The sequence below is a fragment of the Callospermophilus lateralis genome, chromosome 8 (genome assembly GCF_048772815.1).
Source record: "Callospermophilus lateralis isolate mCalLat2 chromosome 8, mCalLat2.hap1, whole genome shotgun sequence".
NCBI lineage: Eukaryota > Metazoa > Chordata > Mammalia > Rodentia > Sciuridae > Callospermophilus > Callospermophilus lateralis.
The window spans coordinates 40,865,055-40,937,143 of NC_135312.1; the positions used below are offsets into that span (position 1 = coordinate 40,865,055).

At 40.2% G+C, this 72,089-nt stretch overlaps 1 protein-coding gene across 4 annotated transcripts; it reads right to left on the reverse strand.

Annotated features, from left to right (window-relative positions):
• Positions 1-7,372: 7,372 nt before the first annotated feature.
• Positions 7,373-51,278, reverse strand: Kdr (kinase insert domain receptor). 4 transcript variants are annotated; one of them, XM_076865134.2, is made up of 30 exons: positions 50,908-51,278; positions 47,172-47,265; positions 44,859-45,055; positions 41,914-42,044; positions 41,486-41,654; positions 40,756-40,895; positions 40,011-40,188; positions 38,523-38,637; positions 38,269-38,432; positions 36,141-36,297; positions 35,088-35,211; positions 34,464-34,572; positions 33,271-33,606; positions 30,794-30,940; positions 30,331-30,462; positions 27,782-27,888; positions 27,224-27,359; positions 26,754-26,858; positions 25,398-25,511; positions 24,787-24,875; positions 24,123-24,276; positions 21,901-21,998; positions 18,756-18,878; positions 18,490-18,601; positions 18,144-18,243; positions 17,664-17,769; positions 16,308-16,459; positions 11,540-11,639; positions 11,007-11,092; positions 7,373-9,246 (listed from the first exon to the last, which is right to left on the reverse strand). In XM_076865134.2, the coding sequence occupies exons 1-30, from the start codon at positions 50,993-50,995 to the stop codon at positions 9,024-9,026; spliced, it is 4,086 nt and encodes a 1,361-aa protein (XP_076721249.2). In that variant the 5' UTR covers positions 50,996-51,278; the 3' UTR covers positions 7,373-9,023. The 4 variants fall into 4 exon arrangements, with proteins under 4 accessions (XP_076721249.2, XP_076721251.2, XP_076721250.2 ...); XM_076865135.2 differs by lacking the exon at positions 7,373-9,246 and adding an exon at positions 9,267-9,658; XM_076865136.2 differs by lacking the exon at positions 11,007-11,092 and having other exon boundaries at positions 9,124-9,246.
• Between the last annotated feature and the right edge of the window lie 20,811 nt (positions 51,279-72,089).

The following is a 72,089-nucleotide window of genomic DNA, read 5'->3' on the forward strand; positions in this document are numbered from 1 at the left end:
GTTGACCCAGGGTCTGTCATTCTCATGGTTTCTATTCATTGGTCTAACTTTGCCCTTTGAGAAGACAAAAGAAAGCCACAGAACTTTCCATGGAAACCTCTTCATATATTGAAAGAGAGCCCTTGCATCTCCCTTCAGTCCTGTCCAGTCTATTTTGTTTCCTAGCTATTCCTGAGCTGAGGCCACTCTGCAGCCTCCTCTCAGCTGCAGTTTGTCCTCGCCTCTTAAATGTGGTTACAAGCATTGAGTCCAGGTGGATCTGACTGGCCTGGGGACAGTAAGACAACGCCTGCCTTGTGCTACGCGTCTATCTAGTTACCCAGCATAACATTTCCCTCCCTTTATGGGAAACTCCAGCACCCTGAAAACAGTCAGCAGAACCTCTGAAGATTTGGGTTTGTTTTTTTTTTTTTTTTTTTTTTGCACTTGCTGGGATAACAGCAGATTAAAATGACAAAAAGCAACTTACCGAAGGCCATTGGCTAAGATTCTAGTCACCAAATTTTTATCTGATTTTTATCCCTGTATTTTATTTATTGACTTTTTTATTTATTGAGTGTCTGCATCATCAAGCACCATTCTAGATAAAGCAGGGAACAAAATTGGTGTGTGCATGGGGGAGGGGGAATCTAGCATAATGGAGGTGCTCCAGCCATTTCTGAGTTCTTCTCATTCCTCTTGGAAGTCATTTAAAATTTTTAAATATTGGGACATTTTTAGCATCCTTTCAAGGATGCCTTGACTTTCATGTTTGCCTTAATTCTAGCAGTTGGTGAGAATTTTCATATTAATGTGATTACTGTGAGCCTTTCCACAGGATTTTTATATTAATGGAAAATATAATCTTAGGCTGAAATCAATAAATTTGAATCATTAAAAGTTATTAACTGTATTCATGGGAGGTTTAAGCCTCTGTCCCTCAACTTTTGAAAAAAATTGAAACTTTCATAAAATTGTGTTAGGAAGACAGAGTGAAAATCAGTCCATTAAAACTTTGCAGGCATCTTTAGTGTAAATTACTACCAATTTTTAAGTAGTTCTTAAGGATTTGGGCTTGCTCATAAGTTTAATTTGATGAGTTACTCATCAGGCAGATTCGCCATCTGACAAACTGGTTTTTAGTAAATTGATCACTGTTGAATTGATTCCTGACAAACTGATATACAGACTGATATTTGGTAACCAATTCAAAGTGCTACTACTCAGCTACGGTATTTTATCCCACAATTTAGGCAGAAAATCAAATTAACTTGTTTGATGCAGCTTTCCAATCCTGAGCAGTGACTCTCTCCAAACCTGGACTGTATCACACTGTAGCCTCCCCAGGCACCTGTCACCAGAAGTTTCTTCGCACAGCAAGAGTTCTTGTGCAAGTCTGTCAAATAAATGGCAGAGAGAGCAGTACGTTCCTTGGAGACCTCCATGGTAAAGAGGTAAGGGCAAGGGGCTGGGGCTGTAGCTCAGTGGCAGAATGCTTGCCTAGCGTGCATGAGGCACTGGGTTTCCATCCTTAGCACCTCATAGAAATGAACAAATAATGGGCTGGGGTTGTGGCTCAGTGGTAGAGTGCTCTCCTAGCATGCTTGAGGCACTGAGTTCAATCCTCAGCGTCATATAAATGTAAAATAAAGAGATTGTGTCCACTTAAAATTAGAAAAGAATAAATATTTAAAAAAATAAAAAAGTAAAATAAAGGCATGTTATCCATCTACAACTAAAAAAAAAATTTAAAGAAGTTATGGCAAGTTATTGAGCACTGTAATTCAACAAGGTGTAAATATACCTAACTTCACTATCATCAACACCATCATGAGATTATAATAATAGCTAACCTTTATTGAATAGCTTCTACCCACCGGGTAGAATGTGACATCTCATTTAATTCCTGTCCGGAGGAAGAATGAAAAGCTCAAAGAGGTTAAGTAACTTACCCTCAGTCACGCAGCTAGTAAGTAACACACTCCCTTTTCTTTGGAAGTTAGATGTTTATTATGACACAAGCTTTTATGCTTAGTCACAGCCTACTGGGTTTATCTTATAGATAAGCTGTCTTAAAGATGGGAATGCTAAAGCTCACGCCCACTAAGACACTTAATGGTACCAGATCTCCTAACATGTACCTTTCATGTGGTTGGTTGATTTATTATAGGATGAATCAGCTTGCTGCCTTCCATCAAGAGGGAAGAATCTATCCTGATTCTTATCTCAAATAAGAACATGTGCCCAAGATCTTCAGTGGACTGCACTCAATCTTGATATGATCTTGTATAGTATTGGAGGTTTTGAACCTTAACTGCCAATCTTCACTTGTAACACAAGAGCTGTTGCAAGGACTTAATGAGATATTATATGAAATTCAATGTCTAACATATGGTAGATGATCAACCTTAGTTCACTCTTCAAGCTGTTGAGGCCTAAGTGACCACGGAGCTACTTAAATGTTCATCACCATGAAATAAAAAAAATAAAACTTAAAGTTAAATCCACAATACATACTTATCTAGAAGTTCTGTTACTCCATCATATTTTCTCCAACATAGATGTCACTCAAAATTAATATTCAGTGGAACATTTTTAAAGTGAGCCTTATTAATAAATTCTCTGAGATCCGACTCAGGAAGGGATTCTGGCATGACAGCCTCCTGTCTTGTTCCTTGGCTAAGCAGAAAGGCGCTCTCTCCTCCAGTATAAAAAGCTACAGGAACAAAAGCTGAGCAGAGCTCTGAAAGTCACCAATGAATTGGCACAAGAAAGGAAGGAAGATCTTTTTTCTCTCTTTGTGACAAATCTTCAAGGTAATTTGCCAACCATATTAGACAGGCAGGGGGTTAACACAGCAATATATCATCATCTATCCACAGTGATTGAATCGACAGGAAATTCATTTCTATTGACTCTGACCACAGAGTACTTAAAGGATTCTAAGAGTGATTTGTGTAGAAGTATACTTTTTTTCCCCCTTTTTTTGCAAAATCGATGTGTTTAGGAAATATTTTTATGTTATGCGCTGATATTTTGAAATGCTTCAAGGGGAAATCATTCTATGAAACAAATCCTATTGAATAATTCCTAGTAGCACTAATGACAATAATAGAATTCTTTCTGTACTCTGGATTTTCATCCATTGGAAAAGTTTAAAATGCAGAACAGAAGCTTAACAAGCAACCCAGCATTCCTCACAACAACACCAATGATTCTTTCTGTGTTGTCCTTCAATCCTTGCCCAAACAAGATTCTTCTGGAGGAGTATCCCTTCTAACTTTACAAGTGAAATACGAATTTTGTTACATGAAGAGAACAAAGATAAGCCTAATTTCCTCAGCCTTTAATAAGAAGGTTCTTACCTGGTTGTTCCCATGTGACTCCCAATCTAAAATCAGGCTGGCTTCCTGAAGGGTGCATCTATATATTGTGATACTTAACACGGTTCCTGAACCTAATCAAGCATGGCTGATAAAGAATAGCTGAACCAATAAGAAAATGTACTCAATTCATTAAGATGAGAACATTAAGATACACAGAGAGTTTTGGATGAAGAACAGAGTTCCTCCTATTTTTTTTTTTAATAACTTTTGGCCCATGCAACTAAGGAAATAATTTTGACCGTTGGCTGTAGGATGTCTGGCACATTCTAAATCCTTAACAAACACTTGTGGAAGCTGTTAGTGAGGGTCCTTTTGTGTGTTTTGCCCTGGCTTACCCACCTGAGCTACACTGTGACACATTTAACTTTGGGGTTTCTACCACTTAAATGAGTTAATATGAATAAACTTTTGCAAAGAATATATGGCATATTATAAGCATTTTATAGATAGAGTCAAATGAAAGATTCCTTATGTCAAGTTCAGTATTAAACTTTGACAACTGCTTTCTAAGAAACACCTTGCTTTTCCCCAGTATATACTGCAGAATACCTTCTGCCATTTTTCCTGTTAACTTGGGGGATGCCCATGGCATGTTGCTGTTTGTATTTTATCTGTCCTGAATTCTTTGCTTTGTATCTGGATTTTCATTGTCTTGGTGGCAAAAAATAGAATGTGGAATGTTTTCAATTCCGTTTGTTGGGATAAGCCACTTGATCTTGAAAGGAACCCCCGTGGATAGCCCCAGGATATCTTTACTCCTCTCCTGGTAATGCTAGTTCAGAGGACTCTGACGTGTCAGCCCAGGCCCTGTGTCCTGTGAGCTGCACATGGACCCAGAGTCAAATGTTGGGAAAGTGCCTTTAACTACGGAATTCAGCCCACTTTCCTAAATTTATTCACCTTGCTATGGTTTTAATATCTGTCCCAAAAGTTCATAAGCTAGAAACTTAATCTCCCAAGTCATCTGTTAATGATATTTGGAGGTGGGACTTTGAAGAGGTAATTAGGATTAGATGAGGTCAGAAGGTTGGGGCCCTCCTGATGGCATTAGTGGCTTTGTAGAAAGAGGAAGAGAGACCCCAGGCTAGCATGCTTGCTCTGATTGGCCACATGATAGCCCCCAACGTGTTATATGCAGCAAGAAGGCCCTCACGAGGAGCCAAAGTCTTGCTATTAAACTTCCCAGCCTCTGGAATCATAAGCTAAGTAAACCTCTCTTTTTTATAAACCCCTCAGTCTCTGAGGTATTCAGTTATAGTAACAGAAAACAGACTAAGATATCCCCCAAAATATTACTTTCTAATGAAATGAAAAGACAAGCAGAATAAAAAAATGGAACAAAACTAGAGCAAAAGCCAGTCCTCTTATTCCTTGCCCTTTTTCTATTGCAATGATCTAAAAGCAATTAAGGTATGAGGATAGGCTGACACCAATTTCTGGTAAGTATACCATTATATGTTCTGGGTATGAACAAACGGTGAGGTTAAAATTAAAAAAAAATGAAACTACATGTTTTCCTCTTTATTTTTAAACTAAAACAAAAAAAATTAGTGAAACCACTAAATTTGATCTTATTTTAGAGGCATTAAAAAGTTACATAAAAATCATGTGTCATAAAGAAGAATCTAAGGTATAATTTGATGTCTTCTCACTAACATTCACTTGATTTCAACCACAGTTTAGTGTAATCCTTGTCTTATCAGTGGTTTTCGTTGGAGTATGTTGTCCTGACTCAGAGCCCTTATCTCTGGGTTAGACTCTGGGTTGGTCTACTCTATCTACTCCTTTAGCTCTAGAACTTCAGGCCAACCTATTAAAGTTCTTCCTGGGATGCTCCTCCCAGATTCCACCACTTCTCTCTAAAAAGAATAATTTTATCACCTAGAAGCATTCTGCATCTTTTCCAAGAATTCAATTTAAAATTACTTTAAAAAAAAACTATAGATTTTTACTGATGTCTAAACCCTTAACATGCAAGATTCACTTAAAATGTAATTTTATCAAAATGAGTTAGAAACCTCTTTGGGCTGTGCTCACTGCCTACCCAAGAATGCATGGACATGCCCACTGTCCTTAAGGGAAAAAGGACATGCACATGTGGAAAGATATATGGGGAAAGCATTGCCCCCCAACCTCACCCACAGATTTCAGCTTTCTGGGTTTTCCTACATCTTATCATCTGGTGATACATATCTGAGTCAGAGTAGAAAGACATGCAAAGGAGACAGCATGATTGGATTAAGTTAGCAACTACAAAGTTGTGAGCTTGAGATTTTTACTTTTCTTCTTTCCTTTCCTTGAAAAGCATAAAGAAATATGCATGGATGGGAGAATCTGGTCCTGGAGCAACGAACTTGAAACTCCCCCCTCTCCTGTGATGCTGAGGAGGGGGGCTGCTGGGGTGGGGTGCAGTGGAGAAGAATGTCAGTGGGAAGAGAAAAGGAGGAGGAGGAGGCCGAAGGCATTGAGAAGAGCAAGATGGAAAGAGGCTGAAACCAAGGAAAGAGTGTGGCCTCGCCTCAGGCACACACCAAAAGACTCCAATTAAAGCTTTGAAAACAGGACCCTGCCGGAAGCTCTTTAAAAAGCCACAACGTTTTCTTCATTACAAGGGCAAGTGAGGAGAGAAAATAGGGCTAAGAGCAAGACACGTGGAAGACAGAGCAAGGAGGGAGGAGGCCAAACCGCTCCCCTAATCATTCTGCCCAAGGTGCAGAAAGCATTTCTTAATAAAGTGTGAAGTTTCCGCTGAATCCAAATTCCTAACTTTGGAAACAAAGCCAGGAGCCGCTTAGGAAAAACAAAATCTTTTCTTTTTCCTAAAGTGAAGAAAATCTTGTGTTTTTATAATGAGGTCTTTTCCACGGTGAAGAGCCTTGACTCTTCTTCCACTCATTTACTAGAAGAGGCTGGAACAGAGGAGGAAGTCTTTCCAGGCCCTCATTCAACGAAGGTTGGCAGAAGACTCTGATGGACTAATCCCAGTCAATCGCACAGTCTGCTAAATGCTGTCCCCCGGAACCACACACAGGCACAGATGTCTTCTTCTCCACCATCAAGTCATGCAGAATGTCTCAGTGAGAGAATATGGATGGAAAAATCATACAACATGCACATTTCTCCAACCACAGGGAAAAGACAGCTATTTCCCCAGCAGTGGTACCATGATTGATAATGTGCTTGGGAAAAAAAAAATAATAAACTTAGACCCTACCTTACTCTATGTAGAAAATAAATACTAAGTGGATTTAAATGCAGTAAAAAAGAAAATTTAGAATTTGGGATTATTTTAGAGTTAAGAAAAACATTCTTAAGATAAAAACCCTGAAGCCATTTTTTTTTTTTAAAATAATAAGAGGCCTATTTGACTAGATAAGTATTTCAAAATCTTTTGGGAGGGGGAGGCGGGTATCGGGGTTGAGGTCATCGCTATTCCACCACTGAGCCACATCCCCATCCCTATTTTGAATTTGAGTTGCGTAGCGCCTCCATGTTGCTGAGGCTGGCTTTGAACTTGTGATTCTCCTGCCTCAGCCGACTGATCCACTGGGATACAGCTGTGTGCCACCATGCCCAGCAAATATTTCAAAATCTTATATTTAAAAAATCCACAAAAGATATGGTCACTTAACGGTGCCAATAATTAGTTAAATAATCATGTTAAGTAAATTCAGACAAAGGTAATCATTCAAAATGGCAATAAGGAACCTGGTGTTCCGACTCTGACTATGAAGTAAATGTTACTGTAGTCTATACACCTGGTCCCTGGTTCTCTGAGCTCTGGCCACCTGTCTCAGGATTTCTCACCCATGAGTTTTGAGGGCAGCTATTCTAACAGAGTCACATACCTCTCAGTCTACCTGTTAACATTCTCAAAGATTGTCAGAATATCACGAGAATGTGACTGTGAATTCTTTGTACAGTGAAGAAGAGGGAGGAAGGAGCAATCAGCCTCCAAACAGAAGTTCTCATCCTCAAAATGGTTGTGATAATAGTATACCACTATATATTTTTTTACTATGAATACGTTTATTGGTTTATAAAGTATATAAACATTTTGCAGAGATATTCTTTATAAAAAAAATAAAGGAACAAGTAAAAATGGAAAACAATCACATTAGGTCTAATTCCTCCTCCTTCATTTTAGCAATAAGATAAATGATAGGGTGGTATATGTGACCTTGCAAAAGAATTCCTTCAAGTGTTTCAATGTTTTTTTAATAAAATGATGTCAGTTGCCAAAAGCATCACATCCTTTGTTATGCTACATAATACTGATACAAAATGTGAAAAGTACAAAGATTGTTATATATAATATAAGGTTTTAATATATTACATTTGTTCTACATAACAGACTATAAATATATGTGCCATAGCATGTTTTATAGTCATTGTTCCCAGCGTCTCACACTATGGTACCAAATGAAAAAATACATTTTCTTTCTGTCTTTTCTTTTTTAAAGGAAAAAAAAAAAAACCAACAAGGGCAAAACCCAGTAGAAATAGCTTTATGTGTTAAAAGTCTAAATAATACAATAGATTTTGTTAAAACTTTGGCTATACAGTCATTTTGAAATCTGGCTAATAATCATTCAATGAGTGAACAAACCCAATCAGGCTATCTGGAGTGTAGAGAAGCCAAGTAACTAAAATACTGAAGGGCTAGGGATGAGGATAGGGGAACAAAGGGAAAAACCCTTCCTGCAGCTTTGCCACCGCAGCTGGACACTGAACCCACGGCATTCAGTCTTGGACACATCCCATCAGGACACATATGTGGGCATTCATCCAGATGGAACCAGAAACTGGTTGGTGCAGTTGGAGTCCGTCAGCATGACAGGGAGCCTCGGGCTGAATGTCCCTTCTTTGTGGCGCTCTGAATAAAGGATTGGCCTGGGAGACAAGGAGCCAGAGCCTCATCATTTCCTTCCTGGGGCTCAGCCAGGAGACACGTCAGGGTCCGGAAGGAACTCTCATCAGGAGTCGGAAACAGCACCAGGAACTCGCCTTTAGCCCAACTGGGAAGCGCACGCAACCTTCTAAAACCAGAACAGAAACCTTGCTGAACCCTTTACATTTCCCAAGGGATCACGCACCACTTCCCCAGAGCCACACAGCACATCCGCAGGCTCCGATGCTCTCTCCATAGCAAGCTCAGTCTTCCATTCCTTCAGTCCATATCCCACACGTGAGGCGGACTCGCAGCCCCTGTGCTCAACCAAGCCTCCTAGGTGGACTCGGCCCTGCAAACCGGTCCCATCTCCAACACCTAAGGCAACCTACACTGCTTGGTTTATCTTCTAGTTTTTAAGTTGTGCCCGCTCCCCAGGTATTGCCACTTCTTTAGGAGGGCTATTCCTGGAACTAGTCTCTTGTTCTAATCCACGGTGAGACCCACAGCAGGGTGCATTATACACACTTTTTAAATGAATGAAAAAGAGAATATGGTCAACACTGGGAGAAGACACAAACACATTCTTAGGTCACAAGCAACCTCTCAGGAAATGCCTAGAGGACTAGCCCTGCAGTCCGAGGTCCTTTTCTGAAATGAAAATCAAATGCGGCTACTTCCGGGTGGTGGAAAGAACAACACTTGACAATCTGAGCAGCACCTCTCATGTGATTTACAGGAGTGCGGGGGAGCACGGGCACCTCCTTTTAAACAGGAGGACAGCTCAACGTGGTCCCGGTATCAGGCTGGAGAATCTGGGCTGTGCTGCCACCTTGCACTCCAACCTCCACCAGCTTTAAGAGTTCTGCCTCCTCGCTGGAGTACACAGTGGTGTCCGTGTCATCGGAGTGATACCCAGACTGGTAGCCGCTGGTCTGGTTTGAGCCTTCAGATGCCACCGACTCCCTGCTCTTGCTGGGCATCATTCCACTGTGGAAGAAATGGCAAGCAAGTGAGTTGGAAGACACAGGACAGTTCTTTGGCTTTTCACCCTAACCCCACTCCCAGCTCCACGTGGGCCATAATCTCCCTGGAGACACCAGCTCCCTATCTCTCTCACTTGCTAATCGGCATATCATGTTTGCTCAGACAAGGTCTATTTTCAGGTACTAGCATGAACTAGTAGATGCAGATAAGTCCTCTTGATCGGGTCCAAGTCTTTCAAGCCCAGGATGAGATGAAAGGCAGTTCTGCTGAGTTGTGCACAGGCTCCAACCAATGGAAGATTTTTATGGTCTTGCAGACTGACGAGTTTGTATACAATGATAACAGCCAAAGGGCCTCTTTCATGATGTTAAAGGAAACTGGGACGTTCTACCAGTTCACTTGTGCTTTCCCCATTCTGTCAATTAGAGGACCACAAGGCATGGGTAGGGTGTTAATAAAGTTCTTGAGCAACTTTAAACTTTACTAACTTCAAGCGTGTGTGCAATCAAGCCAGACATGTCAAAAACTGCTCTTTGCTCATCAAAACCACATTCCTTGGATGGACTGAGGCCCCGGTCACTCAGCAGCAACTGGATAATGTGCTCAATGGCACAGTTAACAAGGTCAAAGCTTAGAAATACAGGCTGTGTGGATCCAAAACTTCAGGATTTACACTTTCTCAAGCCATTCTAAGATGTCTTTTCTCCTTAATAGACATTCTGCTTAAATTATTCATTTTCACAACTTCAAAAAAAAATGGGTTTTGGTTTTTTAACTCCGTGTTCACTTATGATTTAAAAGTTATTTCAAAGAACTACAAATACAATTTTTCTTTCAATCCAATCACAGTAAAACTAGTTTAAGTATCTCAAGCAATAGTATGGTGCCTGGCACATAGGAGCTGCTCAATAAATATTTTAAATCAATATGAGAAGTATGTAATTGGCTCTCACAATTTCTTATTAGGCACTAAATAAAACAATAAAATCACACAAGGCATTTGTTATTATTACTATTATTGCAATAATCATCACTCAAAAACCCATGGGTGTTCCCATTTTATACAGCAGTTATGGAGATTAAAATCACTTTCTGTTCTTACATAGAGTGAACCCTCTAGCAAATGAATAACTACTCTTATTCTATTACTTTTACAAATATAGGTTTTCATAAATATTTTATGCTAAAAGCAGGTACACCTATTAAACAACAATAAATTCCTACTGAACCATATGGGGAGATTATACTCAAAGTCAAATTTAAAACTCTTCTCACAGTTAAATACTTAATAATTCAGACAACAGCATTTAAGCATCTTAATTAAATAGATATGTATCTATTGACATACCATACTTCTTAAGAACAGATGCATTCATTTATATGCCAGTTTGAAAATTCTTCAGAGTCCACAAAGAATTTAATCATATCTCAGGGTCACATCCAATGACCCTTTTGTTATTTAGCCAATACCGTACAAACTACTGGCCATAGTAAGCATACTCAGAAATTCCCAAGTGTTCGCACATTTGGTCATAGAAATTAACCAAATATTTTTTTGCAGGGGAGAGGGGGGTATATGCTTTAGGCTGGTCACTTAATTTCATTGGTTTGCATCTATTCTTTGTTAGGTTGCTAATTTAGGATGCTAATTTCGCCAACCGTCAAAGACACTTCAAGGAAAAGGTACACTTAGATTGGAAGTCCTAAATTTCTTCCAAAACTTCCTATTGAAAATGGTCTGTTTTTATTTGACTGTGTCTTACCTAAAAGATGGAGCTAATTTGGTTCTGTCTTCCAGAGTTTTCAGCTCTTCTGATGCAAGAACCATACCACTGTCCGTCTGGTTGTCCTTTTTAAGAGACATTGAGATGGTACAGTTGATATTCTGATTTCTTAACCCAAATCTATCAGACAGTATCCTCCAACTTCTTGCCAAGGAAGGTAAAGGTACCCTAGGCAGAAACTGTGCAGGATATTGAGGAAGCTGCTGCTAGGTCAAGGAGAAAATAAAATGTAGGAAGAAGCTGAGGATGCCTGCTTCCATCCTTCTTTTTCACCAGAATCCCTTTACTCGTAAGTGAAATTGAGCATAAAGCTAGAAGACCTTGAACCTCAGACCAGGCACTGTTCTTATGAAAACACCCAAGTTCCATCTCCATAATGACCCCATGACACATACTCTCAAGGACAGCCTTATAATGAGGCTCCAAGACTCTAATGCTTAGGCTAATATTTATCTAGCTAGTGTTTCATCGTTGGTATTATTTCTAAGACTATTTTTAAAAGATGTACTTACATCTGGGATTACTTTTACTTCTGGTTCTTCCAATGGGATATCTTCAAATGTTTTTACACTTACTGGCCGGCTCTTTCGCTTACTGTTCTGCAGATACTGACTGCAAAAGAACAAATATTTATATTTGAGCCGTGGTATATTTGGCTGCAGATACCACAAGCAATACCTAAGTTCATTATCTTTCAACCACAAGTTTAATAGCAACCTTCCAAACATCCTTTAGAAAAAGAAACACAAAACAAAACAAAAATCTTTCTTTGCAAGCACACACCGAAGGCTTAATTTCCTGTGAAAGTCCATTTAAAAGTATAATATAACTGCAGAGCCTAGAGGAGGCCCTGTTCCTTTGAATCTTCCTTCTGAGGGCCAGTACTTGGACTCTAGACAACAACAGCAGACTGAGTGATCAGCTACCTTCTCCTTGGCCCTGTCTGTAGGCAGTTCCCCCATGGAGCTCTAGGTATTTTACAAAGTCTTTCACATCTTTCCAGCCATCTCCTGGAAAGCTGTTCTGGATAATATTCACAGAGCAACCTGGGCAGAAGAAACACCTGTAGTTCTCCCTAAAGGAGACTGACTCAGGAGTGATCTGAAGACAACGCCTTCCTTCTGCACGTGACAGGGGCCTACTGTACGCCCAGGAAGGTGGGCGGAGTCTCACCACCCACTGTTTCTATTCCCTACAGTAGCATTTCTCAAGAAGGGCAGTGGCTTGAGGGTTTTAAGATATTTGTATTTCAGAGTCTATCATTGATAAGTAACAGGGCAAAGGCTGAGCCTAGTATTGGCAGGAAGAGTAACGCTTTATCAACCAAAGCTTATTTTCCTTTTGAATTCCAAGGGGTGACAATTTCCCTCAGAGGCCTAAAGAACGAGACTCGGCAGGCAGCAGATCACCTCTGCCCTGGAAGACCTTCCTCCCCTGACACAAGGCTTTGGGTGAGTCTAGGTGATGCTAGCAAAACCACTTATAGTCCCCAAATAGAGAGAAGGGAAGGTCTTTTCACGGGGACAGAAAACAAGTCTTCCCTCATCTCCACCTACTTCTCATCACAGGTGGCTTCTGGAACATGTGGCACAGATTCTGGGCCAAAGGAGAATGGAAGCTGAGTCTCTCTCCTCTTCCCTAGCACCCTGCTTCCTGCCCTTCGTGAGGGGAGCATGAAGTTGACCAGTGACATCCTCACTCTGAGAACTCCACAAGGGAGAGGGCATGACATACAGAGAACAAGCACGGCCCATTTTCTCCATGTCCAGTCCCCAAAAGTAGTGGCTGCCCAAAAACTACTAGTACCATAGTCAACCATTCGGGAAGCCTTTACTGAGAATCTGCCACACGCCCGACTCTGCTCTGGATGCTCTGCAACCATCATCTCATGGTATCTTCACAACGGTGGGGGGTAAATACTCCAGGGGTGGTATTATCAACTCAACTCTCCAGATGAGGAAATTGAGGCCTACAAAGGTTAAAGAACTTGTCCAAAGCCACACGACTAGAATGCCTGGAATTATTTTGAAGACAAGGATTTTAAGCACGAGAATGACAGTCAGATGTACCCTTTAGGAAGGGGAGACCAGAGGCAATGAGACCAATTAGGGAACACTGTATTTATCTGGGAGAAAGAAGGTCAGCCTGATTGAAGAAAGGGATACCCACTGGCTTTGGATAAGTGAACGGATTCCAGAGACACCTGGGTGTAGAACCAGCCAGCACCAGCAGGCTCGGGCAATGACGCAGCCACCTTCAGTTCCTTGAATTCTGAGCCCCCTAATTTAAAAAGTAGCATGGTCCCTCACAGTGGACAAAGCATTTCACAGACATCTGCTCTTCACAATACTATGAATCAGAACTTCTTATTCCCATTTGGAAATGAGGAAGCCTAGGTTCAGAGAGAAAATGGTGAATAAAGAGTAGAACTGAGATTCAAATTCAAGTTGGCAAGAAAGTGGTTTCTTTCTTTCCCTACTCCACATTGACTCTCCTGGAAGAAGGAGAAAGAAAAAGATAGAAGAGACTGGAAGACAAGACCATTCTGGTCTTTATTAAGCACCTACTATGTGCACGGCCCTGTTCTCACACCTACGTGTGCCGATCATGTAGTGGGCAGCGGGAAGGCCAAGGGTGGGGTGTGGAACAAACGAAAGCTGGAGAAAGGACAGTCCCACTTCAAGCAGCCTAACCTCAGAGCCAAATGCAGCCCTGCCGGCTGTCCCAGACATCAATCTACCAGAGGCATTTAATCACCACCAGCAATTAAGTACAATGAAGAAAATGGCATGCACCAAAGCCTTTCTTTGGGAGAGAACTGTAAAGAAATGTTTGATAAACTGCTGGGAGTGGGAGATGAGATTCCCAGAGGAAATGACAAGAGTAACCACAGATGGTTCCCAAACTGACCACAAGGAGATGAATTCAATGAATATGTGTTTTTTTGCAGGAAGCATGCAAATTTGGGGCCAGAGCTGACCTACAGGGGAAATTAGAGACAAAACTAAGTCTAGACAGAAGTGGTCCTTTCCCCACACACTTCTCAGCCTCTTCTCTAAATAAAGGCTGAACAAATATTTTTCAGATAGTTTAAAGGGGGCAACGAACCAGGAGCTGGCTCCCGCAGCGATGTCTCTGTCCAGCTCTATTTATAATGTGATAAAGTTGAAAATTATAAGGAGAAAGCAAGTGAGAAATCAGCTTTTCGACTTGGCTGGAAAGAGGACAGAACAAGTCCCCAGAAAGGTACCCCAACCTCGTTGCACTCTCCCCAAAAAAGCAGTGCCCCAAGATGAAATGCGTGTGTGTAGATGCGTCCAAGATGATTAGAAGGTCAGTGTCAGTTTTATTTGCATGAAAGAAAAAGTGGTAGAGAGAGTTGGGAGGGGACTCAGACAAAAGATTCCAATTTCCATTTTATTTTTTTAAAATTATAGCTGGCTTCAAGAGAAATGAGCCTGAGAAGACCACTTCAAGACAACTCACAGGCAGAAAATAGGAGCCAGGCCTGTGCTGGGAGGATGGTGTCACATTTGTCCACGCTTCTGGGGATAAATGTTAACAGCCCTTTTTTAGATGCAGCATTGCACTTGGCACTTTCATCACACACACATGACTTCATCTTCTGTTCAGTGCCGTATGCAAACCGCCCAGGAGAGCCAAGAGGCTGCCAGCTTGGATCTCCACTCAACTTGGTCACAGAAACACGCGGAATACAGCTCACCCATCAAATGGCTCTCTGATGGAGGGGAAAGCAATAACAGTGTTGCAGGAAAAGGGGATCAGGCTAGAAGGGCAGATGAACTTGAACCAGGAATTCGTATAGTCTCTCCCAAGCCACTGAATTCACAGTAGGAAAAGCCTACATGGGGATGAATTAAATGTAGAAAAATCTTTTCTCTCTGAAGGCCCCTCCTTGGCATGGGAGAAAACAGCAAAGTAAGGTATCAAAGGAATTGAGTTTGTCTCAAGGACGTGACTGTAAGTAACTCACTTAATCCCTGTCCTTTATTAAGCGCTCTCGCGTGCCAGGCACATTATAGCATGTGATTCTTCAAACAATCATTTTCAAACAGCACCAGGTGCCTCACCGCATTTCACAGATAAAGAAACTGAGGGAGAGGTTATATTATTTGCAACATGTCATGGAGTGCTAAAAGCCAGCCTTGGGAGTCCCACCCAGTTCCACCTGACTCTAAGGCCTGGATCTTTAATCTCAACACTGAACGGCCCACAGGCCATGGGGCTGAGCCTCATGGTCAACATCTACATCCAGAAGAGATCACAGTTTCTACCTTGCCTGACTCTGAATTGTCACAGGGGCAAAGTCTGATAATACATGGAAGAGTTATTCAAACAATGCAGGATGCTCTTGACCCAAATGGAATGGCGGGCGGCTCGCTTGCTGGCTTCTAACGGTATCACAGGACTCCCGCTGCCCTGCAGGATTCCATGAGGCCTCCCCAGCTTTCGTGGGATGTGGCAACCTGGCCAAGGGCTGGACACAGGAAGGAGCTCCTTGCCTCAGCATGCAGGAGGGAGGGCTGGGCCCACGCTGTCAGGGGTTCCAGTTAAAAGAGGAAAACACCAAAAGCAAAGTGAAGTGGCCCCAGCCTTAGCAAAGGCAATTTTAATATTATGTTGGAGAAAATGGCCCCAACTCTTTCCTGATGCACAGGTGCTGGGAGACAGAGAAAAAAGCAGCCGCCTGCAGACCCTTCACAGCTCAGGGCAGGACTGCAGAGCATGTGTTTTAAATAAGCCCAGCAGCCCCATTATGCAAATAAAATACTGAAAATCGGATGCAGAGAGGCTTCTGAGATGTGGTGTCCAGTCTACCTCAGGACAGAGCCCCGTGGCATGCTGTGTCTTCGCCAGAGAGCCATACGTGTGTCTTCATATATGCAGAGAACTCTTCCTCCCTAAATCTCCCCTAAGCCATTTAATTCACATTAATAAAAGCATACATGGGGACGATTTCAATACAGATGTCTTGGTAAAATTGTGTCTCTCTCTGGAGATTAACAAACTGTGGCATTCCAGCTATTTGTAGCTGCAGGGCTTAGAATTCTTGAAGAGCTGGGCAGCAACGTGGGCTACAGATGGACAAGCGATCAGCTCCCCAGACCCTCCTCAAGGAGCACGGCCCGTGATATGAGTGTCAGGGCTTGAGGTCCCTGGAGCGTGATGCATGTGGCAGCTTTATAAAATGTCTTCCTTGCATGCCCCCTCCCAGAGATGGCCTTGAGCCCCCCAGAGGAAGCCGGCCATATACCGAACCTGATTCCTGCTGTGTTGTCATAATGGAATTTGGGGTCACACACTTCCTCTTCCTCCATACAGGAAACAGGTGAGGTAGGCAGAGAGAGTCCAGAATCCTCTTCCATGCTCAGAGTCTCTGATATTGGAAGAACAATGTAGTCTTTGCCGTCCTGAAACAATAAACACGGAGCATTATTGTTATGGCTTTGGTCCTTCAAGGGCCTTTTCAAGAAAAACACAGGCCACGGGGGGCTTCTTGGGTATGGGTGTGCTGCTCCCAGAACAACTGAACTGACTTTCGAGACAATGTTAAAAACGATCTGTCAAAACAGAAGGGTGCTTGGAAGGGATGTGTGCATGACGGTATATTCAAGGAGTCAAGTAAACACAATAGGGGTTTAGGGGCCACGGAGAACCGTGGTTACATGGGACAAAGAGGTCGTAGTTGGGGAGAAGGAGAGAAACCATTTCTCGACCGTCAGTCCCTTCAAAGGGCACAGCATCCAATTTTAGCCTCTGCCCTTCAAGGCAATGGAAAAGGGGATGGCAGCCTACAGAAAATCAAGAAATGGGGGCTGGGGTTGTGGCTCAGCAGTAGATTGCTCGCCTAGCACACGCAAGGCCCCGGGTTCGATCCTCAGCACCACCTAAAAATAAAATAAAGATGTTGTGTCCATCTACAACTAAAAAATTAAATATTAAAAAAAAATAGAAAAAAAAAGAAAAGCAAGAAATGGGTAGGAACATGGGTCTTCTGAAAAAAAGATGGCATAATTTAACAGTATTTCTCAAGAAAAAGAAAGAAAAGGTAATTCAATATGTTTCAATGCTTGCAAGGTTTATTGATAAAAACAGATTTGACTCATCTTCAAAAGAAAAGAAGGAGGAAACTGGCTTCCTTTGTAGTGAGAGATGTTGACTGGAGATCAACTTTCTAATGATAAAGGCCACGACTATGTGTTATCCGGGAGTTGTAATAGCTGAGATTTTTACCAAGAGGGGAAAATCTATTTTCCATAGTTGAAATATAGTTTTGCCTGCAGCATTTATTACAAATTACTTAAATTTCCTTCCACTGTTGATATTCTGTGGATTGACCAGATTTTTTTTTTTAAACTTTGGAGGACTATTTGAAGAGGTAACAAAAAGATAAGTAAGTAGGAATAGGAGTGGTCTGCTCTCAGATTATGAATTAGGATCTCATCTGTCTAAAGGGTAATTATAGCTTTTAGAAAAGTGCCGTCGCTTACGTCTAGAGACCAAGGCTCCTTGTTCAGTGGCTGAGAGAGAAGAATGGTGGCCTTGAGAAAGGACAAGCAGTAGAGGAGTCTTTGCATCTGGGTACGCTAGTGTGGAAGTTGGAGGCTTACAAACCTGCTGAGCGTTCGCTTGTAGAAGATTTCCCAAATGTTCCACCAACTCTGAAAACGTGGGTCTCTGATTGGGCTCCTCATGCCAGCAGTCAAGCATGGTCTGGTACCTAGAGGAGCAAAACACCGTTTGCATTATCTGCCTTTTTCCTCCTGGATCTGATGCTCAAAACAAGCAGCTGATTGGTGAGCGTTTATAAAAAGCCTACCATGAGCTGAGATGCTGTATCTCTGTAGCCTGGGGCCCTATCCTTGGAGGTCCAAGTGTGCAGAGAAAAGAAAGCACATTCCATCTAATAAGAGCTGTTCAGTATGGATAATAAAATGCTGTTGTTTCAAGAAGCAATGGTTCTGTGCTTGAGATTACGGAGAGCTTCAAGGGGAAAGGACACAAACTAGGCCCAAAAGGAAGATGAACGCAAAGTCCCCTAGGCAGGGAGATGTGCAAGGAAAAGGATCAGAAGGGGACTCTGTAAACCCTTACATTTCTGGTGTGGTATAATCAGGGGCCCTCATTCTTGTTCCCTCTTTCAATCGCCTACAAAATTCTTCATCAATCTTCACCCCCGGATATGGAGAAGCACCTAGAACAAAACAGGAGAGGGGCGTAACATGACTTCATTCTCCCTCACAGGAGGCCCTGAGCCTGATTCTAGAACATCCTGGTCACCTATGTGTCTTTTTTTCCTTCTGGATTTTACAACCCGCAGCTTCCCAGAAACTCCACATGATGGACTCAGAATACAGGAGAGAAAAATGACATCCTGACATCATCAACTTGGACCATCCTTCTGGGAGTCGGGGGCTAGGGACAAAGAGAAGCAACTTACCTAAGGAAAATATTTCCCAGAGCAAAACACCAAAGGACCACACGTCACTCTGAATTGTATACACTCTGTCAAAAATTGTTTCCGGGGCCATCCACTTCAAAGGGAGGCGGGCCTAAGAGGATGGGAGACATAGAAATCAGAACCCAAATTAGCAAATAACTGAAGAAAACACTTCCTTTGTTCTTGAACACAGGTCCTGTAGCATACTGTTGAGGCATTTGAATTCCGCAATTTAATAGATCACAGGGCTCATCTTTGAAACTTACATCTCCTTTTCGGACATAATCTGGGTCCTTGTAAATATCCCGGGCCAAGCCAAAGTCACAGATTTTAACCACGTTCTTCTCTGACAAGAGGATATTTCGTGCTGCCAGGTCCCTGTGGATACACTGAAAAGAAAATTTTATATATATATTAGGTCTCTGCACAGCTGACCTTCTCTTCTACATCTGTTGTGACCTCATGCTTCAAAACAATCCCACATCAGAGAGGCAACTGATTAACAAGGACTGGGCTAGGATCTTTTATCAACACTTCAGGAAAGCAGTCTGTGAGCTTCGCTGAGATGCACATCTGTTTATTCCATAAAGAGCCCAGCCTTCGGAGCTGAATAATTTAGTTGTAGTGTAATGATGGAGTCATAAATAGACTTCTCTAGGCCATTAAAGAATGTGTTTCTGGTCACATCCACACATCCCTTTTGCCGGTGCCGTGTATGGTTAAAAATGTACTATTCTAAGGAGGTCCCTGAATGGATTTATTTTGAATGAATGCACGGAAGTCCAAAACAAGGGCCTCTGTTGGGTTTAGTGCTCTCTGTTGATTTCCCTATTTGACATGGACTGAAGTTGGACTGGCTGAGACAGGCAGTTCTCAGAGGGGCTCATCCTGTTTCCAAAGTGTTAGGTTTTACCATAAGAGTTGATTACATAGTGGCTAGGGAGGCTGAGGCAGGAAGATTGCAAGTTCAAAGCCAGCCTCAGCAACTTAGCAAGACTCTAAGCAACTCAGTGAGACCCTGTCTCTCAATAAAATACAAAAAAAGGGCTGGGAATGTGTTCAGTGGTTAAGTACCCCTGAGTTCAATCCCCCAGAACCCTTCCAAAAAAAACTATTATAGCAAATTCAGCCTATTGTAAGTCAAGGTGATTCTCTAGTGCACCTAGAGAAAAGCAGGATGAACTCCATCTTGGCTTCTAATAAAATCTATTTTTTTCTGCTTATTGATTTTCCTTTTCTATCTGCTAACTTCATCTAACTTCCTTCAACTAAGCAGTTCTCATAATTATTATCATAATTCTCATCTAAGATCACAGGATAAAGTTGTGAGGGATTAAGAGTCTTAGAGGTCATGAGAAATGAATGAAAAGCCTGGATGAGAGGCTGAAGTCAATGCAGCACGGTCACGGGGCCAGGCATTGCTCATCCTGCCACCCTGCACCTGGACTGCTCCCAGAACCAGGTGCATTCAGCAGCACCTTGTCTAGCATGATGGAGCAACACCAGGAATTCCTGCAAACACAGTACTTCCTACTCTCCTTCCAACCAAAGAACTTCCTTTTTTTGTTTTTGTTTGTTTTTTTAGATATACATGACAGTCGAGTGTATTTGGACATATTACACCACTTATTAAATGGAGTATAACTCATTCTAATTAGGATCCCATTCTTGTGATCGTACATGATGTGGAGTTTCACTGGTCGTGTATTCATGGATAAACATGTCTTTCTTATTCCCATCCCTGCTCCCTTACCTTCATTCCACTTTGTCTAACCCAGTGAACTTCTATTTTTTCCCTCCCTGCCCTTCCTTGTTGTCAATGTATTAGAGAGAACATTCAGCCTTTGGTTTGGGGGGGACTGCCTTATTTCACTTAGCATGATATTCTCCTGCAAATTGGTGCAACTACTCTGGAAAGCAGTATGGAGAGTCCTCAGAAAACTTGAAATGGAGCCACCAATTGACCCAGCTATCCCACTCCTCAGCATATACCCAAAGGACTTAAAATCAGCATACTACAGTGATGCAGACACATCAATGTTTATAGCAGCTCAATTCAAAATAGCCAAGCCATGGAACCAAGCTAGGTGCCCTTCAATAAATGAATGGACAAAGAAAATATGCCATGTATACATGATGGACTATTACTCAGCCACAAAGAAATTCCCTTTTAAAACCCAGCAGCCAGGTAATACTCAAGAAACCATCTGGTAAATCCAAGAAAAGTCAAAGGACTCCCATTCCCATGCCTTCCAACCCCATTTCCTTCCTAGTTGTCAAAAGGAAGCCTGTCTACATGGTGAGCTTCAGCCTCAAATAATAATAATAATAAATCATAATATGCAAGAAGGGCAGAAGGGCTTTCTCTCAGGGAAAACCCTGAAAGGCTCTGGTTTTCTCCCTTGCCGTTGGGAGAGAAGACTCCAGAAACATCTGAGATCCGGAGGCTTTGGAAACTGTGATGGGCTTTAAATGTCAGGGGAGAAAATGGGTTAGGGGTTTCACTGGAAAACAAAACACTTAAGCCTTTCCTTCCCTGGTAAGGGCAGAGCCCATACGTTTTGTCAACAGACAGCTTTTACTGAACATTAATTTGAATTTTTTAAAAAAATTTTCCTGTTTAATGCAAAGCTAGACATCTTACCCTCTGCAGTGTTGGTGGTGACTTCCACCTCCCTCTCCTCTCCCTGGTGTTTACAACCTTTGGAATATTTGTAACTTGTCACGTCCCCACCTCAGCCTTTGTTTGCCCTACTTTTCTAATTTTAGCTCTTTTAATCGCTTTCATCTGAAGCCCGTCCTTCCTGGTTTCTAATTATATTACTAACAAATACTTCTTGGTGGATGGTGATGAATGTAAAATAAACTAAATGCAGACTGTCTTACACCAAGCTATCTGCAAGGCCCAGCTCCTCACCTCTCCTAGGTCGTTGCTCAAATATCACGTACTTAGGAAAGCCCTCCTCTTCCACCTTGTTTAAAATCAAAGTACAAACACATAGAAACACACACAAACATACCTCTCCTGTATACACTGTGGGCTTTCCTGCTTACTTCCCCCTACAACAAACACTCCTATCTAACCTGCTCTAGACGTGACTTACGTGTATCGCTATGTTTGGTTGCATCCACTAGAAAGGAAACTCTATGAAGCACTTTGCTGGTTGGTGCTTAGAAGACAGTCTGGCACTTAGTAGATGCTCAGTAAGTATTTATTATGAATTAATTTCATAAAATTCCCAACCAACCCCTATTAGAAGAAACAGAGCCTCCCCAGCAGAGCTTTTTCATGAATCCTACAAGTAATGCAGGAATTTCTGCCCCAAACAGACATAATGACTGGCTCTAGACACCTTAGGTCCATGCCTGTGATCTGAAGAGAGAGGTCTCCTCCCCCGGGATCTATCTTACCTTCCGTGATGCCAAGAACTCCATGCCCTTAGCCACTTGGAAGCTATAGCAGATGAGATGCTCCAAGGTCAGGAAGTCCTTGTACAGATCTTCTGAAGCTGCCAGAGAAGGCAGAAGGACAGAGGTGAGGAGTCTCATCGGTTGGTACATTTTGTCTCTAAATCTGCTAGGGTAATGATCTTTTTTTAAGACTTGGGAGGTAGATTTCAGAAAAGAGAAGCACAGAGAAAATGCTTCTATCTTCTGTCAATTTGCTGAATCCCAGGATTATTAACCTTCCTCATACCCTTAGGAGAAATACTGTGTCTTTCCATTTTAGTCAAATTGAACTAGTAAATACAGGAAGCAGAATGGAGGTAAAATTGGCCTAGAGAACAGGGAGCAAAAATAAGACCTTTCCAAATTTGCTGTTTTAAGCAATGGCTTTTTTCATCTACCCAGAGGGATAAACAATAGTTTCATATCAAAAACTCTAAAAATAAAACAACGATATTCAGGGTCATCAAATCATTTTTTTTTTTCTTTCCAGGCTTTGTCCTGGGACAAAGACCAAAGGTCAAACTATAATCTACAACGGACAATTAAAAATACCAGAAACAAACTTACTTCTCTCACTTTCACACTTAAAAAAGTGCTTTCAATACATTAAATCTCCCCTGCGAGGATGTTTTTTCCTCCAAGGATATGAATGAGAGATAACAGGAACATGACAGAAAGATGAATTTACCTAAATTGGTAGGATTTACTTCAGTGCAAGGGATACAAATAAACCCTGCGACATTCATGGGGGGTTTCAAAAATGATCTGCTAACTTTGGTCAGATAAGATAAGACTTATGACCTCTTTCCTGGACATAAAAACCAGAGTAAACACAAACTGAGTTGCAATAATAACCTCGTAAGTATTAAAAAGGCTGTAACCTTTTCCTCAATGGATTTTTTCTTTTCTTTTTTTTTTTTTTTGGTACCGGGGATTGAACTCAAGGGCACCGAGCCACATCCCCAGCCCTATTTTGTATTTTATTTAGAGACAGGGTCTCACTGAGTTGCTTAGTGCCTCGATGTTGGTGAGGCTGGCTTTAAATTCGCAATTCTCCTGCCTCAGCCTCCTGAGCAACTGGGATTATAGGCGTGAGCCACTGTGCCAGGCCCTCAGTGGCTTTTATACTTAAGGGGCTCTTCAAGGATGATTAGTGAGACCACTTCATTTTGCCTCATTTTCCAAATGGAGGCAAAATTTCAGGCCAACACCCTTTCTACCCCAACACCCCACCTTAATCCCCTTGGGTTTCCAGCTCATTGGCCCCCATTTTGCGAGAGAGAGGGAGCAGGGAAGAGATGGTTCCACTTGGTTAGATGAGGTCTAGACAACCTCCCAACTCTCTTCTAACCCAAGGCCTGACCTCACATTGCCTCCTCAGCGTCTTAAGAGGAACAAGTTAGATTCAAGTTCTATCTGAAGACTTATGTCAAGGAAAATGGAAACGAATCTCTTCCACTGTTTCATGATTGGGTTCTTCTAAACTCACACCTAAAAAGGACCCGATGTCTCCATCCATGGAGCTGTCTCTGCTCCTCCTGAGGAAAAGCTAGAGGAATGATCTTTTTAAGACTTGGGAAGTAAAGCGAGTCTTGGAGCTGACTAAAGTCTGGGTGGTTAGGCTGAGGCCAGAGCTCCACCCACAAAAAAACACCAAAATATCACTGGGAACATAACTAAATAAAGACAAGACTCCATTGAGGAAGCAGGGCTGGGACAAGATGTGAAAAGCCACTTGGAGCAGAGCAGAAACAAGAGTTGGCTCCTAAACTGTCTTAGAGAAGGCTGCATAGGATGGACTCAAAGGCTTCCATGTTGCTGATGAAGTGTGCAACGTGGACTGATGGTTTAGAGAAATGGGGAGGCCACTCAGGCCCCAGGGAGCCCCTAACTCTCCCCACTGAGCCTTCCTGCCAAAAAAAGGCTGATCCAGTATTTTAACCATATTGGTCTGATTGTTAGCAGGTGCTTACTTGGGCCACCCAGATTTCTCAGCATGGCCCTGTTCAGCCACTTTACCTAGCCTGGTATTTATTTAGGGCTTTCACACTTCAAATTTGGGAAGACTGAATAGAAGCTGCCTAGGAATTCAGATCTCTTTCCAATATGAACCCTTTGTCATGACCACCTCGTGTGTTCCTGTGAAAGCAGGAATCCGGCATGCAGCTAGCAAAGGCAGGTACCTTCTTCTCCCTCCACGTCACTGAGGGATCTCTCCTCAACAAACCCAGAGCTGGCTGAGCTCTGGCTACTGGTGATGCTGTCCAAGCGACGCTTCAAATCCACAGAGATTTCCCCAACATAGTCTTTTCCTTGACGGAATCGTGCCCCTTTGGTCTAAAAAGGAATAAATGAACAAAACAAATTCTTGGGATATGAAATGGGCCCTTAAGATGTCTTAAACGGTAGGAACAACTGAAACTCTATAAAAGCAGACAAGAACAACATCCATTTCAGGATTATGCCATTGCTGGGCTGAAATGTGGGGCACAACTTGTATATAATAGGGCTTCTTCCATAAAACCAAGCTCCCTCTTTAGCTCAGAGATAAATTCCTCTTTCAGGTTGAATCTAGAGCTGTCTTCCTTCCGCCCTTCCCTTTCCTTAATCAAAACTGTCTTCTCTCCAACTCTGGCGCCCTCTGTAATGGGTCAGGAGATTCAAGTCACAAAAATAAAGCACATGTACCCCCAGAAGGTGAGAGCAGAAGTTACAACAAGCAAGAGGGCACGTGAGAAGTTTGCTCACAAGCTCTTCACAGAATTTCAGCTAAAAACCTGATCTGTACCACTTTGAGTTTCCCTTCATTTGACTACATGGCAAAATTGAGTTAGGAAACAACGTTACCTTGTAGGGAACAAATTCATTTCTCTTGCCTCGTAAGTAGGTTGACAGGTTCCCAAACTTGCAGAATTCCACAATCACCATGAGGGGGCCTGCAAATGGCACAGTGTGTCAGGAAAGACCCGTTCCCATTTGTTTCTCCCTAAGTGCTTACTACATAGAGAAGCCCAAAAGAAGAAGGCTTCATACAACCTTTCCTTGAGACAGAATTACAGAAATCAGCTGGTCTCAACCCTTTTATGCGATAGCTTTTCTTTTCCTGAAAAGCTACTGCATGGAGATTAACCAAAATTTCTGAAGAAAACCTTTTCCTTTTCAATGTAAGCACCAAGGTGTCTCCTTTTGGGAGAAATTTATTTTTCTTATCTGAACACCTTTTACACAAGTAGCAAACTGTATCATAGTGTTGTGACATTCCTTAATTGACAGGAAGTTTTAGAATATTTTAATTACTAGGCTCATTAAATTTCTGTGAAATGTTAAGTATATCCAGGAATCTGCAAAGTACTCTAAATTAAGGAAATCAGGGCCGTGGGTAGTGATCATTTCCCTCAAATACTAGCAGAGAAGCATGAGTCAAAATCGGCCATCCAGAACCATCCACAGGTACTTACCTCCTGGCTTGGTGCAGGCACCTAGAAGGTTGACCACATTGAGATGGTGGCCAATATGAATGAGGATCTTGAGTTCAGACATAAGGGCTCTGTGTTCACTGTGTGTTGCTCCTTCTACAAATTCAGGATAAAGAGGAAAATCATCCATGTGGGTAATACATTGGGATAACTGATGCTCCCTCCCCAGTACATGCAATTATGCAACTTACCCTCTCTGGGTAATATAACTGTAACCTAATTTAGAGATCAGGCACATTTTCTGAAAAATCAAGTGTACATTCTATTTCCTAATTCCAAATCAATTTCTTACTTTAAGTGAGTCCAGAATGTTTGGTATTGTGAAGCAGAGAACCTGTCTGCCACAGAATCGTGCCCAGATTCTCTAACTGTACAAAACTGGATTTTGATGTTCCAGGATTACTGTGGTTCTTAAGGCCTGGTCATTTTGCTGCCATGCATTCATTATTCCCATGTGCCAATAAGCCACTTAAGAAGGGCCAGCTAGTAAGGCCAGTTGGCACATGAAGCTGATGGAGCTAATACTATGCATTTGATCCTGGATGGACAGCTGCATGTCCCTCCAATTCACAGGCATGGTCTGCATTTCAGGGCCTGGTGAGCCATCTCAAAAATTACATACCTCTCTCACCAGTAGAGGAAAGGCATAGGGAAAGAGAGGGCACCTTCTGGAAGAGGGTCAGTAGCACGATCATCGTCAATGAAAGCACATCACAGTTGAAGCATAAAAACTTCATAAGCATCCCCTCCCCAAGTCAAAATGGCAGACGAGATTCATTACTATTAGGATGAACAATTCCTTACGAAGCTTTTAATTTTAAAAGAATAATTTTAAAAGAATAACCATAATCCTTTATTCCTTTGCATAACCATTTTTACTTTGCAAATTATGTTTTATGTGTGAAGTTCTTTTACATATTTTCCAATTCTAGAGAACATGTTGTTTTTGCATTCCACTATTTTTACTGATATCAAATTTCCTTCCCTTGTTTCTAGAGGGTCTATAATTATCTTACACCATGATGTATCAAACATTTTTAATATAAACAGACTTTTTTTCCTCATAACCCAGAATCATCCGAATAATTGTACCAGCTGAGCCCTGTATGAAAGCTCCAGGCACGATGGGTGACTCCATCCCCAAATTCGCTTGCTAGTCATGCACTCTGGCATGAGGTTACAAAGGAGGGAAACTTATTCCAACTTGCACAAAGGTGTTAAAGAGGCTGGCTTCATGCTTGCCAGTTGGCCCACATAAGCACAGAGCCACTGATACAAGCCTTACATCATGTAACAACAGGCTGCCACAGATACATCACCATATGATTTTGCTTTTACCTTTCAACATTTTGACGGCCACAGTCTTACACGTTGCTGTCTTGTCAATTCCAAAGGCATCAGCCTCGATCACTTGGCCAAAGGCACCACGGCCAAGAGGTTTACCTAAAAACAACAGCAATGACAATGACAAAATGGGCTGGGATTATCATAGCACCAAAGCCACAAGCAAAGATTCCAACTCGATAGTGTGATCAGACAGCCCAGGTTAACATGGACAATCCAGTTCACTCCCTTGTCCTGGCTTAGTCAGTCATTTAACGACTCCCTCTCCAAGGGTCCTGCTTTGGTTGGTTATACAGGGACTCTCCCTCTATGAGGCTAAAGGGACGGTTATCCAAAATCCAGAGGTGGAATTAATATTTCTGAACGAGATGACATCTAAATAGCCTAGGTTTGTCTTCATCCCAAGGGAGGACAAGATGGCTTGGTAAACCCAATGTCAAAACTGATATCAACTGAAAACGCACCTAGCTTGAGCCGGTCTCTAGGGAACTCCCATTTGCTGGCGTCATAAGGCAGGCGTTCACAGTGCTCGTCCAGGGGCAGCTCATCTGGATCCATGACAATGGACAAGTAGCCCGTCTTCAGTTCCCCTCCATTGGCCTGGAAAGCATCAACCCTCCCAGTCACACACACACACACACCCTGTTGTTTTGTGTACTGATTATTGTTGTTTAATAGGAGCCTCATTCCTGATGTCTCATTTTCCAATAAAACTCTTGGAGTTTCAGAGTCGTCCTATTATCATACTGCTGCCAGTGTCCCCTCCTCTCCCCAAATGAGGGCAGAATTAAGTTTTCAAATCTTAATTACGCTAGACAGTCCCAACTCTCCTCTAGTGGCTTCTATCAATTAATGCCCAATGGTCTAGCCAAAGAAAATGGGCAAGAATGTTATTGTATTGAAATAAAAATGTGCCCATTGAGCCAATAACAATGGGAAGAAACAACTCAAAGAACCCCAGTCAGCTTTCATTAATCATGAAAACCAACATGCATGGGACAGAAGGGAAATTATTTTGTTACCCGCTTAACGGTCCGGAGAACGATGACAAGAAGTAGCCAGAAGAACATGGCAATCACTGCAGTGCCTACTAAAATAATGACTTCCAAGTTGGTCTTTTCCTGGGCACCTGGGAGACACAATTGAATGAGTGTCAACAGCTGGTGACAAGGTTCAGTAGGAAAAGACAAGATCTCAAGCTCATCCATTCTGAAGAATCCTAGAGAGAAATAACCACGCACCCTGAAGTTGCATGGAGTCTAGAGCATTCTATGGAAAATTTAAAGCTTGAAAAACATTGCTCATGAAAACTTCCAGCAATAAAATTCTAAAATAATTAAGGATAGATGTACAAATGTCTTAAAAGACACACACAGAATATGGCTGGAGAAAGTATTATTTGATGGGAAGAAAACAGATGACGTTCTACAGGGAAGGCAAGTGCTTTCATTGGGGGATAATAAAGTCTGATTTTTTGCTGAAAGTCAATGTTTTGATGTGTACGAAGTTTGAAAATAGATCGTTTAAGAAACCACATTTGGAAATAAATGAAGTTTAAACGGAGGGCTACTTGTGACCATGCACCTACTCTGCACTTTAAATATATTGCTCCACTTAATTCTCTCAACAACCTGCAGTTTTCAGAAGAAAAAAGAAAAGATCAGAGAGGTTAAGCTACTTGACTGTAAGTACACAGGCAGTAGACAGAGGGCCAGTCAACAGTTAAACCAGGTTGGTCCAACATGAGCTGACCATTACACTCTCCTGCCCCCTGCACAGCGGGACCTTGAGCGAGGAAAAGAGAGCCCTGAGAAGAGCACACCACCTAGGAAGAGAAGTTTAAAACCACCTGTGAAAGGAAAGAGAAAAGGAAAAGTTCAATGTGGACAGGAAAGCTACCGATGCTCCGGGCTCCAGGGGGTAGTTCCAATTGGAAGAAATGAAATGCAGAAGGAGGCCCTTGACTACAAGTGATTAGTGAAGAAGTGATGAGGAAGCAATTATCACTTGGGGTCTCCCATCCAAGAGTGGTGTGGCTCAAATTAGGCTGCAAACTGTGGGAAAGGTCCACAAGTAATTATTAGTTGGCAAAATAAGAGTTCAAGGGACACGAGTCCCAAGTGTCTAGAAGTAGGCTTTGCTTCTCTAGTGGTCCTAAGGAAGTGGTTCCACATTCACATACAAAGATTTAAGATCCATCTGTTCAGAGAAAGCAGAGACTTCAAAGATTTCGAGTGCCTGTAGATGTGTACCATCAGTATTTCTGTTAACATCTGGGAACCTAGCAGGGGTACTGAACATCTACCTCTCCTTTCCTTGGCATTCTCTGCAGTAAGAAGCTCCTGTGATCTCTGTGCCAATGTTCGCTAGTAGATATCTGTAACCAGCTGCAGATAGCTGATACAGGGAGGCAGAGCACAGCAAGGCCACCCTAGAACTTGAATTCCTTTGAGAGCAACAAAATCACCACATCCTTTGAGATCTTTACTTGCAAGTGCAGTTTATGAAACAGTAATAAACCTACAGATTCGAAAATATGTCCATATGTCTAGATGTAGTGCTTGGACCTGACAAGTTAAAGGGACCCAGAGACAAGTTAGGATGAGTTCATAGAAACCCCTTAGTCCCTCTCCTGTCACCATCCTGCTACACCATTACTTCATCCCGTACACAGTACAGTTTCGTGTTCCCCTGGTGGGTTCCAAAAAAGGCACAAGAATACACGGCTTAAGAAAAAGTACTGTCACAAATTACTTTTCCTAACTGAGAAAATGCCGGATTTCACATCACTCCCAGGTTTCCATCCATATTTACTTAAGAACCCAACATTTTCCATTTCGAAAAGCAAAGGTCTATTGTTTGCAAGTGCATCTTGATTATCCTTAGTCCAATGAAAACTCTGCACCCTTGCAACTTAGTGGACAGCAATGATCTTCAGGATTAGATAGCAATTCTAACATTTTTCCATGTAAATGCAGAGGTATCATTTCCATGAATTAACCCTGCCTGGCTAAGACTTTTTCCACAAGGGGAACTGTAGGGATAAGAAATGTGATACAAGAAGAATGCAAAAAAGCATTATGTTTTCTGTTAAAAGAATATATATTGATGCAAATTTACAAAGCACGGGTTGAACATCGTTAACCCAAAAGTCCCAAATATGAAACTTTTTGAACATTGACATGATACCAAGAGAGGAAAATTCCACACTCAGCCTCATCTGATGGGTCTCATTGAAAACACAGGCACACTAAATATAGATTGTATAAGATTGCCTTCAACTTATGTATATGAGATTGACATGAAATAGAAATGAATTTTGAGTTTAGTTTGGGGTCTCATCCAAGATTATCTATTTTACATATATTTATATGTGTGTATACACATTATACACACACACACACATATATGCAAATATTCCAGACTGAAAAATCCAAGCATTTTGAATAAGAGACACTCAGCTTGTTCAAAGAACACTGACAATCAACCACTAGTAATCCCACCCAAAGTTTATGAGAGTAACACATACACACAAGCAAATCTTGTAATGAGCCCATGACTTCACACTGACCTTCTATTATGAAAAACATCTCCCCTTTGGCACATCCAAGGACATTGCAGGCCTGGCAAGTGTAGAGGCCTTCGTCCTCCTTCCTCACTCTGCGGATAGTTAGGTTCCGGTTCCCGTCTTTCAACACAATGCCTAAGAGAGGATGGAAAGAGTTCTTATTTTTAATGATGTGATCTATGGAGTTGCTCAGTAAAAATTTTTTTAAATACACATGCTGCCCTTCATCTTGGGTTATTCTCTAACCCTGAAGAGTCCCACAGGACACAGTGCCAACTCATCTCCCATGAGGCTTCCAGGAGAATTTGGCAAGGCTCCCAGGACTCTGCTTCCATGTCTATGAAGTGAGCCAGACCAGGGACACTAACACTGCTTTTCTGTCTAACTTAAATCAAGAAATAATATGGGTGTTAAGCAACATTCCTGGAAAATTCTATAACCAAAGAAATACGCAGATTCTGTTCACCTGAGTCTTCTACGAGCGTCTCGTTGTCTTTAAACCACATTATCTGTGGAGGGGGGTTCCCAGATGCTGTGCAGGCCACTTCGATGGTTTCACCGATACTCGTCGTCTGATTCTCTAGGTTTCCTAAGATCATGGGTGCCATGCGCTCTGTGCACATAAAAATAAAACCAGAGAACCTGTAGTCATAACTTTTGGAATACTTTGAGTATCAATGAACGGCTAAAGAGCAACTTGTTGATTTACTAAGCTGAAAATACACAGAAATTGATGATCCCCTTGCTGGTTCACTGAGTAAAGCCAAGTAAAATAAGTTCAGTTCGGACAGATCACTGCATGTCTTTGAACATTCGCCTTAGCAATTCTTTCTGGAGATCACACGGGGGCACCTTTTTAGATTTCCCCATGCAAAACTCCCCTCTCACAAAAGTTCTGGCCAATGATATCCTAGAAGGCCACCATTGTTTTCTCTTGGAAGTTACCAGACTTCAGTGTAATCCCACAACGAATGCTTAATATCTGTCCGATAATTTTTACATAATTTGCTTATACTATTTGTAACTATATATACACTATATGTAGTTTGTAACTATAGAATAAACTAAACTATATTTATTTATACTATCCATTTTATGATTGAGTATTCAGTAGCCTGAAATAACTACAGTTCAGTGGTTCAAACAACTTGTTCTAGTCTTTATAACTAAGTAAATAGATGAACTAATAACAAAACCTAGTAAACCTAAAAGTCAAATGCTATTTCCATTAAAACACAAACTAAAAGAACAATATCCTGAGGAAAGACAGGGATTTAAAGCACATGATTGTTTTTTATTTAAATATATAACAAAAGCATATTGTTCAGTGTCTTATTTTTTAATCCAATCTGCTAGTCTATGTCTTTTCATTGATGAGTATAGGCCATTCACATTCAATGTTATTTATTGAGAAAGGATTTTCATTCCCTGTCATTTTGATTTATTTCTGGTGTTTAATTTGAATTTGTTTACCCTTTGATTGACTATTCTTCTAGGATAGAAAATTTTTTCTAGTGTAAAAAATTAGATTAACCCTTTCCCTTTAAATTGTCCATGTGCTATGGAATTGTCTTGTCCAAAACAAATGAACATCAAAAGGAATCATGCTGGAAGAATCCACTCCAATACTTAAGAAAACGAGATTATCTTAGTGCAGTACATGGGAGCAAATGTACAGGACTCCAATCTATTTCTAAGAATAGATTTCAGGATAGTGACTTGGACATCCTTAGAGAAGCAAACCCACTAACTGTGAGCTCATATTTCCTGGGCAATGCCAGGAACCTTCTTCACATCTCTTTCTGATTTCTTTCATTAACTTGAAACCAGTCCAGCCACCAATGACAACAGAAAATGCGTGGTCATGTGTGTAGTATGATTTCAAGGGCTATGGGGATGATCTAATCCCTTAACATCTTTTCTTCTATCACCTGAGTTTTTAAACCAGCAAATCATATGACTATCTATCTGAAGATGCCTCCTAAAAAAAAATATACCAAATCCCCGAGCAAGATACGATTCCTTTAAAATTTTCATATAGTTAAGTTTACCTGTGCAATTCCCTTTCCTAACAGTAAGAGAGAGGTAACACATTCATTCTAGGCACTGGAAAGGGGCACTAAAAGGAGGAAAAAATAGAAAGAAACAGCATGGAGAAACTCTCCAAATTCACCTGATTTCCCCAGCGACAGAGCTATGGCTGTCCAACTTTCAGGTAAAGCACAAGGTTAAATAAGCTGTACAGAGCAGCTCCAGCTAGAAATTTACAAAGCTTTCTGGTCACCCAAAGTATCATATCATCTTATTGACCTTGAGCTGTCCTCAAGGACCATATAAGATGCCTCAGAGGTACCGACAGTGAACAGAAAGCCCCTCCTGGACTCTACTAGGTCTAAACTCAAACCATCATCAGTGTCCACAGAGCAGGTATCTCAGTGAGCAGCTAGTATATGCCACTGTATTCTGTGACTAGAGCTCCAGCAGAATGCAAAACAGGGATCAATCCCTATCTTCTTGGACACGGAGAGAGCTCACTGTGCTATGACTGTCCATGGTTGCTGACATTCTCATCCTGTCCATCTTGGCCATCAGAACCAACTTCTAACATTTTCTTGGCTCATAGTGTTGAATAAACAAATGTGTTGATTCAAATAAGTAAATGCCCAAGAATAAGGCAGAGAGTTCCCTGGTTCAAGCGAATCCCTCGCAGACTCTAGTGAGTTCCCCCATCATAAGGCTACAAAGAGCTATGTTATCTTCTCTTTTTAATATATCCCTTCCTCATTACTAGCTTTGTTCTGCCTTGAGGTCTTTCAGTGACTCAGTGTGTACCAGTCTACTTCACAAGCTTCTAGAGGACAATGATCTTCCCACAGCACCTGAAAGCACTATTTTTATGGCATTCCTGCTGACTTGGGACAATGATCCAGAGCTGACTCTTACCTAGGACTGTGAGTTGCCTGACCACACATTGTCTCTTCTTGGTCTTCCTGTCTTGAGCAGAGCAGACATAGTCTCCTTGGTCCAGCAAGGACACATTCTGGAACTCCAGGGTCAAAACATCATTTGTGCTATTAGAGAACACGGTGGCATTCAGTCTCCAAAGAGCATCCAAGTTCTTGCAAATAGGTGTGAGCAGCTCTCCTGTGGGGATAGCCTGTGGGCGGAGCTTGTACCATGTGAGATTCTCAAATGTGGTTCTGTCTGCAGTGCACCACAGAGACATGCTTTCCTGTTCGGTGGGCTGGCTGGCAGGTTGTGAAGTAATTTCGAGACCCTCTGAAATATAAAGCCCATAGTTAGAGGATGGTGGCTTCACTTGGTACAGTATTCTACCCTCTTCTTGCTGCCTTCAAATCATGATAAAGTGCCAAGTGAAGTTAAGTTCTAGCAGTCTCAGAAGATTTACTATAGAGAGACAACCAAACCGGACAACTCAGGTGCCAAAATTTATTATCTGGAAATGCAAATTAATTCCCCAGATATATATATCACATTTCCACTTTGAGCTCTAAATACAGCTCTTAAGATTAAAAAAGAAAAACCCAAGCAGACTATCCAATCATCTATCATGGAATTCTAAAAGTCAGTTGCTTATTAACACACAACACTCAATGACAATAAAGCTACGTTTATCCCAACTAATTAGCCCAGACCAAAATATTTTATCCAGTACAGTCAGCTAAGTTTTATTCCTAAACCTAGGAGACACAGGCAAAAATCAGAAGCATTGGACAGTACTGTTCCCATGTCATTCCTATGGCTTTCAGAAACCCCAACCCCAGCAATTGTTCACAGCAAACCCACCAATATTTATTGAACCTTAGAAAACCATGCATTGTGTGAGACTCTGATGAGCATGAGAGGTGACCTACATATGGCACACAGCTTGTGGTTTGAAGCATACATGAAACTCTTCTCTCCAGTGAAGGTGTACGAACTGATTTCACATAGCCCTGACTTCACAAAACCTGAGTTTTCCTTTGTAAACAAAAGCACCAATTCTAGATCCCACCAAGCCTTCTCCCCACCACACACCTCTCACATGAATGGCAAGGACAAGAGAAATTTTCAAATTTAATAGCCACTTGTGAGTGGTGAGTGATCCAACCCACCCTCCAGAGAGGAGTACTCACTGGTCACGTGGAAGGAGATAATCCTCTCTCCTCTGCCGGCTTTGTTGACGGCTTCACATTTGTACAGAGCTGACACATTCGCAGCTTGGATGACAAGAGTACTTACAGTCTGTGGAGAAAACAATTCCCAGGCCATAAACAATGCAGGCTGTGTTTGTGCACATGTATTCAGACTAAAGTTCAGCAGTCCACATAATTGCTACGACCTGCCCACTCCATTCACACTACCACACTGACCACCCTCAAATGGAAGCAATTATAATTATGCAGATGTGTAACTCACATTTTACACAAAAGTGTTTGAAAATCATTAGGTTAATGATGTGTTTTAATATAACACATCATTAATATACCCATTTTCTCATTCTCATATCTATAAAATTGAAATCACTTCACAATAGGTGCATAAATTAAATAGCATTCATATTTCTTTTTTTTTTCTGGTAAGTTATTAGTTAGCTAATGGCAGCACCAAAAGTCAATGGTATTTTGAAACTGACTTCATATGCTATTATCCATCTACCTATTGGATTATTAATCTCCAATATGCCTCACATATTATCATACCATCCTTCCAATAAAGAGAGATAAGGAGATTTTCAAGTTAAAGAACTTCAAACTCACTTTGTTTTTTCCTTCGATGAGGGCATATTGTTTTTTGTTGACTTCAATTCTATTTCCACCCTGGAAGTCTTCCACATTTCTCCATTCTTTACAAGTATATTGGTTTGTCATTAAGGCAGATTGGCTACAAAAAAAAAAAAAAAAGATAACAGATACATTATGATTTAACCTCCTTATTTGAATAAATAGTAAGGAAAAGGGTCAGACTTTGGTGACTGTGTTCTTAGAAATAACTTTCCATGCAGCCTACCACTTTACAAGACTTGGCGCCAATTAAAAATAGGCCTCGGCATTGAAGGAAAAGGTCTTAGGTAGACTCATTCAGGATACAGGAGGGAAGAGCTATTCTGGGAACAAACCTCCATTCATAAATTGGATCGACAAGACAATTCAGGCTAATTTAGTTCAAAGGAAGGTAAGGAAACTTAGAAGCCATCGGGCTTCTTAAAGTCATTTCTTGCTGGGACCATGGCCTTTGTGTAGGAAATGGCCAGCAGCTGAGGAAGAAACTAGTAGTGGCCATTTCAAAAACAACAACAGGAAGTGGACTTCTTGGGGGTGGTGGTGGGTTGGTTGTTGTTGGTTTGTTTTTTGGTTTTTTTTTTTCCTTAAGGATGTCTGGATTTGTGTTGGGACTTGATAAGCTGGACCTGAGGCTCTGAGGGCTGAGCTAGGTTTATCGCTGCCTCCCATCCATCAGCACTTCCTCTGAGAGATGGACCTTCTCTCAGATAAGAGGGAGTGCAGTGGTGGTCTCCCATGGACTGGCAGAAGAAGAAAAGCCAAAGATTGGCAATTAGCAAACTGAGCAAATAACTGCTTTTGGAGAAGTGCATATCAGGACCAAGAAAAGAGAACTAGCTAATCACATGTTGGGATGCCCTAAGCCAAAATATCTGCTAAAACTTAACACAGAAAGGATGAAAGGAGATTCCAAGTTCCATTAGAGGAGCCTGCTTAGGGACAGTTTCCTCCATGCAGAATGGAGTCATGGCATAGCTTGGCTATAAGAAAGGCAAATTGGCGGGAAATAGAGCATGTGGCCCTACTCACCTGGGCTTGTAGGAGCACTCTCTCTCCAGCTGCCAATACCAGTGGATGTGACGAGGGGGAGGAACAGCATAGACGGTACACGTCAGGGTTTGCGTGGTGCCGTACTGGTAGGAATCCACAGGAGAGATCAGGGACTTCTCACCAATTTGGGGTGGGACTGGAGATAGGAAAAACAATTTTTAACTGTCAATCACTTCTGGGGAATAAAAGTAAAGAATTTCAGCTATTGAAGCTATCTTTTTTTTAAAGCATTGGATTTTGCCTCCACTTTCTTTTCGAAAGAACATCTAAATTTGAAAACAGAAGTTTTGAATTCTGGTGATACTCATACTAATAACAATAAACCAGTAGTAATGAAAACTAAGACGCTGCTTTAGGCAAGATTCACACCCCTATGTCTTGATTTGTCTCATCTGCATTTCAGAGGTAGTTCTCCCTGTCTTCCCAATCTCACAAGATCAGAGCAAGGCTACAGAAAGAAAAGAGAATAACATAGTAAACATGTTGATTATGTTCCAAGCATTGTTGCGTGTGCATTACACTGTTTAATCCACTTAATCCTCACAACCACTGTTACTGTCTCCCACTTTACAGATGAGGAAAAGAAAATGGAAAAGTTCAAGGACTTGCCCAAGGTCACCCATTCAAATAGGCAGCCAAACCCAGCACAAACCCAGACACTCTCACTTCTGAAACCAAACACTGATAAACCACCACATTAGAAAGGAAGTTGTAAATCCTTAGATTGCATCCTGCTCTCCCTCTCTCCCTCTCCTCCCTCCCTCCTTCCTTCCTTCCTTTACTTTTTTCCTTCCTCCTTCCCTTCTTTTTTTTCATTCTTTTTTAGTTCCAAAGTTATGAATGTAAAACTATGACCTTATTATCACAGTCCACCTAAATCCTGTCCCAGAGAAAGGGAATGGAACCCAAGGCTGATGGCCACAGGGATCATGCTATAAAGATTCACTCCTTCCTCTCTACTCTCAAAACCTGGCTTCTTTTTTTGCCTTTATTTCATATAGCAGGGTAAATGCTGGGGTTGATCAAGTGTCTAGTGACTTCATGAATTGATAATATGAGGTTATTTGCTGTTAATTTTGTGTGTGTGCTTGATCACTTCCTTCTCCTGTCCTTCTTATCAGCTTTCCAGTTTCTCTCCCTTCCCCAATCTCCCATACCCAGGCGGATGCTAAGCAACTTTCTAGAACCTATTATCTGTGAAATACTCCCTGAACAAAGAAAGAAGGCCAAGTTCAGCAGACACACAGAGGAGTATCGGGACATGCAGGGAAGTGCCTTAATGTCTTGAGAATATCTTAGAGTTTTCATGTGGCATATCAGTTGGAAAGGAACACAAAGAATTACAAGGGAGAAGCATTTCTCTAACTATGTTTGGAGTGAAACATTAACAGATTTACTCAGGGAGAAAAAGTGCTCTGTTTAGATATATTTATTACATCTTGAATACTCGGTCTTTCCTCCTGGAGAATGGCAATGTTCATTAGCCTGATAAAGGTCCTGAGAAGTCCAGCAATCAGGAGACTCTTTCATATCACCTTCATACCCCACCCCATACTCACTTGACTACGGCAGTACCTTTCTCCCCATCTCCAAGTAATTAATATCTTTCAGTGTGAGGAAAAAAACATTTAAACCCTCCTTAAATCAAATGCTTACTGTCTTTCCTTTATAGACTCAGAGGCAGATCCTGGACTCCAGGGAAGTCATCAGTGTGACCCAGCAAAAGCCTTCTGAGTGGGATCTGCCCATGCGTCACAGATGCATGACACCAAACTCAAGAGTCTTCCTCATCTACAGACCACACGAGCAATCTCCTAAGACAGGAGCAAACTGGCCCTGTGGGCATTCTTCCATCACAGCATTGGACCACCAATTGCATCATTTACTTTAACCTTGCATTTGACCACCAAATAGCTCGTGTCCATGGTTTCTTAAGGAAGCATGGCCAGAGCATCCTGGCCTATGTCTCATCTCAGCTCCATCTCCCTCAGTTTGATACAGTGGCCCAGTCATGAGGAGTGAGCAAGGAGCGGTGGGTTGGCAGTTTAGAAAGACACAGCCATCCTCTGATAAATCCTAGGCAGAGGGGAAAACTGAATGGACTCACCATTCACCACCAGAGACACCACGTGGCTCTGCTTCTCCTTTGAAATGGGATTGGTAAGGATGATAGTGTAATTCCCTGTGTCTTTTTCACTCACTTCCATAATGGTCAGAACATGCCCCACTTTGATTGTGTGATTGGATTCAAGGAGTCTTCCATTTTTATACCTGTGGGAGGGGAAGAAATTCCAGAAATCAGTGCACTCAGAGGGTGTGCGCTCATGTGGAATACGCTTTGTCCTTACTTGCGATAGTTACCATTTGATTTCAGGGGTTGGGTAACCGAGGTACTTCACAGGGATTCTGACACGGTCTCCCACTGTGGCTTCCACCAAAGATTCCGTGCCACTATCAAAAGCAACAAAGGGTTTTGCTAGAAGAAAATAAAAACAATTGTTGTCAGAAATGTCAAGTTACTATAAATGAGCATTTGGTTTAGTTTTTCATTTCAAGTGAAAAGTGGAAGACCTTTGGGGTCCAAGTGCTGCAGTTCAGAGTCTCTCTGCACGCACCAGTTTTCCTCCAGCCTCTGCACTCACTTTCCTTCCCCTCCAGTGCACTCCCAATATCACAACATTGTCACTTCTCTGTGTGGCTTCTCAAAGCCCAGGCCCCTGTGGGTGCTTCTGGTCCTCTGCTCCATGACAACCTCCACAGGCTCTCTCTGTGTCAATGTGCCCCAGGACTCAGTCCTCAGACCTACTCCTTTATCTACAGGTTCAAAGCACCAGTTGCATAATCCTAAATTTCTCTTTCCTGTCTGGACTTCTCTTGGGTTCTAGGTTTACATAATAAATATCTCCGGTTGGATGTTTAACTGGCATCTCTGAATGATCACACCCAACCTGTTTCCCCAAACTCCCTCCTCAATCTTCCCTGTCTCAGGGATGGCTTCACCTTCTCCTCAGCTGCACAAGCTAAAGCTCATGTCACCTTCCACTCTTTTTCCCCAGCCAGAGAATCCATCAGCAGGTCCTGTTGACTCGCCCTTCAGACATAGGCAGAATCAGATAATGTCTCCCTGCCCTCGCCTCCGCTACCCATGTCCAAGTCATCCACCTTTTCTCAACTCATTATTGCAGTGAGCCCTGCCTGGACTCCCTTCTTCTGCCCTTACTTACTTGCTTAGTATTCCTTATTAGTTACATAGTAACTAATAAAAGTAAAAGCAGAAGCCAGAGCCTGTCTCTCTCTGATGCATTTCCATATGTGAAATCTGAAATCCTTTCCAAAGCTTGTAAATAGAGAGTCATGTGAATTATTTAAGCTGAGAAATTTACATGAATGAAAAAGAATAAGTGAAAAGTCAAGGTGATTTGAAAGGAAAAGCAGAGCCACGTGGTATCTCTGCCCAGAGCCCCACAGTAAATCATTGAATCTGAGTTGCCCCAATTTCAAAGCTCATTCTTACTCAAGCAGGCCTCTCAACTTTCTAGCAAAGTGAAAATTTTAAAAACTACCTTAGATACTAATGCTGTGCTTACTGTAGTAGTAATTGTAATTACAATTAACTGTAACAAGCAATGCTTAGAGAGCACTTACAATATTAGTTCATCATATTTTAAAATTGGGATTTTAAGCCACTCCCAAAACTATGCTCTTGACCTCTAGGTCATAGAACCTCCCTGGCAAGAGCTCAAAAGTTTTTCTGAAAGAACAAAACAGAAATCTTTAGGTGATCTAAATATATTTCCGTTACCTCACTTTTCTAGGTATAGCTTAATTCCCAAGGAGATCACAACTTACCATGGACTCTTACAAAAGTGCTATTCTTCTTGGTCATCAGCCCACTGGACGCTGCACAGGTATACAACCCATGGTCACTCCGGGTGACAGCATCTATGGTCAAGGTGCTCAAAAATTTCTTCATCACAGGCATAGACTGGGTTTTAAGGTCCCGGTTTATAAGTTTCTTATGCTGATGCTAAGAAAAGAGAGTTTCCTAAACTTCCAAAGCCCAGCATAACATTAACCAACAGCTTCTGGAAATCAAGCTGAACTATTTAATGTTACTAACAGGGGCTTTTAACATCTTGTAGACAACAAATTCATTGGGATTCAGGAGACGTAAATGGAAGCAATGGAATTAGGATGTAAAAACCCACCTGGTGAAAAGGAGGTGCATGTGAACTGCAAAAAACACAGGCGAATGTGACCACTGTTTAAGGAGAAGTGGCCTTAAAGGGAGACTCATGCAATCGCCTAGTGAAAATGAATATTCAGTCTGATGATAGCAGAGTGGAACAGAATTCTTAGTACTGCATCTTTTCTGTGGTTTGCTGTGTTCTGCAGTGCACTTAAAGTGTGTGTGTGTGTGTGTAAGAGAGATTGTGTGTATGTGTGTGTGTATGTGTGTGTGTGAGTGGGTGGGTGTGGGTGGGTGTTAAGGCTCTCTTGCATCTGGCCAGAAAGGGTCCTATCTCTTAAGGAGAATTTGTCAGGGCTTATTATCAAAGTATTTAGAGGTCTGGCTTTGAATTGTTAGTGTTACCTTCAAAGAAGGGTATTCCCAGTTGAAATCAAGCCCCACATTTAGCTCAGTTCTTGCTGTACAATTTAAGACAAGCTTCTCTCCAACAGATAGCTCCACTTCATGAGCGGGGCTCAGAACCACATCATAAATCTTGTACCCTAGAGCAAGCAAATTAAAAACACAGAAAGTGAGAGGGAAAAGAAACCTCTAAGTTGGCCCAAATTTATTTGAAAGTGATACAAAATGTGTGATATCATTTTCCCCTACGGGCCTCACTTATAAATACTTGGTAGCTCTTGGCTTATGGAGATTTTACAAAGCATTACCTTGAAGGATCTCAAAGATGTTATAACCCAGTGGATAGAAAAGTCTAGGCCAATGGGGTCAGCTTTAGTAAACTGTTGAACTTTCCGTAAAACAGGCACAATTAAAAGAATTGATGCCAAACAATGCCACGAATATTGAGTTTTCTCATAAAATATGCTCTGAAATAACATAATTTTTTCATTCTTGGTGTTGATAAAAAAAAGAGAAAAACTCAATTGCACATGGGTATATAGGATAGGAAAGGGTAGTTGTAGTGAATCGCCCAGCACCATATCCTGAGTTAATATATTTCCTAGTATTGAATATATTTCCTAATATCCCTTGTCCTTCACCCTGTAAAACCTTAATCTCCAGAACCTTCTTGCAAAAACCACCCTTTATCGTCCGACATTAATCATATGGGAAGGAAATGTCCTCTTACCTACAACCACAACTATGTACATAATAGACTGGTAAGTCTCGTCATTGATTCTTGCCTCACAGAACACCATGCCAGCATAGCTGACCATGTAACTGGGAATAGTGAAGCCTTTCGTACTGTCCCAGGAAATTCTGTTGCCATCAGGAACAAACCTCTTTTCTGGATACCTCTGGGTAATAAAAAAAAATATATTAAATATTTAATCCAATACAATCCAAAAGTAAAAGCCGTGGACAGTGATCACTAAATTCATCTTATTTTTTAAAATGCAAGTTGATTTTTCTTATTCATTGTCATTTTGGCTCTTCCTAAATTCTTTAAACTGTTTAAAATTCTTTGTGGGTGGGATATTGGAAATGGGTTACCCATCTTAATATTAGTTTGAAATCATGAAAACCTAAGAGATGATTGGAAAAGACATAACTTACTGCACAAAGAGACACGTTGAGATTTGAAATGGACCCCCGACAGGGAATCACCACAGTTTTGTTTTTGTTTTCCGTAATGTACACAACTCCATGCTGGTCACTAACAGAAGCAATAAATGGTGATCTGTAATCTAGGGGAAAAAAAAACAAAAAACGTGATTCCATCAGTGAGTTCCTAGAAGAAAAGTTCATAAACTTTTCAGATTCATAAATTCCAACCAAATAAGAGAATGATTGGAAATGACACTTCACACTGGTAATGCTGTCCACAGGTTAATCTGCTGGGAGATATCTGGCTCCAAAGATATACTCCAGAAGGGGTGTGTGTGTGTGTGTGTGTATGTGTGTGTGTGCATGTTTGTGTGCAAGAGTGCATGTGTGAAAAATTTGAAAGCTCTGACAATGAGACTGACTCTTTTCACAAGGAACATCAATAAGTAGAGTATATTTTAAAGGTTCTCTATTTTGACATTTGACTTTTTTTTTTCAAAATGAATAAGCATATTTCGTTTAAATTTTAAAGTTAAATCTACACACTTTACATACATATTTTACTGATATCAAGAAAAATTCACCTTCTGTCTTTAGGCAAATAATGTAAATGCCATGAAAACCACTTAAAATCTTTAAGTTAACAGAAAGTAACTAGGGATTTTTATTCAAGGAAATACTTTATATGACATTGAAAGACTGTGAAGATTAGAGGTAAGAGTCTCTATAAAATAATGCTGAATAATTACTTAATTTGGTTTAAGATTCAGCAAGATATTGATATCTCCAATAACAAACAGTTGAAAAGCCACAATGTCAAAGACTGAGGAAAAAAAACAAAAAGATTTTAATGTCTCTCACACATTATTCATATGATGTTAATGCTCTACAGACCACCTACTCCATTCCCTAGAGAGAAAGATGATGCTTGAAAGCTCAAAGATAACATTTCATCTTGTTATGCCCATCATATCAGACTGAGCACTTTCAGAGGTGAAGAAAGTGTTAATTGAACCAAAGGGGAGAAAAGCAGCTTATTCTCTGTAACAGCAGAAGTTTGATTTCCTTCCCAGCTGGAAAGCACAGAAAGCAGCCAATCTAGCCCACCACATGCCACAGCCATTATCTTAGGAGGCCAGGGCCTACTTCCTGGCTCCATCCATTGCTGGAGGGAATGGGGTCAAAGACTAAGGAAGTAAGGTAGGAACCATGGGGCACATAAAAGACCTGTCCCTAGGGAATACTAAAGTCAATGTATTCTTTCCCATTGTTAAGCTTCATGACCAAAATCTTGGATAGCTCAATTTAGAACATTAAGTTTAGACAGGAAGCAAAATGTACTGGTATACCCAAAGGCAAGAATATGCAAATAGTGCCGGGATCAGTGCTGTTCAATATCATCTACGCTTCATCCACATGTTGAGAAATTTTACATAACTTGCTTATAGAGGAAACTTTTGGAAGCTAAATTAATACTTTGACGTAAAACTAAAGCTATTCAGTAAATCAATTCTATTTTCAGTAATCGAAAAATAGGAAGTAAACAAAAGAAACCCAAACAACCACCCATCCTTTCAAAATAAAATATTTACTGTAACTCATGAAATGCATCTTCACATGTCTCCAGGTTTCCTGACTTGGGGAGAAGGAAATAACGAGATATAATGGGAGAGGCTCATCTTGTAGTATTTCCAGACAGGCCGAAAGCAGGAAATCCTTACAATCTTCTGAGAGAGTCTCATCTCCCAAGACTGCCAGATCAAAAGGAGCCAGAAATGCTCCAAGATCTGAGCCCTGCCTCTTTCAAATCCTGCAGAGGGGAGGAGGAAGGCACTATCTTGGACTGTGTTTACCCTGAGCAAAAATCATTCTCAAACATTGTGCAATGCAGGAGTGACCCAGGTTGTTCTGATGTGGCCTCCACTCTTCCATGGTACTGATCACACTGCACCACGGAGATGTAAGTGAAGATATGCAGGGTGTTTCCCAAAGCTGAGAAATTCCTGTCCTGTAAAAGTCACTTCTGGGAAAAAGTTTAAAGTCATGTTCATCTGCCTCAAATCCCCTGGGATGTAAAGTTACATGTACACAAATAAATAAAATGTCTTTTAAAATCCATCCTTCACTAAAGAGATAAATACTTTGCATAGCCAAACAAAATATGATGCAACCCTTACATTCTTCAAAATGACACAGTATCATAGGTATCTCATTAGTTAGGATGCAAGAAAATTAAGACTGTATCTGATTTTCACAATATAAAAGAAAGCATAATTTGTGTTCAAATATTAAATACATGCAAGGTTGGATTTTACATTATAAGGTGAGTCACTGGTATCAGACCCAAAGTGAAACTCTGTCAAATCACACAAGCAAAAAAAAAAAAAGAAAAGAAAAGAAAAAGAAATGCTGTCCTCACAGGACTGTTTGAGGTAGAGTCTGTTTGCACATAACTGTGTAACTTATTTTTTTATAAAGTGTAAGTCAGAAAAAATAAAGCTCCTATGTACAAAAATACTCCAGAGCCCTTGGTTGTTTTCCCATACATTCTTGTGACAATCTCCTACACTGCTGTAGATAACCTATCTCACCACAGAAATCTTGCTATAACTCACTCTCCAATCTTTCTTGATTTCAAAGATTTCAGCTTTTTTCCCTCAAACACCAGAAGGCTTTTTATGAGCCTCCACAGACAATGGGGAGCACAGATTTACCATAGGAAGAAAGATCAGAGCTGAACTAATTGGGCAAAAGCAACGAAACGTGGCCCAAGCTCCAGACCCAACCAGTGAGTCATTTCTCAAAGGAAGCCCCAGGAGAGAAGAATCTTGTAGATTCCGCTTGGCAACCAGCCTTTGGAGCAAGCCTTTTGTTGGACTCGATTCTTCTTTGTGCCTATTGTGTTTAATAACTGGAAAATTAACGTGGGAAATGAATTCTGTTCCACCACTCACCTTGAACGTAGACATAGATGACAGAGGCCACGTCAGTGTCCCGGTAGAAGCACTTGTAGGCCCCAGTATCATTTCCGATCACTTTTGGAATTGTGAGTGTCTTACAGAAGAAGTCATCGCTGCACTCCGTCACCTCCACCCTTTCCTCCAAGCCACTCTGACTATTGGGCCAAAGCCAGTCCAAGTCCCTCTGTCCCCTGAAAAATTAATTCCAGGAAGGTATTGATGGGAAATGTCACACCATGAGGCTGCTTCTAAGAAAACAAAAGGTTCCTCAAACTTACATCAACTCCTGACAGATTCAGAGCCTCCTACCAATGACAAGTTAGATTGACAAATGACAAGAGGCCATAGACTCGGCTTCAGGAATCAACTATCAAGAGTCGTAAGTTTTGTACTAATTCACACATTCATTCCTTCAACAAATATTTATTGAATATCTGTTATGTGCAAATCATTGTTAAGGACAGGGGATATAGCAGCCAATAAGTCAGGCAAAAATCAGTGCCTTCGGAGATTGGGGGAGCTCAGTGGTAAAGCCTCTGCTTATAGTCCATAGCCTCTGGGTCTAATCCCCAGCAACATGGAAAAGAAAAATCAATGTTCTTATAGAATCTTAGTCTAATGGGAGATCGTCCATTTTAAAATATAAGTAAAGCTTCTTGTGTAAAATAAGGATTAGTACTATGCCAAAATATATAGAAGATAGAAAGAGAGAGAGAGAGAGAGAGAGAGAGAGAGAGAGAGAGAGAGAGAGAGCGCGCGCAAAGAGTCCTGGAAGGAAGGAGCTTGATGAAACTGGCCATACAAAAATTGAGAGGAAGAATATTTCAGGCAGAGGGAAGAGTAAAGTCACCTTTACTGGCAAAGAGTAACCAGTTAAGAGTGGGCAAAGCAGGGAGTAAGAGATGAGGTTAGGAAGGAAGGAGGTGGAACTAAGTGCCAATAAGGACCTTAGTAAGGACCTAGTAAAAACTGCATTAAAGCATAGATTAATTTTATTATAGCATTTCTCTGCAAGACCCCACAGAAAATATTAACATCAAGAAGAACACAACCTTATTCAATGCACTCAAAATCTCCATGAAGTCGTAGCTCTATCAGGGAAGTTACTTTTAACATGCTCCATGACTTTTTCAGACTCTAAGGAATTTTTATTCAGAGTTTCAAAGGGGAGTGTGGAATCTTGGTGGATTTTAAATAACCTTTGCTTCTGGGAATGTCTTAAATTAGCAAAGCTAAAGAAATGGCACCTGCTACTGTGTTGTTGTTGTTTTTTTTTCCCAAGGAGTGGGCATCAGGGACCTTCCACTGAATAGGGGGATACCCTTTCCACTCTGCAATCTATAAGAGATCTGTGTTATTCTGTTGACCAGTTGGTATTCTGCGAGTATGAAGCAATGGCAATCAGCTGCCCAAGATTCTTTGTGGACCTCAGCACTCTTCTCAGAGGGCAAGCTTGCCTCAATCCATCATGGTCTCTGCCAAAAGCATACCAGTCTTGAGAAGCTTCTGGGTCTTTTGTGAATGATCACTACATTCAATACAAGGTCTTCTAGCTTTCTTTTATTTATTTATTTATTTATTTTTATTTTATTTATTTATTTATTTTTGCTTTCTGGTTAGAAAGCAAAGTTTAAAGCTCTCTTCTTTTCCAAGAGATCTGTTTTCCCAGTTATCAAAAATCAATAGCATGACTTCTTACTAGCCAGTGGGAGGAGAGACATTCCAGAAAAGCAAGCCACAGCATGAAGTCCGTGACCTGTACAGGACACATACTCAGTAATATCACTGGCTTAATGTTAAACTGCTACTACCGTCAGAATTTTTTCATGAAATAAAGTCCCTATGAAGAACTAAAAAGATGTCCAAAAGCCATACTGAGTAAAATAAAGGATGGCTCTTACTTCTTCAGCTCTATTCTATAAAGTTATGTTCTCAAACTTCATTTATTTACTCAATACTCATTGAGGGTCTGCTATATGCCAGATGCTGTACGGGTTTTTGACGTGTGTGTGTGTGTGTGTGTGTGTGTGTGTGAGAGAGAGAGACAGAAAGAGAGAGAGAGGAAAAAAAAGAGAGGGATACATGCATACTGAAAAGTAGTAGAAAAATTACCAGCAAAATTTCACACCATTTTTGAGAAAAGACCTTCATTGTGGTTTACATGATTACATCACTGCTTAGAAACCTCACAACTGATGAACAATTACTACAATGCTATTATAATTGTACTGTAATGGAAATTGTTTTTCCCTTGATAAACAATGAGTTCTTCAACATAGGAAATCTGAATCAAAAATGAATCCTTACCTGCAAGTGATTTGAAGAGTTGTGTTAGCCATAATTGTAAGTATGTCTTTTTGTATGCTGAGCCTGGGTGGATCAAGGGAAACACTAGGCAAACCTAGAAACAAATTAAATAAATGAATATAGGTGCCATTGAGTTAGACCCAATAGGAAACACCTTCCATAAACAATGCATACTCTACACTTTAAAAGGCCTCTTCAGCAATTCATTGTATGAAACTGGGATTTGCTTTTCACCATTCTCAGTAAAAGTTCACAAGCTGTGTCATAACAGGAAGAATGGGCAGATGGTCATAAACCAACACAACAGTTCTGCAATTCATGGAGCTAGGGTGGAGTTCCTGTTTTCCTGCATTGCCAACTTCAAGGTCTTACAAAAGGATATGGGACATTGAAACCAAATGAACCTTCATTGGATGATCTCAGTCCCTTGGGAAAGGACCCGCTGACATTTCTTATAAAACATAGGATGTACACATTTGACTAAATCGCTGATTAATGAAAATCACTTGGAGGGATTTCTACATAGCTTATCTACATACCCTGAAGGGGTGAGAGTGTCTATGACCCCATCACATTGTCCTCTGTCCATTTTCTAGTGCTGGCAACTGGACCTCAAAGGTTGAGATAATGGCTCATGAAGATCACACATTAAAATGGAAGCAGAGGAATTGAGGAAGAGAAAACATTTCCCAATTTCACACACACATGCATATTAATATAGTTTTCCTTAAAGAGCAGGACTAAAAATAGTGGAATACTAATGAATTCTAAGTGGGAAATCTCAACTTATTAATCAAAGGTCTAAGCTTATCCTGACATCAAGTTGGAAGCCCAAGAAACCTGTCTTTACCTAAAGGCTGAGGAGGAAGCAAAATACCTTCACATGGGTCACTTCATACCAACATAACTGAGTTGAATTCTCTGTCAATTAAAGGAGAGGAGGCAGTAGGTGCTGAAAAGCTTCAGAGAAAAAAGAATTGTCCATTCTGCTAGGGTCTTAATGGACATCGATATCTTTAAGGCATCAGCTTAAAAAAGTAACTCATACTGGGCAAGCACCACCCCCCCACACACCCCACCCCGATTTCTAACTCACATCAATTAAGAACAAATGACTCCCTAAGCCTACTCTGGCATTGACTGTTGGGAAAATAAGTGAGGATGAGCAAATATAAATAAGTGTGAGACAGTACGAGTTAAGAGAGTGTAAGTAAATATCCATTGGAAATGTCTAATGCATTGAATCTTTGGCTCCCAATGTGAACAAGTGGAGGAAAAATGAACAACTGATGGCACTCCTTCTCACACCCACACAAATGTGCAAAATAGGTGGCTGACATCACTATAGATTTATTCAACAATAATACAGTTTTGAAAAAATACTGGGAATTAAGTTAGATCAATAAACCTCAGAAACTAATTGACATCAGTGTTGACTTATTGTGCTGTCCATGATATTCCTAGACCTACAAAATTTGCATTTAAAAAGCATTTCAGCTGACCCTAATGTAAGGTCTATGGGCCACTCTTGGATAGCTAGGTACCTAGTCATGGACAGTCTGTTTTACTTAATTAGCATTCTTCACCATGAAGGAAATAAATGTCTCCAACATAAGCAAAACTTAAAGCAAAGTGTTTAAAAGCAAAAGAAAAGTCTTCTAATAATGGAGTTCCCCTTGACACACTAACTTAATACAATTCACACAAGGATCCAAATGAGAAAGAAACCATTAATTAAACACATTCATGTAAGAAAAAAGTGATAGTAAAATGACTGGCTGCTCAATAAGTTATGTCCACTTCTCCACCAAAGTAAAGTAAAAGACTTGTTTTTGTTTTAATCTTCTGGGTTGTTGTTGTTGTTGTTGTTGTCGTTTTTGGTTCTTTGGTAGTCTTGGAGACCAAATCCAGGGCCTCATGCATGCTAAGCAATATTCTACAACTGCACTACACTCCCCAGCCCCTAAGATACTCTTTAAGTTCTATCATAAATTATTGCCCCAGATCATTTCATACTCCAGACACATTAGCCATGTAACTTTTTTTAAAAGACATGTTCTTCATTCATAAGAAGCCAAGACAACACCATACTCTTCTAAAGCCATATCTACAACAAAAATCTATTCAACAATGCTATCAATAATGACTTCAGATTTATCTCTGTAGACCAAGAATTTTTTTATTGTTCTATTAAACTTCATTTGTTTTCATTGGCAAATTTGATTCTTACTCTTCAGAAAGTTCTAAATAAAATGACTGTAAGAGGTACATATGCTACTACTCAATAAAAAGCCCTTTTATGTTCAAATCCCATAACCAATATTAATTAATTTGTGCACTCTTACCCTTCCAGCTCAAAGACGGGCAGAAAAACAACAGTGGCTCTGTCTCTAGAATTCGATGGCACCAATTATAGCCCAATCCAATTAAGCAAGTTGCACACTCCAAAAGGGCAACCTCACCATTCTATTCAGGGCAACCAGATCACAGTTACTACTGCTGCACTAGGAAACACCCCAGGCTTTAAAGCAACTCACTTCTTTTTGGAATACATGTTCTGAACCTTCATTCTCTTCCAAGAAAGGGGGACAGCAAGGCATTGAGGTCTTGTCAGGGACAAATGGGTGTCCATGGTGGAGCTAGCCCCAATGAACCAAGTCATTATTAGGAAAATTCAATAAGTGTAGATAGATGATCTTGGTACTGTATGCGAGTGCCAGTGTCTTTTAAGACATAGGATTTTTTTCTTTTGATATAAGGAATTTTTTTACTCCCACCCCCCCTTCTCTCACCCTCTTCCCTTTCTCACCCTCCAAAGGGTGGAAATCTGGAAACTGGAAAGCTGTAGCTATAGAAATGAGCGGGGTGGGGAGGAGGAGAGAATGGGGGGGGGGAGAGAAAAAGTAGGAGGAGGAAGGGAGAGCTACAACACCAAGACCTTGTGTGTTCCTAATCTAAAGGAGAGGGAAATTTTGCCTGACAAGGAAAGCAGCCCTAGATCTAGGTACTAAGTTCTGCAGAGGTTCGCAGACCTGAACCTCTGAGGATTCTCTTAACCAAAAGACCAACGATGTTAAGTTGTTTTGCACAAAAAGTTGATAGTCACTTTGAGACCTTAGGGAATCTGTCACGGACCTGCGGACAAGTCCTAATGTCCTCTCTCCTCTCTCTGTTAGAAAAGCGTCTCCCTGCACCAAAGAAGCAAAAAAGTCTCCCTCCGTTTGGACCCCACCTTGTAGGATAGGTGCGCACGTGTATTCCAGCTAAAAGGGAGCAGCAGTCTGAGGGCCCTCGCTCCCTTTGGGACCTAGCAGAGAGCCCTGTGAGATCCAGATAGCCAGATCTGCGCTCCCTTCAGGATGCTGTGTACAAACAAGCAAGCAAGGTTTCACCGCCTGTTCTTGCCTGCGGGAGCACCTCCTGCCCGCCAGACCAAGGCACCTTCCCACTCCAGCCTCCCCAGAGCCCGAGGGTGTTTCGGCTCCGCTGGACACGCTCTTGGCGAGGCCCTATAAGATACCACAGTCCTGAAAAGGGAACTGGACTAGAGCTCAGGAAACGGAGTAATCTTGGGCCAGTCTCTGAGCCTCAGTTTCCCTTATAGACAAGTGAAAGAATCCAGAGTGTCAAGTCCTTCCAATTTCTCTGGCTGTGTGATTCCAAGTTAGATCTCACGTGCCCATCTCACCGCCCGCACCCGACCTCTCCGCCTTCTCCTACTGAGTGGGCTCCTTACCCACAGTGGTGGCTCGGGTCTCCACGCAGAGCCACAGAGCGATGGCCAGCAGCGCCTTGCTCTCCATACGGCACCTGGAGCGGGGCATAGTGCCCAGAACTCAAGCGCAGGCTCTTTCTGACCGCGCCTGTGGTGCAAAGAGGACGCAGAGGTGGAATGCGCTCCCCAGCGCAGGACCCCGGGATACTCAGGGCGAGGACGCCCTGACTCCGGCCGCAGCTGCAGGGGCTTCTGCGGGTGCGGGCAGGAGAAGTTATGCTGGCTGTGGGAGGGGATCTGGACTCTCTGTAGTGCGCAAGTAATGTCCTGCTCGGGCAGAAGAAACGCAGTGTTCAAGCCTGCTCTCCCGGAGTCCCGGGACTCAGTGCCCGGTGCGAGCGCGGGCTGAAACTCTAGATCGCGGGGGCAGGGCCTTGTGGGCGGGGCGAGGCGGAGCTCCCCTGCGACCAGCCCAGCAGCGCCCTGGGTATCTGGCCTGGATCCCCAGCTCCCAGCGCGCACTACATCCGGTGTTACAGCACCTGTCCTGGACTGTGCCACGAATCGCCTCGGGGTAGAAAGTCCCAGGGCTAAAACTTCGTTTCTGGTGGAAATAAATTATAGCCGATAACGGGCTCTGAGCCCCCCAAAATTCAATCGGTTGCTGACCCAGGGAATCTGGGGAGCATCCGCGGAAGCTCAGCGAAGGACACGGCGCCCTCACCAGGCGCTTCAAAAAGCGACCTTCTTGGTCGCTACAAGCGTCCCAGGTGGCAGAGGATCCGCTGCAGTTTCGGACAGCTAGTGAGAGTAAATAATGAGACTACACTTCACAAGGGTCGTAAACTGGCCCTAGTTTTGAGTTCCGTATTGAGTGCTCGTTATAGACAACTTTGGCTGGCACGATTGTTTTAAAAAATCCCAATCTGAACGGCTTTATTTAGAAAGTACCCTTGTCCAATTTGCCAATGTCCCCGCTATTTCCTTGCCTACCCCGTAGCTTCAGATATTTTGAAGTTACCCTCCTAGACCCAGGAAGCACATCAGATCGGGACTCCTGCCAGGTTCTCACCAGACACCTACAGGAAGGCTCCCTGGAACTGGAGGTGCTCAGGGCTCCAGCACAGTAGCGGCATGGACATCACGGGTCCTTCCAGTGAGGATGTCCTCGTGGAGAGACTTTTGTCCACTGTGCTCCCAGGCGAGGAACCCCTAGCATGACTGTGACCAGGCCCTTGTCAGAGCAGAGCTTTTTCCCACCAAGATATCCTTCGGCTAGCACAGGGAAAAGTACTTGGCCAGTTAATGCAGCTGAAGGAACAATGAAACCAAGGCTCCTAGACTCTGGGGACCCAGGACACCCTCACCAAATTTCACCACTTTCTCATCTGTAGAGGTCATGTGGCGCTGTTTGGAGGGGAACCTTGGTTCCTTGTAGACCATTTGTTCCTTCTTTTCTCTCCATTTCTTCCCACATCCGAGGGCGACATCAGATGTCCCCTAACTTGGTCATATAGTCTTTTACTTCCCTGATATATATATATATATATATATATATATATATATATATATATATATATATATATATGTGCTATTTAAATGTTCAGCAAGATGAAGACACACAATCATTGTTTCTATATCTAATCCAAACCAGATTAATTGTACACAATTATTGGAATCTGTTTCTCCTTCTCTATTTAAATGTATTTACTCTATTTACTCTTCTACTTTCCAGGTTGACAATTGAAATATTTTAACAGTGTCTGAAATGCAATAATGTATATTATGGTTACATTTTTGAGGAAAAAAAAAAGGTTTGGAGTTGAAGGATCTTCCTTTGGCAGTCAAGCATTTTTATGATTCCTTTTCCAAGCAAATTCTGTGCACATATAGGTATAGGTATTTCCCACCCTTCTTTTTACAAATGGTGATTTGGTGTAGACACTGTTTTAAGGCTTCACTTTATTTATTTATTTATTTATTTGCTTTAAAATATTTCATGGAGATTATTCTCCCTCAGCCCTTCTCATTATTTTAACACCATTAAAAATAGTGTTCCATTGTGTAAATGTACTAATATTTATCTAGGTGTTTATTGTGGGGAGAGGGAAAGATCCTTAAAGAAACTCTCTCTGCTAATTTAGCAAATAAACCAGGATGGGGTCTGGCAGAGCTGGATAAAGAGAAGGGAGGTGGATCCCATCTTGGAGAAGGAAGGCAATGTTTCTCCATCTCCATCTCCAAACAGTTCTTCTCTCTGGAAGCCTTATTTACAATTCATGACACTTCCTCTTCCATGTCTTACTTAAGAAGATAGTGTCTCCTCTAAATGCAAACCAGAACCTGCAGGCCCCATGGTAATAGCCCCTTTAGAAGTCTTAGAGGAAATGATGTATCTTTGATGGCCACAGGACCAGAATTTGGCAGGATCTCAATGAAATCAGTCTACCACATTCCCTCCCACACAGCATTTGGAAATGCCTTGTGATTGTGAAAAATGGCAAAGTCTGTTAAAAAAATATATATATGTCTCATGTGCTGTGACTCCCATTTTCTGGCATTGCAAAGGAGTGATATTTGTGAGCTAATTTGCTGTTATAAGATGGCCATCACCTAGCAAAGTCTCCCAAATATATTCTGTGTTCCATAGATGGTACTCAGAGAAACTGCAGAGGAGTGACTAAATGCAGTCTCCGGGGCCAGGCTGCCTGGGTTTGGCTCCCAAATATATATCACTTACTGTCTATATGATATTGTCTAACTTACAGGTTACATTTCTATAAAACATGCAAAAGATTATAATAGTGTTTTCTCCATAAGGTTTCTACAAGAATTAAGTGAATTAATGTATACAAAACACTTTGATTAGGACTCAGAAGCTGGCATTCCCAGACACAGTGTTCACCATGAAAAACATTCTGGAAAGCTTGGTTATACTATTAGAGTGCATGGACTCCTTCAGCAGCCAAGATCCAAACTGCAGATAAGGCTTACTTGTTCCTTTTTGAGCACTTACTATGTGTTAGGCAGTATTCTAGGAGCTGGCATTACAATGATGAAAATAATGGTAATAGGAATAGTCATCACAACAATTTCACCCAGGGCAAATTTAATTTAACCTCAGAATAGTTTGCATCTCTGGCTATTTCTTTGGACCTGTGCACACAAAATATACAATGTGCACATCCAACACACTGAATATATTGCACTCTGATCCCCAAATTTGATTTCATCACTATCAGTACTTTGGACTTCATATCTTAACAAGTACATGTGAGAATGGGCAAAGAAAAATTAATAATTGAGGAAGTTGGGAGATAACTACATAAAGATTCATTCTTCTATTCTATTTGTATGTTTGAAATTTTCCCCTATAAAACTTTTTGTTGTCATTAAGAAGAATCAAAGTGATGCCCAATCCAGTAAAACACTACTGACTCTCATTGAGTCACACTCAACATCTTGATATGGTAAAAACAAGGATTGGGAATGACCTCAAACCTAGCTTTTCATTGTCTCAGACACTGCTTTCTTCATTTGTAAATGAGAATCATTTACTGTACCCCAAGGATTGTTATGGGACTCCAGTGAGATGGTTTCATGAAGATGCTCTATAAACTGGAAAACACTTTCTACTGATCGTTGTGGTAGTGACAAAGATTTTCTCAATAGACCTTCATTTCTTTCCTAGTAGTACTTGATACCCAGGTCTTTAATTAGCTGACTGATATCTGCTGCTCACACCCTCATTTCCTGAAAATTGTTTTCAACATTAAGAATATCAACTGCTCAAAACTATTCCCTATCATTTTTTGGCATACAGATAAGGAAGTAGGTATACAGAGAGATAAATGTACAACAGAAAATTTTGCAGGATATGCACATCAAACAAATTTCTGCCTCTGGGAAATCATGAGGTGGAGGCAGGTGAATAGGAACTCACATTTTTGCTTTGTATATTTCTATAATTTTTTTTCAAAACAAGAAAGTGTTACTTTCACAAATACAAATAAAAATTAGGATCCACTTTCCTTTCCAGTGGCTGCTATATTTTCAAATATTGCCATTTATTGGTTACATATTTAAATGTCACTTTCTCGTGTTTATTGCATTTAATTTGTTTCCCATATCAGTTGCTGTTGCAACTTACCAGAGCCTGTAACTATCTTGCCAGATGTTGGCTCGGTTTCATAATCCATCCATACTCATAACTCTGTTGCATTGGAAGAACGCATGTAAAAAACCTCATTTCTCGTTATCTGTCTTCTTAACACACTCAGTTTTATTTGAATCACTGTGTGATTTATATTTTTAACTTATAGTATATGCTTATGTACAAGGAATAGAAAGCTAAGTCACCATAAAGTCAAGCCAGGCTTGGATGTTTCCATCAGGGTTCAACTTCATTCATAATATCTTACATTGTAATAAATATAAAACCAACTCCTCATCTTTTTTGTTAAACAGGTTAAACATCTTCACTTCTTGCTATGTGTAAAGGAAAATTTTCAGTTATTATAATGTATGTTACCTACAGTGCCTGCCCCAAACTCTTTTAGTTTCTTGGAATATCTCATATGAAGGATAAGAGTAATCATTTAAAAGTCTGTAAAAGATGCATGGAATTTAAATAATCAACACAAAGTTCACACAGCACCAGAGAAAGATGCTAGAAAATGGTAATAGCCAACAATTGCTGAGCACATCATTTGAGCTGACACTCTTCCAAACACTTAGTTTTGTTCTTCACTTCATCTCCACTATACCCCATGAGAACAGCAAGCACCATAAGTACTCCTTAGAAGCGAAGAGACACTTTATTCTTAATGTAAGTATATACTCCTTTGCTTTCTTAAAAGTCTCGCAAAGGAGAAAATGTTGTATCTTTTTGCAAACAATTAATGCTGTTTTTCACCATTAGTTATCAGTATAATGAAAGTCAAGACACTCTGTATTTTAAAGTAATAATTAAAAGAAGTAGATTTGGGGATCACTTATTGTGTGCCAGGTATTTTCTTCAGATGACCTTATTAATGTTCACAATCTCTCAATAGAAAGATACTATAATTATATTAGTCCCACATAAGGCCATGGGGATGAGGTTTAGGGGATTTTAGAAACTTCTTCCAAAGTCTGACAACTGTAAGTGGTGAAGCCAAGATTTAAAAGATGTATGAAGCTTTCAGGATAAACTCCTACCCAAAGCACATACAGTTGAGGTCTGATCTCATTCAAGACATGAAGCTAGGTGAACTGAGGCCACCAGTTTCCTCTGCCTCCCCCCGACAATCATTTTCATTTTCCTAAGCAGATGGAAGGTCAGGACTGACTTTCAAAAGGTATTCTGAAGAATGAAAGGCAGGTAATTAGACCTCCTCCTCCACACCCTGGGGAACCCTAGGCACAATGAATCTTCCCTTTCTAAAAAAGAAAAATTGTTGTTTCTATATAAATGCTCACTTACAAATTTTGTGCATTTCTTTTCTTCCATGATGTGTGTATGTGTGTGTGTATGAATGTGTCTGTCTGTCTGTCTGTCTGTCTTTCATCCTCCTGGATTTCCAAGCTCAATGTCCAACCCATGTGATACGTTTTGCTTTCCATTCATCTCTCTTCTTCACTTGAGACACTCCAGGAAAAAATAGGAAGGAGCTGAACCTCACCTGAGCAAGTAACTCAGTTTAGAATTATGGTTATTAAGGTATAATAAAAATGGTTAAGGACATGATGATAATGCAAATGATGCCTAATTAAAATAACCTACTTTGTATACTATAGGTCTAATTAGAGAGATTATAAAGATACTGTGGGGTTAAAATTACACATTAGCTATGTTAAAAGTACTTTATGTATGTTTAAATTCATACCTTAATAATAGTCATACATATAATAAATATATCCAGATTTATACTGAATTTATACTTTATCCTAGAAAAATTAATATGGACTATTTCATTATTTACAGAACTAGAGAATTACTTTCCTTATACAACACTTACATGATAGTGATAACATAGTCATATACTTATGCAAATGTTTCTTCTTGTAAAGAAGAGATTGAATCAAATCATTTTTGTATTCCTAGTGTCTAACATCACTCAGAACATTAATGACATTCAAATTTTATTTTTTGTCATTTTCACTTCTGCTGCTTGTTGCTGCTGCTGTTTTGTTATTGTCGTTGTCATTTGTTTGTTTGTTTGTTTTCTTTTCTTTTTTTTCCCTTTGGAATCACATGGCTGTTGGGCACCCATTACAACTGACTTCACAGAGAGCAACTTATTGAAGTAAATAGAACGATGCAAAGTCAACTTAGACACAGAGTTAGTCTCATTAGTGGAGATGGAAGGTTTTGTTTTTGATTTTGAATGAAGAAAAATGAATAAAGCATTTATGAGATTTACAGGTGCTATATAAGAAATGTGTGATTTGAATTCATGTCTGTGCCATTTGCAGATTATAACCATTTTTCGGTAAATTAATACCATCTTCCCTCATAAAGCTTGCCAAGTTTCCAAAAAACTGACTGGTATTCCCAAAATATGTTTGTTTGTTTGTTTGTTTTCATTTTTTTTCCCTAAAGAACTATTGCAAATACCCAGAAAAGAAAGGTATACATACTCCAGGTTAGTTGTGCTGGGTTTTGGCATTGTTCACATTTTTACAGAATGAAACATAACATTTCCCAGTAACATTGCTTCACCAACATTGAGAGCTAGTCAACGACAGCAGAAAAGTTTTATGTTCTTTGTATATAAATGTAGTCTCTAGAGTTTCCAAAACATCATTGAAAATTCCCTAGAGGCACAAATAAAAATTCTCTTTGAGCAGGGTTTCTGAATGCTCATTTCTAACTCACATAATAAACCAATCAACTCACCAAGGAATGCCTCACACAGAGGGAAATTTCAAGATAAAATGAAAACTACAACTCAAGATCTAATTGATTATCATCCAAAAATCAGTCAGGCTGGTTTCAAGCAGATGAAAAGCCGTAAGGGAGTTATTTCATGAATCTGACCATGTAATATAAATAGAAATTCCAGATGTGGAGAAAATGAGTCTAGTAACAAAGCACCACATCAAAAATATTAGATGCTGAAGTGTTGTTGGAGTATACAGTAACACCTGCATCTCCTCGTCCTAAGGAAACTTGACATTGCTTCTCCCTAAAGCTGTTTTAGTGTCTGGTAATTTTCCCTTGCATTTGAAAAATTTTCTGAAAAAGAAGAGGTAATCTCTCACCTTCTCTGCTACATTACAACACCTTCTCAGTCTTAATTGCCAGCCTGTCCACATCTTCATCCATTGTCCACCATTCTCGGGTTTTGTCTCTGTGTGACACATCTACCTATCCAGCCAATGCCCTTCATGGGCTTAGGCTCCTTAGCTCAACCTTGAATACTAGGAAACTCCAAATCCATCCATTCTCACCATCCCTGGGGCCATCTCTTCCATGGCCTCTCGGGGATCTCATTCCCTCTTGTGCCTTCCACTGTCTTCATTTTGGGGATAACTTGCAAAATCCTGCTCTCCTGCTCTGACTTACTGTCTGAGGTCCACATTCTACCCTCCAGTCCTGCTCAGGCACTGCCATGGGTATGTTTCACCAACTTCTTAAACTCAGAGTGTCCAGAACAGAACTCCTTGTCCCTCCTTCAGTTTTCTCAAACTCAGAGAGGCCTTCTAAGTGATCATATTCCACACCACAGAGCCAATAGTCTTCTCCTGCCTTTTCTTTTCCACCCAAATCTGATCTTGTCTATATGGTTTACATGGTTCATATCCACCTCCTATTTTCATTCATCTGACAGCCCTGATTCATAACTACTTTACCTTTTTCCCTGAAATATGCTAATCCCTCCTCCCTCCCTCTGTACCAAAGTTATCTTCCTAAATCACGAGGCTCAATTATCCTTTGGCCATTGACCTTGACACACAAAATCAACCCCCAAATCTTAAGCCTGGTGTTTAAAGCCTTCATTCTTCCAGAATGTCATATATTTATATATATATATATATATATATATATATATATATATATATATATATATACTCTGTGTTCCAACCATATAGGGTTCACTGACCAATTCCAGAAGATGCTTTTACTTACTCAATGTAGATTCGTTGCTTAGAAGGTGCTTTATTCCAATATCTGCCTATTAGAGGAAGCCTCCCTTTTACATCAGGCCCCAAGAAGTCTCTGTCATCCCTCCTCCTCCATCTGACTTGCTCTTCCCCATCTGCAGTGGTCAGGATCCTTCAGATTGTAAGCAACAGCAAATTAACTCCCGCTGTTAGGCTTACACATACAGGATCATTTGGTGATGGACGGGCTTCAGACACAGTTTCATCCAGTCTCACTGTGCCATCTTTTTCTTTGTGATTTTCTCAGTTCTGTCCTCAGGCTGTCTTCCTAGGGGAAAAATGGCTGCACATCTTCATTCCACAGAGTTCACAGAAAGGGAAAATATCTTTGCTAGTAACTCTTGAGAAATAAAAAAAAGAAAAATTTGCTCCCCACAAACATATTATTGCCTCATCCCTAAACCATTTACCATAGTCAAGAAGGATTCAATAGACTTACATCAATCAAGTCCACCTGGGGCAAAGAGAGGGGGAAAGGGCAAAGGAGTAGGAAAGATAGACATCATTACCCTAGGTGCATGTATGATTGCATGAATGGTGTGACTCTACTTTATATACAACCAGAGAAGTGAAAAATTCTGCTGCGGGGGGCTGGGGATATAGCTCAGTTGATAGAGTGCTTGCCTCACTTGCACAAGGCCCTGGGTTTGATCCCCAGCACCACAAAAAAAAAAAAAAAAAAAAAAAATATATATATATATATATATATATATATATATATATATATATATATGAAAAAGAAAAGAATTTTGCTCCATTTGTGTGCAATGAATCAAAGAGCTTTCTACTGTCATGTATAACTGATTAGAACTCATAAAAAATAAATAATTTTAAAAAAATCAAGTCCACCTTTGCAACAAAGAGTGGGGTTAATAACACCCAAACTACATAATTGAAAGTGGGAGAGACTGGTCCTCAAAGAAAAATCTGAAGATATTTTTTAGGACATGAGGGGAAATGCTTGTTAAGGACACAACTAATTAGTGACCACTATATATCGCATGTTCCAAGGACTCGTTGCTCAACATCAGTTTTAGCATATATAATACCCTGCCTTATACCAGATTGAAGAATGTGTATCTGTCTCCCTCATCATATTGTGAGATGAAGGACAGATTTAGCATAGTTTTCATATTTTTTTTCTCTCAACTTCCAAATAAAGACAAACTTTTAAATTTTTCTTCTGAAATTGTTTTTCCCTCATCCAACAGTAGCATCAGAATAATAATTAACGTGTATTAACTTACCATGGGTCAAGCCATGTTGCAAGCCCTTTTCATGGGTTGACTCATCGCCAACCTACTCATTTCCCGGATGCAGAAACTAAGGCTCAGGAGGGAAGAAACTTGCCCAATGCCATGTTGCTTGTATACAGTGGGGCTGGGATTTGAGACAAAGCAGAGTGAATCCAAAGTCTGTGCTCTGAAGCAGACTCTTGTGCTGGTTCATATTTATTGGTTTTCTCAAAAAAAAAAAAAAAAAAAAAAACGTCCTGGAAAACATTCACTAAAAAGTTCCTTCTTATCTTTCAGTGGTCCCAAAGTGCTGCCCAATCTTGCCAATTCTTCCTTCCTAACATATCTCTGCTCTTCCTAGTTCGGTCTGACGTTAAGCTGGCCATTCAAGTTCTGACCATCTGTTGGCTGGACTGCTAGAAGAATGTTTTTGAGAATCGGTCTCATCCCTTCCCCCCAAACTGACACTACCTCAACCGTCTTCTTCCCGACACCATCTTCAATGTTGATGCACTCTGCTCACAATCTGAAAAGAAGGAGACCATCAGGAGTGAATGCTAGGCCACATCTGGAGCTGCTCTTCACAGTTTCTATGGGGCAGCATGGCAATTGACTCTGAGGTTGTTCATCCTCCTACATAGAACCCATGGAGCTGTGGGGACCCACAAGAGATGACACAACCCAGTCTTCTGTCTTCAGTCAACCACCATTAGCTACTAAGATGGACCTTGACTGGTTGCATCTTGAAGAGATTGAAAACGATTCTCCACAACCACCCTTGGCAACACGAACTTCTCCTGCCATGTGACGAAACAGAGTCTTCCAAGACATCAACAGCAGGGATTTCACCCAACACTCTGCATCTAGAAACCTGCTGCAGGCCAGAGGCCTGTTCCTTGAGACCAGGTGGAAAACTGCTGAGCAATCTCCATTCATTCAGCAAAGTATTCGCTGGCTTATTATTATAATTATTATTATTATTATTACTTTGTTGGTAGATCTTATTTTATTCATTTATTTATATGTGGTGCTGAAAATCGAACCTACCAAAACTCACACACATGGGAGGCACATGCTCTACCACTGAGCCACACCCCCAGCCCTAGCTTGCTTTTTAAAAGCAAGGTACTTATGACATATCTATACAAACACCCAAATTTTAGACCCTTTTAAAAGTATTACCCATGCACCAAACATACTATTCCTGATTTTTATTAAATATTTATTATTTAACTTTCAAAATTATTTTATTTGTTATTTAAGATTTGTTAGAGAATGTACATGTTAACATTAAGTCATTAATTCTCAATCCTGGCTACACATTAGAATTTCCTGGGTCTGTCTGGAGAGCTTTGGAAAAAACACGGATACCAGGCACATTTCTATATCAATTAAATCAAAATCTCCAGAAGGAAAGCCTGATCCATAGATTTGTTTATTTTCTAATGTGATTCTGTTGTGTAAAATGATATATTAAACTCTTATTCATGAGAACATAAATGAAAACATGGTGATAGAGTCACAGTGGACTTACTAACGAGTGCCAAAAATGTGAGAAATTTTTAAAAATGTAACTCATAAGGACAAAATACTTTATTCTTAACAAACTCAAAACTACCAAGAATATTTTTAAATATTTTTCACCCCTAAAAATCTATTTAATGTGAGTTGTGAGTCAATTTTAATGTTTTTTTGCCCGATTCAAGGTGAATCTTCCACTAGATAAAGCAGCTATAACAAAGTCTTGAAGCATCCTTGAGTATTTCAAATTCATTCAACATTTGGCAGCATGAAATCCTCCTATCTATCAATGAAAAATGTCAAGGAAGTAAGAGTCTGAAGTCAACAGTCTGGAAACACCAATTCATTTTTATAGAAAATTACTGCTTTTCCAGGTCTCAGCTTCGAACAGAAGATAAGCTTTTTATGTTTATGGAAGCAATTCTCTCACTTTTTTCTGAGTCATGCTCTTTGTTAAATGCTATTATGACTGAAAGAAGAACTGCCTGGGAGAGGTTGGGTGAGAGAAAGACAACAAAATTGAGTTTCAAGAAAGATTAAATCATCTAAAGCAGTTTCTCTGATATGGAAACACTGCTGAATACAAAGTAGTATATGATGTCTTTTTTTTCCCCTAGCCCCTAAAGTTAAGCCAAATTTCAAAAAAAAAAAAAAAAAAAAGAAAGAAAAGAAAAGAAAAAAAAAAGAAAGAAAGAAAAGTAATATATAGAGATAACTCTTTTTTGCTGTTTGTTTGATTCCCCCCAATTTAATAGAAATAACTCTTATAGCCAGTTACAAGGATTCTTAAGAACTCAGTCTAGACTATAACCATCCTTAAAATTCTTCATAAGCTGTTTGAAAAAGATTAAAAATTTTGGAGGCTGGGGTCATAGCTCAGCGGTACAGCACTCGCTAGCACATGTAAGGCACTGGGTTCGATCCTCAGCACCACATATAAATAAAATAAAGGTATTGTGTCCACCTACAACTGAAAAAACATTTTTAAAAAAGAAGATTTAAAAACGTCTGCGTATGTGTGTTTGTGTACAGAATATACACTAAAAACTTACCCATCAGAATTTAACAGTGATTATTCCTCAGCAAGAAAAATATGATGACTTAAATTTTCTTCAAAAATCATACAATAATTTTATACACATATTAATAGAATAAAAATCATGAAAGTTACACATGAAACTGAAAAATAATTACCCCTGAAGTTCAGGGTAGAAGTTAGGAAGATAGAAAGGATTCTTCTTATTACTCTATTCTCTTTTATGGTTTTGAATATTTTCATTGATAATTTACCACTTTAAATCATAAGATAAGTAATGAACTTATAATAATACATTTTGGATTTTTAAAACATGGGGCTGGGGATGTGGCTCAAGCGGTGGCGCGCTCTCATGGCATGCGTGTGACCCGGGTTCGATCCTCAGCACCACATACAAACAAAGACGTTGTGTCCGCCGAAAACTAAAAATAAATAAATAAATAAGTAAATACATCATGAAAGACCATCTCATTCTCTCTAGTTTGAAGGTGTCTTGATGAATCTCTCCTTTGCTAGGATGGATAAGGGATTCTGGATTGCACTTGCCCTTCTTCTTACACAGGGTGAAGTAGCTCTTTAATTATACTCCTGGCTAAAATATACTTAGTGCTAACATATATCTAGTCCTTACTGTACAAAATATTTTCTTATATGTTATCTCATTTTCTCCTCACAATCATTAGAAACTTTGACAGGCACCACTGCTAGTAAATGGAAGTGCAGTATTTCAATCTACATCTTTGTGTCTTCATAGCGTCCTTAAATGGAAATGAAAATTGTGAAACAATCAGGAAGATTGGCTGGATATCAGTCTAAGTTGGTGATAATTCTGCATTCATCGCTCTTTTTAAAAATTTTCGTTCTTCTATAGTTCTTCTTGATATTCACTCTATTAGTTAAAATCTACACCCACAAGTCTCTCTGAGCTATGTATTTCTCTACCTCAGGCGTCTATTGGAACTGCCGGGCTACAATGGCCTTCAGATTCTTAGAAGCCCTGTCTTATAACTGGATAATCCTCTAAGACAACATCTTACATGTGTCTGCTAAACTTTCTGTCTCCATTGTCCAATAATATTCCCTCCACTTATCTTTAAGTCCTGACAGGCAGGCTTCTTAAATCCTGTCTGGCTTTGGCCAATCAATCTCCTCAGTCTTCTTTATGATCTCTCTAACATACTTCTCTAAGTCTTAACAAGCTCTTTGACCACTCCTATTTGAAGGCCACACTGACACTTAAAATATTTGTGATGACAACATCTCACTTCCAAGTACCAAATCCTGTGCTAGTTTTTTTATTACTATATAAAAAATGAGTCCAAAATCTAGTAGCTTCAGCCAATAAAAAATGTATTATCTTAGTGTTTCTGTGAAGCAGTAGTGTGAGAGCAATGTAAGTGGGTTATTCTGGTTTGGGGTCATTCATGAGTTTGCAATCAAGACAGGCAGGGATGCAGTCATGTGATGACTTGACGGCTGAAGAATCCATTTCTAATGCAACTCTCTCACATGGCTATTGGTAGAAAGACTCAGAGCCTCATGAAACGTTAGGAGTTCTCCATAATGTTACTTGAATGTTCCCATGACTTGGAAGTTGGCGACCCTAGAGCAAGTGATACAAGATAGAAAGGTGGAAGCTACAACATCTCTTATGATCTAGAATCCAAAGTCACACACTCATATGTCCACAATATGATATTAGGTCACAGGTCAACCCTACTGAGTGCAGGAGAACATTAACATCAGGACTTGATTGTTAGGAAGCAAAGGTCATTGGAGGCCATCTTGGAGTTGACTACACTTGCTTTCATTGTTGTTTTATAGTTTGCAGCATCCAAATATGACCATATTTCAGTAGATTTATCTCAAAGTATTTTATGTTGTTTGATGACATTATAAATAGTTCTAATTTTTAAGTTTTAATTTCTAGTTTTTTTTATTATTTAGAAATATAATTGATTTTTATATTGTCCTTGTCATCTGTGCCCTTGCTAAACTCATATGTTATTTCTAGCAGATTTTTGATGAATTGTTTGAGATTTTTCTACGTAGATAATCATGTTACTATGAATTTTTTTAAAAAGTTTTATTTCTTCCTCTCCAATCTGTATGCCTTTTATTTATTTGCTGAATTATTGCATAGGCTATCATCTCCAATATAATGTTGACTATAAGTGATGAGAATGTACATCCTTACTTTATATCTAAGCATGAAAAGAAGGCCAGGGGCTTTTAAGTGTGTTGTTAAAGTGTGTTGTCATAGAAGCTGTTTATTAGGCTGAGGAAGTCCCCTTCTATTCTTAATTTATTGGGAATTATTATAAATGAATGCTGAATTTCTGAATCTATTGAGATAATCCTATAGTTATTCATTTTTAGTTTGTTGTTATGTCAAATTGCACTGATTGATTTTTTTTAATTGAATCAAACTTGTATTCCTGGAATATGCCCTACTTGGACAATATTTGTTCACTTTTCTACATATGGTTATATTCAATTTGTTAATATTTTGTGAAGCACTTTTGATGCATATTCATGAGTTATATTGATCTATAGTTTTATTTTCTTTCTCTGGTGTATGTTAGTTTGGTAATGGTAGCCTCACACAATTAGTTGAAAAGCATTCCTTTCTCTTCTATTTTCTGGATTATATATAACTCCAGGTGAAATTATATTATTATCTTGTATTTGATCCAAAATAATTTGGGTTGATCCAGCAAACTCAAGAGAACTTATGTTTTAATATAATGCTTCAGATTTCAGAAATGTCAAGCATACTCAAAGTTCAAATATTCAATTCAAATTGAGTACTATTGAGTTTCACAAGCTCCAACAACTGTAAATTCTGTGTGGTTCATTTTAACAAACTCTTGGGGGCGACTTCTATGTGCCAGGTTTCTGCCAGCCTCTGAAGATTCAAAGATATATATTCATACATTGTCCCTACCCCTGAGTATTTTATAATCCGATGTCCTTATCTTTTTTAATAGCTTTACTTATTTATTATTATTACTTTTTTATGTGGTGCTGAGGATCGAACCCAGTGTCTCACCTGTGTGAGGCAGGTGCTCTACCACTGAGCTACAGCCCCAGCCTCCCCCCATGCCCTTATCTTTATACCTGTTTGGCAATTTTAGAAAATTTTATGTTCACTTCTGTTCTACGCTCTTTTATTTGTATAGGATTATTTTTAAAATCTTTAAAATAAACTAGCAGTTGAGTTCACCTTGTAGTATAAAACATTACGGTGTTTTGTTTTGTTTTGTTGTTTTGTTTCTACATCTTGGTCTGTATCATAATCCAAGTCATTCTCATTTTTTCCCTGACAGGGATCTGACAAATCATCTCACTAATCCATCCACCCCCATTTTAAAGTCTAGTAAAGAGAGATCCAGAAAATGAGACAACTTTTCCTCAGGAATATCATTAGTCCATGTTACAAGACTTCTAATATACTGCTCTTCTCGTGATATCAGGCCTCACGACTTAAATTCCAACATTAAAGAGAATTATGGATCCCCATATCTAGGAGATATTTCAAAATTTCAGTGGAATTTTACAACTAAGTTAAATTACTGATCTTTCTGAATTAAAGGAGAAAAAGTAGGGCTGGGGCTGTAGCTCGGTGATAGAGCGCCTGCCTCGCACACGTGAGGCACTGGGTTCGATTCTCAGCACCACATTAAAATAAATAAAAATACTGTGTCCATCTACAACTAAAAAAATTTTTTTAAGGAGAAAAGGTAGGAAAAAGAATGAGGATTGTAGTCTTATTAGTGATATAGTAGTAGTAATAGATAACTCCCTGTATGCTGTGTACAACTTTCTTAGCACATTGACCCTTTTAAATAACTCCACAAGGTATTACAATTATTATTCTCATTTCAGATGTGAGAAAATTAAGGCACAAGAAGTTTAGTGGCTTGCCCAAAGAGAATGGGTTTTTCATTAAATTTTGTTTACGCTGGCATAATTAATTCTCCAAATGTACCACATTCTGCTGAAATGACATAAGCAATATTTTATCATTGTGTAGAGCTACACAGCTCTTCAAAGTTCCAAATCCTTTTTTAGATATCTTAGCAAATCTCAGTAGGATAGTAAAAAAGATCAAGAAATTTAAAATTCTTTCTTCCATGCTTATTAAAAATTTAACGGTTCTGTTCTTCTCAACAGATCAAATATTAAATAAAAATTGTTCTTTCAGCAGTTGGATTCAAGACTAGGTCAAAATGCTTCACTGATAAGGAACATGCACAAGGAAGTTCTGACGAAGTTCCCTTCTGTTCCTAATTTATTGGGAATTATTGTAAATGGATGTTGAATTTCTGAATCTATTGAGATAATCCTAGAGTTATTCATTTTTAGTTTGTTGTTATGTCAAATTGCATTGATTGATTTTTTTTAATGTATAACAAGGTATGCACATAGCCAGACACATACTCACACACACCCTTGTTCAGTGTCGAGTGTAAACAAACATTACCTTATGCCCTGAGGAATTGTTTTTAGCTATCTTTAGCCAAACTGGTTTCACTTGGCAAACTGCAACCCTCTACAGGTGGCACCTATTCTCTGTGAAGTGTTTCCTTTTCCCAGAACTGAGACATTGGCACCACATACCCCCTTGTCCTTCTCAACATCTGTTTCTACTTATGTGCCAGCTCAGGCCATCTGACCTAGGAAAAGAAACAAAACAAAAGTTCATGGTCATCATCTACCAAAATGCCATATTTTGGTCCACCCAGACTCTAGAAACACAAACTGAGAAACTCATTTTGGATGCCAAGCATTGGTCTACCTTAGAAAGAGAATATGAAAACAAAAAATATTTCCCTTATCCATCTCTTGGTGCGAATTAAAAAATAAAGTAGAGGGGCTGGGGATGTGCTCAAGCAGTAACGCGCTCACTTGGCCTGCGTGGGGTGCTGGGTTCGATCCTCAGCACCACATAAAAATAAAGATGTTGTGTCCACCGAAAAACTGAAAGATAAATATTAAAAAATTCTCTCTTCTCTCTCTCTCTCTCTCTCTCTTTAAAAAAATAAAATAAAGTAGAGCTCTAAAGTCTAGATAAACCAGTTCATAAAAGGATTAAATTATTCACTATTATTTTCAAAGCAGTGCAGAAAGATACAAAACTTGACCTGAAGAGGTTCCTAAGATCAGGACATCTGAATATGTACCTTAGGGGCTGGAGTTGTGGCTCAGTGGTAGACCATTTACCTAGCATGTGTGAGGCACTTGGTTCGATTCTCAGAAACCCATATAAATAAATGAATAAAAATTTAAAAGTCAATATTAAAAAAAACTCTATAAAAAAGAATAGGTATAATTAGAAAAGTACCCAAATATAGATATCAAATTAACAGGACAGCAATAAGTGCCACAGCCACCCTTTAGAAGAAGTAGTAACCAAGGGCTGGGGTTGGCAGGTGGTGAGATTTGAAAAGGCAAAAGGTAATTGATGGGGTAACAAATAAAATCACAGTACTTTCTTTTAAATAGTTTGCCAGGATGAAAATGTTAGTTCACTACTCTGCTAAAAGCTGAACAGTAAATCCTTGTTCATACTTTCCTAAACACATTTCTTTTCTTCTTCTTTCTTTTTCTGCAATCAGCTTTCAATTATCTGTTGCATTGAAGATAGAGACTGAAGAGGAAAATCCAGAGATATGCCATACCCTTTGTTTTTGCCTTTGGGCTCCGTTTCCAGTTTTCAAAACTTTAACTAGGGTTGAGTAACAAGCACCAACATATAATGTTTTGAAAATATGCATGTCCAAGTCTACAAAGTTGCCTGAGACAGGATATTCATTGCAAAATTAGATGATTAAAAAGTTGAAAAGTAGAAAGAGTCTGAATACTTACCACTAGGGAGGGGTTAAATATATCACTAGTGGGAAAAAGCAAATGGCCAAGCAGTGATGTCTTGTATGATCCTATTTAGTTAAAAAAAAAAAAGTCTTCCCTACTCCATATGTGTACCTCACACACAAACCAATCCCAAGACACAATATAAGAAACCATTAGAAATGATGATTTATGCAGAATTGGCAGTTGACTTATTTTTTTACTTCATTATTTTCTATGCTGGTGGAGATTTTAAAATATACATTACAATAATAATTTTTAAATGGTATGTATATATTATATGTATATATATGCTGTATATATACATATATACATGACTATATGTACATATATGTATATATGTATATATATATGTATATATACAACATTTACATTTACATTTTTTCTTTTCATATACTATTTTACCAACAGATCCTAGGGACTGAAAGTGAAGTAAACTATTAACCATAAACCCATCAAAATTAATCATTATACATGAAGAACAGTCATGATGCAGATTATTTTATTTAAGCTTATCAGTCATTATCTCACAGAAAATCAAATTTTCCTTAAGCAATACATGGGTGAATATTTTGATATTTTGGTGCTAATAAATAGTTTGAAGCCTCAGAATCTTGAATTTCCAGATTGAAATAATCACGGGGCACACGGAACTTCTCAAAAATTTGAGAATCTAAATTTGAAAAGTGGGTGTTATGTGGCTCTGGTGTGGTACTCCCTGATGGCATTCTGTGACAGCTCTCAGCCCAGGCAAGACGGAGGAGTTCTAAACATCGAAGGGGCCTTTCTCCTGCTTCTCCTGAAGGGTTCTTGCAGGGCAGCCGGATGGCCGTGAACTCTGAGTGGTATCTGGAGATCAGTGGGAGAGGCTCCACCATCCTGCTGATGCACCAGTTCGGAGAAGGGAGCTGACACAGCCTTCTGCCTTCCGCTTGGCTTGAATAAAATCAGGAAAAGTAGTTTCGACTCAGTACTTTCTCCGCCCTCCTCAGGGTCCACATGTTTCCTGACCCTTGACCTTTGTTCTGTCCAGGGGCAGTCACCTGCCCATGAGCTTAGCTGACAGTGACATCCTGCCCATCTCTATGCTTGGACCTGCCACTGCGGCTCAGTGGTCAGTGTCTTCCGTAGACAGTTCGCCTCATGTCCAGCTGTTGTCTAGCAACACCTCTGCCTAACCAGACAGCCTCGCAGGTTTTCTTAACAGGATGGAGGCCTTTGAAACAGCAGAGTTGGAGGGAGCCCCTGGGAAACCAACGAGTTCAAACTGACCATTGGGACATAAACTAGACCTCCGCAATTCTCTTCTGATTCTTGTTAAGGAGAGTGTAATAGCCAAACCTGTAAAGCTGGTGGGTGAGATAAATGTTCAGTTTGGCATTCCAGCCCTTGCTTTCCTTCTAGACAAAGACGCACACATTTAGGGGTTCTCCAGGGGTAGGAATGAGCCAACAAATTGTGCCCATCTCTCTGGTTACAACTTGGGAAGCAAATGTGGAAACAGCATTGACCTGAGTCAGAGAACCTGATTTTGTTACCAGTTCTGCCACTTACACACTCTGGATGCTGTTTCTTCATTAACACAATAATGGAGAGAATTGCTGAGGTCTTTTTGCTATGATATGCTTTCATTCTGTCCATCAGAGTAGAAGCAAGATTCTACTTGGTTGCATTTTTACTCCATCTGGAGTCCTACCATTAGGTTGTCACCTCCCCTAGGTGTCCTAAACAGCTGACCCCCTTCACACTGGCAAAGAACCAAGCCAATCAGATCATATGTCTTCCATGCTACTTTCTAAAAAGGCTTAGAGTGTACTTTCAGTAACTACATTATATTTTAATAATGGAAAAGAAAAACTGGTTTATTTTTCTCTGCAGCAGCCTAACAACCTTAGTGTGAAAAGATGATTGATAGATGGATAGATAATACACAGATAAGAGACAGACACTTGGATGGATGGGTGCATGGACAGAAATTTCTGAGTGTGGTCTCTAGAGTCAGACTACCTTTGTTCAGATTTTCAACTTCTGACTCTATCATCTCAAGTGAATTGCTTTACCCATTTGTGGTTCAGTTAAGACAAAATTCAGGTAATAATACTCTATAAGGCCAGGGTCAAGATTAAGTTAAATGATAGGTGTCAAGTTTTTAGCACAGTGCTGGACATGTAGCAAGTGCTCCATAAGTATTAAACATTATTGTTATTTAGGAAATAAATAACTCCAATCAGCAATCCCTACCACCACCATACACACACACATACACATACTAGAGGAGAACTACTGCTCATAGTTTGGTACATGGCTTTCTGTTTTTAAGGTAGATACATACAAATACACACTGATCTCACACACATCCTTTGTGGTTACTACTTCCAAAAGTGGGTTGTAGAAAACATATTGTTCTGAGATGTTTTTTATTTGTTGCTTAGCAATATGCACTGTAAGCTTTGCCTATCAGGTGTAGATCTTATTCATATACCAAAATATGCTAATTCATGTCTCTATCAGAAGACTTTTAAGTGGCTTCAAATATATCAGTGGGTATCTTTTACTATCCTTGTTTCTCAGGTGTGAATGTCTGTAAGACAGATTCCTAGCTTGCTGAATCATAAAATATGTACTGAAACATACATACTGCCATATTGTCCCCTAAGAGCACATTATCAATCTATACTCCCATCAGCAAGTTTATGAGTTCGTCTGTTTTTCTACTTTTCTATGCATATTGAATATTGTTATTATTCCAGACTTATAGGTAAAATATGATTTTTTTATTTTAATTTACAATTGCTTAACAATTTTCTTAGATTGAGTAAACTTGTTGCCACCCTATATTGTGTTTTATCCCTCTCCCAAACATGTATCTGAAACTGTTAACAGAAATTGTGAACAAGGCACCACACAATATCCAGCTGATAAAGAAGTGCTCTACCACTAAGCCACATCCCCAGCCCAGGGGAGCACCACATCATGTACAACCACAAGAATGGATCCTAGAATAAGTTATACTCCATGTATATATAATATGTCAAAATACACTCTACTATCATGTGTATCTAAAAAGGACAATTTTAAAGAGAGAGAGAAATCAGGTGCAGTGGCACATGCCTGTAATCCCAGTTTAGGGATGAGGCAAGAGGATTGCAAGTTCAAAGCCAGAAAGAGAGAGAGAGAGAGAGAGAGAGAGAGAGAGAGAGAGAGAGAGAGAGAACAACAATGCAACTCATCTAATAGGAAACATCTCTTCTCCAAGCTTCCTGAGTGCACGAGTACCCAGGTTCATTCGTTCTCTTTCTTTCTTTCTTTTTCTTTCTTTCTTTCTTTCTTTCTTTTTCTTTTTTTTCTTCTCTCTCTTTTTTCTCTCTTTCTCTCTCTTTTTAGAAGGA

What these genes read in the sequence shown, in the direction of transcription:
- Kdr (XM_076865134.2), bottom strand. Translation starts at nt 50,995, where the DNA reads ATGCCCCGCTCCAGGTGCCGTATGGAGAGCAAGGCGCTGCTGGCCATC. An exon ending in ACTCTTCAAATCACTTGCAG is followed by an intron (nt 45,056 to 47,171) that starts GTAAGGATTCAT and finishes TTAATTTTTCAG; the next exon opens with GGGACAGAGGGACTTGGACT. An exon ending in GGCCGTCAAAATGTTGAAAG is followed by an intron (nt 25,512 to 26,753) that starts GTAAAAGCAAAA and finishes CTGAATTTGTAG; the next exon opens with AAGGAGCAACACACAGTGAA.